The sequence below is a fragment of the Ictidomys tridecemlineatus genome, chromosome 7, assembly GCF_052094955.1.
Source record: "Ictidomys tridecemlineatus isolate mIctTri1 chromosome 7, mIctTri1.hap1, whole genome shotgun sequence".
Lineage (NCBI taxonomy): Eukaryota > Metazoa > Chordata > Mammalia > Rodentia > Sciuridae > Ictidomys > Ictidomys tridecemlineatus.
In genome coordinates this window covers 143,315,328-143,387,416 of record NC_135483.1, presented here as the reverse complement: position 1 = coordinate 143,387,416, position 72,089 = coordinate 143,315,328, and positions in this window count along the sequence as shown.

The following is a 72,089-nucleotide window of genomic DNA, read 5'->3' as shown; positions in this document are numbered from 1 at the left end:
GAATTGTTGCCTATGGCTGCTGACAGTTTGAACCCTGAGTTCCAGTCCTATTAGAACTGAAGCCTAAATATAATTTCTCACCTACAAGAACCACTGAAGCAGTGAAGAAGAGTCAACACCTTTTATGTAGAAAGTTATCCACTTTCTTATTGCCAGGAAACAGGGAATTGTTTTTCCAATATTCTGACAAGAATGGAGGTAGGGAAAAAGATAAAAATAAAATGCTCTTATCTCAGTTCACAATTGGAGAGAAAAACACACAAAGGTCTCAGTATTACCTTATAAATATTGTGGTATGCTAAACGTGCTATAGGAGATGATTGGAGAATTCATTTGATATCAAGAGTCAACTGCTGACATCTACTGCCCCAACTCTCCTCTGTGCATTTCCAAAAGTGTCCAACGATATCTGTGATAGATTTGCCAAGAATGTGGCTTACATTGAGTAAGTGAGGAAGGACACTGGTTTTGTGGTAACTGAGGGAGGGACACTGATTTTGGCCAAACGAAAGTCTTGAGAGTAGAGATGAGTTTAAAGATTTTATTAGTGAAATACTCTAGCATGCACTGTGTAAATCCCATCTTCAGTAACTCCTAGGAAACTCAATTTTGCATTATTTTCAAGTGCTTTAATACAAATAGATCCTTTATGATGAATTTAAGGAAGTGCTCTGTGCTAACAATGGAGGCTGACCTTTGGGCCAGCCAGTATGTGTGTCACTTGACTGTGGGTGAGTTTAAGGGCCTATTTGGTGTCCCAATCAAACCAACCTGGGCAAATCCCTAATGTTCACTGTGTGATGCACACAGTTTCCTCATAGGACTTTAATCATTGAATTACACAGCAAGGTAAAATATTCAGTGATGCTACATAAAAAAGCATGAAACTGACCTCACCAACTTCGGCCCTCCCAGCCCTACCACCTTCCTTAAGACTAGGACCTCCCGAGTTCTGTTCTTGCCCTTCTCTACTTAGAATAACTGACCCATAATTACTTCCAGAACATACCGTTTCTAAAGGGTCCTGTGAGCATTTTATGAAACATTCAATCATTTGTAAACTACTTCTACCACATTTTTTTTTAATATTGGAGCAAAAATCACTCACTATTCTACAAAGTACTTTTCTGTTTCAACAAACATATCTCTCTTTTCAAGAAAATTCTAACTGTTAATGTCACTCTTCAGAATCAGATTCAATCCCTGCTGTTACAAGTAGACTGACCTACCATAAGTGCCAGGATCTGATATGGTGGAAACTGCTCTAAGTTTTTCAATCAGGAAGATAATTAATTTAGGAAAGGGGATTCTTTCAAACAATGAAAAGGCTCAGGGGGTGAAAATCGGGGGTCTCCACTAGACTGGGTTACAAGGTCCTAATATAGTCATTGTGGTACAAAGGTGTTCATGCTACCCCCATTGCTATTGCTACAACTTCCTCAGTCTCAGAAGGTAGCATCCCAACTACAGAACATCAGGCATCTGCCAGCTTTGTTCCTCCACTGCAGAGAGAGAGCTAATTCCACACCACTGACTTCCAAAAAATTGCATATAAGTAAATTTAAAAGATAAGAGCATGATTTACATGCAGACTCCTAGCTATAAGGCAATCTAAGAAATACAGATTTTAGTTTTCCAACTTCCAAATAAAAGGTTAAAAAGGAAGTTGAGAGAGCCAGTCCTTCCACCATGACTAGTGTAAAATGTGCCCTTCATTAAGATTCAGTACAACAAACAGAAACCATTATTAACTCTCAGTAGGTGAGTGATTTAATGTAGGGAATCAGATTCTTTGGCATATACAATGTACTTCTTTCCCCAAATATAAAATACTAATAATTATTTTAACATTTAATGATGAGTAGATGGAGGTTTATTGCTCTATTCTGTACTTTCACATGTGTTTAAAGCTTCTTCTTCTTTGTGTCTGCTTATTTACCATTTGCTCCCAACCCAAGTCCACTACTTCCCTTTTCCACCAAGTTTTGTGCTTTGGGAAGCTGGCTTCTATAAACTCTTAGGTTCCCTTGCTAGCTGGCTTCAGGTTGAGTTTCACCGATCTGAGGTTCCTGGTGGTAGGGAAGGGAGGATTTCTATATCCTTCATTGTTATCCTAATCTCCATCCCCACTTCTGTGAATAGTCCTTTCATTTAAAAAAAAAATCGAAGTTGGAGAATATTATGCTAAGTGAAGTAAGCCAATCCAAAAAAAACTAAAGGCTGAATGTTTTCTCTAATTAGTGGATGCTGATCTATGATGGGGGGGGATAACCATGGGAAAATGGAGGAACTTTGGATTGGGCAAAGGGGAGGGTGGGGAGGGGTTATGAGGATAGAAAATATGGTGGAATAAGATGGACTTCATTACCCTAGGTACATGTATGATTGCACGAATGGTGTGTCTCTATATTGTGTACAACCAGAGAACTGAAATGTTGCACTCCATTTGTGTACGATGCATTGAAATGCATTCTGCTATCATGTACAACTAAGCAGAACAAATGAAAATTTTTTTAAAAAAATTTAAAAAGGGGCTGGGGATGTAGTGGTAGTGCGCTCGCCTGGCATGCATGTGGCCCGGGTTTGCCCAGGTTCGATCCTCAGCGCCACATACAAAGATGTTGTGTCCTCCAATAACTAAAAATTAAATAAATAAAATTTAAAAATTAAAAAAAAACATTTGAACCATCCAACCAGAATTCTGTTTCTCACAGGGTCCCTCGAGCATCCTTTACGATCCTCTTCTCAGATGCACCTCACCACACCCAGCAACCTTGGCAGCCCACAAGGCCTCTAAGTCCTCCTGCTTTTGACTTTCTCCTTCACTGCTTATTCCCTTACTACCCATTCTGCATGGCTTCCTTTCAGGATCTTGCATTGCATAAAATCATTTGTCAATTAATTAATAGCTTATTTTTTCCAAGAATGATTTATCAGTTTAAAAGAGAGATATGTGGTATAACAATGTAGAGATATCAACAATATGAAAAACATTTCAGGTAAAAATTAGGAGCATATTTGGGAAAGATGAACTTGTAGGGCATAGATTCCATGAACAGTAATGTCAAATCATCTAGAGGCCAAGTTTTGAATAAGTGATACAATTTGATTTGTTTTTAGAAAAACAGAACCAGCTCCTGAACAAGACTTTGCCTTGTTCTTGGTTCCATCCCTAGCACCTGGTACAGCACCTACACACAATAGGAATTCTATAAATTTCTAAGTGAAGGAAGGAAACCTGGCTAGAGGCTGCTTCATTCTTTTTCTCATCACACTCCCACTCATAACTTTGTGAGATATAATGTTTTCACCATCACTCAACACAAACCCACATTTGGCCCTTAAAATTGTGGCTGCGATCTTGGATAAGTCTTAGGATGGCGATCTTAGTGATCTCATTGACAGAGAGGCCAGGGTCAGAGGCTGTGTGACTTCTAGGCCTGAAAAAATATTTGTAAAAATGCATTCACTACAGTGTTGATTTAGTGAGTGTTCTTACTTTGTTTGGTTTTATCTTTTTGATTGCTTTGGTAAATTATGTGTTTATTTTTGGCATGAACATGGCATTTTGAGACAGCATATGTTCCTAAGATATTTCTAACTTGTGTTGACATTAAACACTTTATAGGAATTGCCTGAGGCACCCTGCCCAAGCACAAGTTTATCTTTCAGAAAAGTTTACCAAAATGGGCATAAGAGTAGAGCAGGGAAAGACAGCCTGAATTCAAAGCAGTTTCTTAAAGTAGGGCATAAAATGCCTCACTAACAAAATGCTCTAACTGATATCATGAACCAGAAATAGCAATTATCAAAAATCAAGAGGCAAAGTACATTCCATAACCATAAACATGCTGCTAGCACAAAGCAAAAATCTAAAACTTGAGCCTTACAGAGTAAGTTACAATCTCTGAAAAGACAGGCCAAATTTGGGAAACTGTAAAGACCCAGATTAGAAGAATCTCTCTCTTCTACTATCAATTTTTCAGAAGTAATAAAACTACTCTTTAGCTAGAATAATCCATTCTTGAGTAATAAAAAGATTGATGTGCAAAGCAAAACTATTTCAGATTGAGCTTAAAAAAAAAGGTTCTAGCTCTTAATATACAGGCATAGCAGTACTAAAAGAATAAAGGTCATATCTTCATAACTACTTTCTTTCTGAGCCAAAAATAATTTGTGACTATAGGCTAATCTAATATAGTGTATTTGGATAGTTGTGGCTTCATCTAAACCTTTCGAGTAGTGCCCATTAAGTTAGACAACAAACATAAATATAACCTCAGCTGAGAAGACTTCTTGCATTCTTAAGAATTATCTCAGAAGTTATTGCTGAATTGTGGCAAAATTAAATTAAGCATAGAAATGTAAGTCAAAAATCACTCCTTCCTTAGAGGTACAAGGATTTCTTTTGGAGAGGAAGCCATCTTCATTGGGAAAAATTCTATTTTCGGTAAGAGGCAGAAACAATATATTCACTAAATATTCTACAGTTTCTTGCATCTCACAGCCCTTTAAAGTTAACAGAACCATGTGGGGCATCCTCTGGCCAATATGCTATGAGAAATGACACCATGTGTCACTTTGAGATAAAAGTATAGAGGAGGACTTGATAAGTGAAAAGATGGAGCCCCTGTCAATCTGAGTCCCTGAGAGACTCCATGGAGCAGAGCACCTTAATGACTCATATTGGACATTTACCAAGATTAGGAAGTAACTTTTGTTGTGATAGCCTCTAAGATTTTGGAGTTGATTTGTTATGGAAGCTTCATCTCACCTGTTCTAATACATATTAGAAGACCGGTCTGAAAAAACCTGGGTATTCATAGAACTGATATGTATGATGAATTTGATCATTCAGAGAAAGGGAAAGAGTAATAATAGAGGCAGGAAATAAAGGGAGACTATAAATTATATGATAGAATCACTATCCTGTAATCTCCAGATCTTCATTACAAAAATTGACAACATACTTGTTGCCCTTGGGTTATCAGTAAAGCAGCTGATCTTTGCATCAGGACAACACAGAGATGGAACAGAGACGGTGCACTTGCTTTCAGAAGCAGAATCAATACAACATCAAGGAGTAGCAGAAATCTTGGGCAGACTTATGAGATCTTCAACTTATGAAATAGAGGGTTTGACTTCCTTCTGTGTCCAATTCAGAGTGAAGGAAGCCAAAGCTTTCTTATTTTGTCTGGGCTACTTAAACATTTCTTTTAACCAAGGAAAAGGATTTTTACTTTTAAAAAAAATGCACTTTCGGGCTGGGGCCGTGCCTCAGTGGTAGCACACTTGCCTGGCATATGTGAGGCACTGGGTTCGAATCTCAACACCACATATAAATACATAAATAAAATAAAGGTCTATCAACAATTAAAAAAAATTTTTAATGTACTTTCACTTCATTTAATAAAAAAAAATATGATCATAGAATCTCCGGGTTACAAAGAACACAAAGTTTACCTACTTTAACCCTTCCTTCTCCCTCTTTTGTAAAATAATTCCACCAGATGGTTTCTGATCTCTGCTTAGATATGCCCATTGCTTTGATATCTGATAGTCTTTCTGCCTATACCTTCTACTCATTGACCCAAGTTCTACCTCTTGAATTATATAATATATAACCTCTTGGTTCTACCACAAAATAGGTTGTCAAATACTCGAAGACAGCAACAGTCATGTCCTCCTTCCTCTGGAAGTTACTTTAGGAACAGCACTACCCTATTCTTTTCACATAGACCTGGGGTCTGTCCCCTGTTTGTCTACTAATTACTCTGTCCTTCAGAACTGGGTTAGACAGCAGGGAGGGGAACACAGATCATGTTAATACCATGTTAATAGCAACCAAAAGCCTAATTAAGCAAGATTTCTTGTCTTCTCATTACCTCCTTATGAATCTCACCTCCGGGGACCCATTAAGTGGGTGAGAACCAGAGTTGCCTTTTGAATAGATCAGGTAAGGGCTGTCCTCCTGGTATAATGGGAGACTATACCAGACAGATCTGTCTGCCTTAAAATCTTAAACCCAATAAAACATTCATTATCTTTTTTGGATAACGGAAGTTTGCCTGATGCACCAGCACACTAGCAAATATAAAACAACATTTTTCTGGCTGTAGCCCATAAGTCCATCCATTCTCATTTACTAACAATACTCCAAAGACTCAAAGTCAAAACTGATGTCACTCACCCTAAACATTTGAATGGTACCAAAATGAGGACCCATTTCTATTCCATAGCTTTCTGACCTTGTGTTTATGATGAAAACCCCCAATATATTATGTTCCCCATGTGTTACTGAGAATTCAAATAATTATTTCAGATTTTATTTTCAAGCCCTGATTTCTATCAGAAAACTGGGCTGAAGCACTCTAAGAAACAGACTTCTTGCTGACTCTTCCCCTCCTATCTTTAGACATGTCTTTGAGCCAAATTTAGGGTTTTCCTTTTCCCTCATGAAAATGAATTCTTAAAGATTTTCCTATCCAATGCTTTAGAGATGGCCACACAATCTGAATGCTAAGGTAAATATGGCTGAGGCTTAAGTTGAGAATCAGGATTGAATATATCTGGTTCTTAAAGGTTTTCAATTTGAAGAAGATGAAAGAGTTCCTAATAGGTGTGTTTCGGTGACAAAACACATTTCCTATATAGCCCAGTGGTAAATGCCAATACATATTTTAAATGGGGCAAGGGAACTTGGAATACATTTGCACACCCCTAATATAAAACTGTTTGTTTTGGGGAAGGGGGGGGCTGGGTTTATGGCTCAGCTATAGAGCGCTTGCCTCACACGTGCAAGGCCCTGGGTTCGATCCTCAGCACCACATATAAATAAATAAAATAAAGTTATAAAAAATGGCTAACATGTACACTTAAGAGACAGAATGAAACAGTTTTTTGGTTTTTTGTTTTTTAATCTAATGAGTGACCTTGGACAAGTTGTTTAACCTTTCTGTGACTTCATTTCCCCATCCCTAAAGTGGAGACAATATCAATCCTGGACCCATCACTCCCAACATCCTGAGATTTTTGGTAAGAATTATGTGAGATAACCTACCCAGCACGAACAGTGTCTGAATCAAAATGAGAAATGAGTGATAAATGTCAGGCCTTCTTTCTCCACCATGCAGCTCCCCTCCTTTCCTGATCCGGGTACTATAGAAAAACGTGAGTAGCTGTATAAGCTAGACTCCAACCTCAGAGGCGGCCCACCTGCAAATACCCAGGAGAGGTCATGTGCTTTCCTGCAGGTAGACCCAGGTATGAATCTCAGCACAAAGTACAAAGACACAGGGCTCCATTAGGAGTAGCTGCTGTCACAACCCCGGGTCAGTGTTCACAGGTGCTCAGTAGGAAAGGAAGGGCAATCCACAATTTTTTTTCCATACCCAGATAGAAATAAGCATTAATAAAAGAACTTTTCCAAAAGAGCTAAGCAGTTTATGCCTGTGCATGTGGTATATCTATTTGCCTTTTTATCCAAAGGAAGCCAGTGTCTTTTACAAAGTAAAAGCACAATGATAAAAATATCCAACAGTGGAGAGAGATGCAGCAGCAGCGCAGCAGGAACTAACACACAACAATACGACGTGAAATAAAAAGCTCTTTATCTAAACCTAGATGGAAGCCAAAAAATAATTATCCAATATGGATAGAGAGGGGAAAACACACTTCAATGCCATCTTTATTACTTGCCATTTTCCCCGATGTGTCTCAAAAAAATAAATAAAATAAAAAACAATGTTTTTAAATAAATAGGGCTAGAACCCTTCCCCCTACTGTCTTGTCCCTAAGCATCTTGCTAGTAACTACAAGGCATTAACTCAGAGGGCAGACTGCCACCTACTGGGCCACCAGTAACATCCCTGGACATTCTTTTGGCCTTTCAGTCTCTCCTGAAAGTCCTGATTTGGACTGAGGCAGCTTTGTTAGTAACAGTGACAAAATATCGCAACCCAAGCTATGACTGTACTGAAACTTACAAAAAAAACCAAAAACATAAATTAATCATAGGGCAACAGCTTGCAAAGTTTGCCACAAGACACTTTTGCTTTCAGCATAAGAGATGTTGCAAATTCAAAGGGAAAAAGCAACCTTTCTCTCTGACTTTCTCTGTTGTTGTTTTCTAAGGACAAAGTGCTTTAATAGTCAGTAAGTGCTGCTAATTGCTCCCCCGACAGCCCTAATCTAGCCATTTCCTCCCTGCCTTTTACTCCATAAATCCTTCAGAAGACTAATATATTGGTTAGCATTCCTCAAAAGTACCCATTGGATTCGATTGGTTTACATGTTACAAATAGTTTATTTACACCACCCAATGGAAAGAGTCTATTTTTAGTAAATCTTCAATTATTGATGTTCAGAACCACTTCAGGCTTATTGTGGCATCATCAAAATCCACCAACAAACTTTCTTGCATTTTCTTCTCTCTCACTCACTCGCTCACTCAAAGAATGAGTCACTCTACTGAAATCACAATCAGAAAATCTCAGATTCCTACCTTCAACCATTTTTGTGCTTTGGACCAGTTTTTATGCCTGAGGTTTTTCATTTATGAAACACACACAAAAAAATCCTGCCCTATAGCAGAGCTATAATAACAAGAATGGCTGCACTTGCTAGGTGCACACTTCAGCTCCATTATGATGAAGCACTTTCTTTTGTTGTGTGATAAAGCACTTTCTTATTCTCTGAATTCTCCTACAGTCCTTCCTATGGGGTAGGAATCATCACTGTAAATAAGAGCGCAGAAATTAATCTGAAGTCAACCATGAAGTTAGTGCAGGAGGCAGAATTCACACTCAGAACTTCCAATCCGGGTCAGGGCTAATTCTGCTACCTCTTCCTGCTGCTTTTGTACCAGAAAAGGACTAATATAAGTGAATGTACTCAATAAAGACAAAGTGATATACAAATTCACCTTCTATAGAGAGCAAAGACTGCCTTTGAAATGACAACTGGGAAAAACTGGCCTCCTAAAAATATTTAGTATTCTGACATACAGAAATGTATGCGTAGACAATAGGTAGTTGGTACATAGATGAAAGATGATAGACAGCTCTTCTTTTTTTTTTTTTTTAATGACTCCTCTTTAAGAACATTTCCAGTTAGTCAAAAGAGGCGTTTATTTTGGTTCTTTTTTATTTCAGGCTTTTTTCTCCTGCATGTTTACAGATTGCTTAATTACTTCATTGGGCTTTGGAACTCATACATTACAGATACATGATCATCCAAGTCATTACCTGCATATTTTCCCATTAAGAATAATTATAGTTCTTACCACCACTGCCCACATACTTATGTCCTGCAGGCCTGGGCACACTGAAGTAATCATCTTTTGAAAATGATCTTGATGGGCAAGTGTTGTGTGCACAATCAGCAAAAGGCAACATGAGGTGGGAAGATTTCCATCTCTTCCATTATTGAGCGGCTCAAACAGCACATTCCCATTATTTCATCATAGGGCCATGCAGGATACTGAGGTCGTTTATGTTCTCCTAAAAAGCGAGTTAGCACTAAGTGCAGAGACAAGACCCATGGGATGCTGGATTTTATCTGTCTCTCCGTGAATCACCTTTCCGAGCACATTCACATCACCCATTTCCTGGCTAAATTTCATTGTCTACAAAATGGGATTTATAAGATGTTTTAAAAACCTTTCCTCATCAAATCAGTGATGAGACACTCTTATCGATGGTCACATAGCCTTCTATACTGATTAATTGCCCAGGTTCTGGAATCCTGCCTCCTCTACTTTTTGAACTCCATAATCTTGGGCATGGTACTTAACCTCTTGAATCCTCAGTCTCCACATTGATAAAGAGGCAAATTGAAATAGTTCACAGTCCTTAGGGATTCAGTGAGATCCTACTCCTAAGGCATTTGGCCCAGTGTCTGGTACAGGTAAACATCCAACCAACATTAGCTATTATTATTATTATCATTGAAACTAAACTGAAAGAGTCTGGGGAACGTTCAGCAGGGCTCAGGCAACACATCTAAATTAAAAACATTAATTGTCTGCCAGATAATATTCTAAAGACGTTGTGAAAGGGTCACATGTTATTTTAATCAGTGGATCATGAATGGCTCAATTTCAAAGGTAGAAAGGAGACCAGCAAGCAGATGTTTAAAAATATATATTAGACTGTACCCAAGAAAAAAAGCTATTAAATGAGGGGTTAGTGAATGATCTGCAACTGGTTTTTCAAGAATTAACCAACTATTCTGAAGTTTTAAAAGAAATCTTTTGTTTTATGTTCAACATTGATTAAAGGCATTCATTATTGATTTTTTTAGATTTTAGGTAAGCAATAAAATGCCTCCAAAGGTCACTGAAGTTGCCTATTTCTACCTAGAAACAAGGATTAATATTTGTTGCAAATCATTCTGCTAGCTCTCACCAGGGTCTCTGTTATTATACTTCTCATATAAGATAAATAATATTTTTTACGCAACCTTCTCTACATACTGCTGTTTTCACTTTGCCACATATAATAAACACCTTTCTGTATCATTTATTATTCTTTGTCATCTTCTAAATGGCTGCACAGTATACTCCTGAATTCATGTAATTTACTTAACCAAACCTCTATTGCTGTTTATTTAGATATGCTACAAAATGGTTGTCCTGAATATCCATGTAGCTAGCTAAGTCTTTTGATTAATTTCTAGAAGCAGATTTGCTATATCAATGAGAATGTACTTTTCCCCCCATATAGTTGATTTTTATACTAGTTTGTACATGTGGACATGTCCTCATCTTAACTGGGAATTGGAATCCCCCTGGACTCATGTGTCTCTTTCTTTTGGGATAGTCTGTCTTTGAAGCTGGTTCTGCTGGCACTACTCGGTGATGCTGCAAGCAGCAAATGACCAAGGGCTTCAAGCCACATCTACCTGGGCCCCAGTAGATTAAACATGTCACATTTATAACCTTCTTGGCTGTGCTTCCCATAGCTGGGGACAGCACAAGCTCAAGGTGTCCTAACCAACCTATGCCCCACTGAATTTGATTATCTAAGTGTATGGGCTTCTTGGTGTTCCAGGAAACATTTGGTGTCACTGGTTTGAGTAGACTAGTGTTTAAAATTGTCTGTTTAGAAAATTCAGTCACATTTTTTAAAGGTTTTTTTTTTAAGATGGATGCAATATCTTTATTTATTTTATTTATTTTTATATGATGATGAGGATCAAACCCAGTGCCTCACATGTGTGAGGCAAGTGCTCTACCACTGAGCTATAACCCCAACCCCTAAACCACTTTTTTAAAAGTAATTTGAAATACAAGCTTGTATTTGCTCTATAGCATATCTCTAGGAGGATATGCAAACAATTGGAACAAGGGTATAGCTGTCTAGCGAGGTGAAAACAACAGAAGTGGGTGAAAGGCTTACTTTTAGTTGTATCTTTTGAAAAGTTTTAGCTTATTACATGTACAGTTTTAATTTCTTATTCAAAATAATTTTTTAAACAAAAGAGATTAAATCTAAAAGGATCAATGCATGCATGTAGATGCTTTCTCATGGCCAACTACTGGATTTGTAAAACAAGCAATAGCAAAGCAGTTGAATGATTTTATCAGTTTCCTCATCTATACAATGGGGTTAATAATAGTACCTACTTCACAGTTAATTGTAGTAAATGAGTAAATACTTAAAAGCCCTTAGAACAGTAATTCGCCTGCAGCACATATTATTGCATATTAGCTATCATTGTTGTTATTACTCTTCATTCAATTTGTATGATGTTATCATAATAGTAGCAAATATGTACAGACTTTGAAGATTAAAAGAACATATTTACTATAAGTGTCTGATTCTATTGTGTTATTTACAAATATGCCAATTGTCAGTGGGAAGGAGGAGAAACTAGGAAATTAGGAAATTTCCCAATCTCCCTTCAGTAGCAATCCCAGATTTGAGAATGGCTATGAGTCTTTGTAAGAGTAGGTCCCTCAATTTCACATCAATGTGGTCTATGAATAGATTTTTTAAAGGCATTTTATTCAGGGAGATTATTTTTATATTTTTGTGTATATTTGATGTAAATATTTGGTTTTTGGGTTTTTTGAGCATGAGAGGAGGTGGTTAAACAAATAGCAAAATGAAAGTTCCAGAACCTATTTCATTAGATTTCCTCTTAAACAACCATAACTTTAAGAAGCATGCATTTTAAAATCAGTATTTGTGAAGGAAACCATTCATAAGATAGAAGGGCATTAAAGATTCCTGAAAACATTCTAATCCTATCTACTGTGAATAATGTGCTCAGTCATTGGAAATGTATTGCCGGCAAAGCAGATGATATGGTGACAGGGACAAGTAGACTCTGCTGTCACACAAGCCTAGATACATTCTTTTGCCCAACACCTTACTGAACAAGATAAACATAGAGCTGTTATGCCTGTTTTGTGGGTGACCCCTGCTTCCCTATTTCAATGTGACTCTTCCCAAGCTGCCAGCATCATCTCAATAGGATCTTCCCTACAGGACTTTAGGTGTAAGCCATTCCAAACTCAGATCAACATACTTAATTAGGTAATTAAATTATATTACATTATGTTAATATAATATTATATTAATATTAAGTTATATTAATATTAGTTAACATTCATGAGGACTCTTATCAGGAAGTCTGCAGATTTAACACCATGTCTTTCAGAACAATAAATGTTCAACAAGCATTTGTTGAATGAGGCCCCAAATTCATCACTGAATATCACACAGTATTTTCCCCATAAACACAGGGCAGTCCCAAATTCTCTGAGTATGCAATACCTTCAGGCATAAGAAGCCTGTGCTGTTTGGTCCAGAGGTCTCCTGCACCTCCCACCACCACCACCACTGCTTCTTTGACTACTATAGGTGATCCAAACAGAGCAGAGCGTAAGACTTGTGTTTAAATGATGAAGTCTAGTTAGAAAACATTTTCATTGTGTAAATGTAGTTTATATTAAGCTTAGAATTCGAATTCCCAGTACTGCCTCAGAGAGCAAATTAAAAATGTTATTAAATTATTCAAAATCCAAGAAGTTTGAAAAAGTGGATTACAGGATGAATGATCTAAAACTAAAGTCTAAAACTAAAGTTATCAGACATCTATACTGCCCTCTTTCAATGACATAGGCAGCTTCTGGTTTGCCTGGACATTATATAAGGAAGAATAATCAAACAGTGTTCAGTGTTTCTCCTGAGAATTATATATTTTCTTTGAATAGTGATATGAGTGCACAACATAATTTGGGGGGGGGCGGACATTTAGAATTTTTTATACTTTCAAGTAAAATTTGATTAAACTGTATTTAAGCCACCAAAATTACAATTTATCAAGATAGCCAATCCAGGCATTTCAAGAGAACTGTGGTAGTAAAACATTAAGACAGCAGCAGATGCAGATTAACTGGTAGAATAATGTGTTTTCTTGCCATTGGTCACAAGCTCTAAGGTTATTATCATTGTTAAATCTCTGATACACAGGGAACAGGATGTATTCCTAGGATGTAATCTATCTTGATAAAATTCAAGTTGATGGTCCTGACCCTTTGGGATTTGTGGACATTTTAATGCTTTATAATTTTAATCAAGGTTCTTTTATAAACATTTTAACATATCATCATTATAGACTAAGAAAAGAAATCTATTTATGCCAACAGATAGGAGATAAATCTTCACTATCTTCTTGGTCCACTAGTTTATGTGTGGAACATCCACTTTTCTGAAAAGCTGTTGGAGACATATGCTCTTGTTATTGTCCTACAATGATTTACAACTTAACTCTGAAACACATAATATATCCAACTTACCCACTAACTGGGATCCTATTCCAATTATCATTAATTAACTCAAAATATGTTACTTTTACACAAAGTGTTATTCTGAAATCTCATGAGTTAAATCTCCAACTAATATTTATGTTTCTTTAGCCAACATTTATTGAAAATCTATTATGCGTCCAACACTTTGTTCCTAAGTGATATTTTTTGTTTCCCAAATACATCTGAACTTTCTAATATGAAAATTTATTCTCATAAAACTTTGGCAAGAATTTGTGAGAAGAACCTCAGTATCAGAGTATAAAAATATAACATTAGGGATTTCATGCTGGCTATGCCAGCAATGCATAGTGGGGTACAGAAGTCATCATCTCTCTCGGTGTCTCTGTTTCTTCACCTGAAACAGAGTACAAAGTCATTTTCTTTGACCTGATTCCACTGCTAGGAGAAATACCTAATAAAAATTATCATGAAGTACCATGAATATTGAAAAGTACATGATCATCATGATTAATAATAATGTATAAAGCTCAAATATTGAAATGACTCTCTGGCATCATTCCAAATCAAGAAATATAAGCTCTGGTCTTGCATAGTAATGAGGAGAAACAGTGTGAGCTACTCTTTTTGTGCCAGTTTATATGAACATAGTGATGAATATCTTTAATTATGGACTGTATTCAGTGTGTGTGTGTGTGTGTGTGTGTGTGTGTGTGTGTGTGTTAAACTAAATGCATTGCAATCTTCTCAACAATACAACTAGGCTTCAAAAAGAACCATTCCCAAACCAGGTAGACATTTATGTCTGCTTCTAACCTTGGAATGCATTTTGATAGAGAATGTAAGCAACTAGCAGCTCTCAGTTAAAGAAAGCTGGCTCTGATTTCATAGATCTCAAAATCTGTCATCTTCCTGTTAGCCAACTGTCTGGCACCTAATGAGAAAAACAAATTGCTTTTACTTTCTACATAAGACATTTGCATTTAGAATTTTTTTTTTTGCTCGTAAAAGGTTTATAAAGCATCCACTCAAACCATTCTACCTGCATTTTTCACCTAAAAGGGTCTTTATGAAATCTTACAGTAAATTTAATAACCCTCTTCAATAAACATGAGCTTTTATGAGTGTGACATATCTAAATAGACTCAATGGTCTGGGAATAAAATCTGCATCAGTAATATTTTCAGTGCTGTAATATCCCACATTAAAAAAAAAAGGCCAAGTACAGAGCAGAAACTGCATAAGGGGAAAAAAAATCCATCTCTAAGTTTAGGAAAGCAACTGGTCAATGAACACCTAGGTGACTCATTAACTTAAATGTGAAATGTCCTGATGTGTACAACATTGAGCTTCATAATATTCAAACATTAGCATCTGTCATTTTCTTCCACTTTCAGCAATTGTGCATTATAGAAATAACTTTAGAAACAGCCTTCAGTAATCATTCACACTGGAGTTTTCAGGAAAGGGACCTTCACAGGAAATATTCCCCTGTTTCAATCACCTCACAGGGGACTTCTGCTTGGGTGAACCTGCTGACATGAGCCCTATTGCTCCGGGTATCTCACAGCTTCTTTAACCAGTTAAGCTACCAAATTAGGCATGAGACTGGGACTCTTATCTCTCCTATTGCCAGTATGAATCCATAAGGAAGACAGGAAAATACTAGTGACTTTTTTTTTATAGCTGCTATATAACAAGAGAATGAAATGTCAAAGCCCTAGAAACTCCATCTTTCTCAGTCCCATCAAAGCTCATCTAGCCACTGAGACGTGCCACTCGCCTTCAACTTTGCCTTGCTAGCGACAGCAATTGAAAATTCAGCAATGCAGAGTAATCCCATGAGTCAAAACATCCTCACTATGGACTCAGAAGTTCAAGCACATGTACATGTGCATAGGGCTTGGGAAAGCATTCCGAGTAGCCAATTTTTACTATCATGAGGTAGCTCACTAGCTACAATTAGAAATACTCCTGAGAAGTTCTGTGTAAGCTGTTTCCTTCATTAATTCATATTTATAATGTACCAAGAAAGTATGTTTTATAGTGTGATGAACTGTTTTACATACATTTTTAAACTTCTTTAAATTTTACCTTTTTGATCAAGATTTACAGATCTAAGACTTGCTTGAAATAGAATAGATATGGGTACAGAGATAAATTATACTCAAATAAAACCACATATTACTGGGCACATATTACTTTTTCCATGGACAATCTCCTGCAAGAACCAGCAGAATTGCCTGGTCAATAAGCCCCTCCTGCTTAGTCTCCTCACTCTCATCCCAAGGTCTTCCTCTGTCATCCCAGTGGCACATGAGACGGAGGCAGGAGGATTGCAAGTTCAAAGACAATCTCAGCAACAGTGAGGGCTAAGCAACTGTCTCTAAATAAAATACAAAACAGAGCTGAGGAAGTGACTCAGTGGTCAAGTGCCCCAGAGTTCAATCATCCCCAGTAGGAAAAAAAAAAAAAAACACAAGTTCTCATTTAAGTCTTTATTTCTACCTTCCTCACCCTTCATGTTTTTTTACCAGGATTTCTGGCAAAACCTAATGAAAGAAAGATGTCCAGTGATCAAAAGAGCTCTGTTTCCTCTGTCTTTGACTTCAAACTCTTCAAATCCTTAGATGACAGAGAATCAGAAAGATTGTAAGAGCTACAGAAAGGCCTCAGGATGAAATGGTTCACCTGCATTTTGGCCTTCTACAACCCATGTCCATGGGTTGTTTTCAGCCCCACACAACTTGGTACAGTGAAGCACATGGAAACTGCACATAGACTTCTTCTTCCATTCTAGTTTTTTTCCATGGACAATCTCATACAAGAACCAGCAGAATTGCCTGGTCAATAATCCCCTCCTGTTTAGCCTCCCATCCTCATCCTCTGTCATCTTGGTGACCTGAGAAAGTCCAAGGTAGGAGAGTCTTCCATACTTTGTAGAATCTTCCATATATTGTAGAACCCTTAGGAAATGGATGGGGTTAGGCACCCCTAGAAGGTGCAGGCCTTACCCTGCAATCTGTCTGGCCTGCCCTTGAACAGCATTGCTGTACACCAGCATTGGTCCAAAGTCTGACAAAGAAAACAGAAGAGATGGGAAAGGACACGCATTAATCAGCAAAAATAGATCACTGTCCCTAAATAACCAAAATTGGCAAGTCAGTACTTAAGCCTGGTTTTAAAACTTGTTTGCAGGGCCTTTAGACATGCTTGCTGCCCACAGAAAAGTGGGAGAGTATCTGTTGGGATCCTTGCCAACCTGACCAGAAGCCTCACCTTAGTGCCAAAGAGCCCCCGATGATCATAAAGAGTTTTCCTAAGGCCTACATAGCTGTGCCCACTGAATGTTCTATTCTCAGGAATCAATGATGCCTGCTGCTCCAAATTAGTGCATTTTAAAACGACCAAATAAAATGAATGAGGTGATGATACAGAGAAAAGAAAACATTTAAGGATAATGAGCACAGAGCACAGAGCTTCATTCTATACAGGGAGGAAAAAAGGTCAGTAAATTTAGCACACACATAATAGTCCTCGCAAATCATCTCCTAATTAATCCTCATCCAGCCAAAATGTACTGGTTTAACCTTTTCATTCTGTGCTTCTCACAATATTTACGAACTACAGCCTCTCAACAGGAGTGGGAAGTATACCCATTCCAGAAGCTTCAGGACTACATGTACCCCTAGCTAGATGTGTGCCTGAGACAGAGTGAGAGAGCCCTTTCTCATGCTGGGAACAATTCAAAGCCTGACTGTACAATCAGAACCACAATCCAATCATTTCAGGATGTTATCTACATTTTCAGTGCCAGCATTACCTGTACTTGGAGGCCATGGGGTTTTGGGTTTGGTTTGGTTTTAAAATAACAGTAATTGATTTCTTCTAAAACAATAGAGCTGACCTCAATAAAAAAACAGGTCTCACTTGGATCCTCCCCAGGAGAGTGTAATTGGTGATTTACTAGAAAACCTTGTCCAAAGGCAATTTAATCTATAAGGAGAGCCCACAGCATGGAGGTGCGGAGAATAAAGAACATTCAAGAAGGCATTAGAGCAGAAACTCCAAAGGAATATTTCCAAATTCATAGTATCTCAAGATAAATATATTGACAACCAATTTAGAGCTTTGGAACTTTGTTTTGGGAGCACCACAGGAAAGTGAAACACATCGCCTACTGAATATGACTTTTTTTAAAAAATTAGATTAATTTATTTAAAAATATTTTTAGTTGTAGATGGATACAATACCTTTAGTTAATTTATTTTTATGTGGTACTAAGTCTCGAACCCAGTGCCTCACACAAGGTAGGCAAGCACTCTACCACTGAACTATAACCCTGGCAAATTTATTTTTTACTATTATATAAGCATATAAAATTATACATATTACTGGGGTATCTTGTGATGTTTTTATTTATATATGTACTTATTATAATGAACAATTTTAAATCCTTTTTTTCTAGTTTTTTAAAGAGTATGGTACATGACTGTAAAGTCACACTACCATGCAATAGCATACCAAATTCTAATTGCAATTTAGTTTCCATTGCTCAACCTTGACAATAGTCATATTATTGAATACCTGTGATGCAGAAATAGCTCCACTGAGAACAAAAAGTATAGAAAATGACACAGTAGGCTGAGCTTTTGCATTACTGCCTTTGTAATTCCAAGTTCATTCCAGACAGCATACAGCTATCTACCCACAAGGGTCATTTTGATCACTGTTACATGAAGAGTTAAGAGTTGGGGAAAACCAGAGCTGGGCTGAGAGTGAGAACAGGGTTTAAATAGTAGTCTGATTATAACTGCTCTGGTATCTGCCCAAGTAAATATCATATATAATACTTATTAAGTACTTTACTTTATATTTATTAATCATTTGGCCTCCATGACAACCCCTCAGGGAGGTATTATTCCCATACCAGTATTATAGATGAGGAAATTGAGGCACAGAGTGATTACATAAGTTTCCCTAAAGTTGTGGTTAAGAATAGGAGGAGTCTGTAGATTATAAACTTTTCAAAGGCAAAGCTGATATTCTATTCCACTCTGTATTCCAATAACACCAAATCCTGTGGTTCTTGCCTGCATAGCTTGTTAGAAGGGGTATTTGTTGAAAAAAGTTAGGCTGAATTGAATAGTTGAGGAGACTATCTTAAGCTGAAGAGAGAAAAGGAGACTTGCATAGGGCTCCATGGGCAAGAAGCATGGTTTACTAATCCTGGTCAATAGGTAGGGTCTCTGCCTTCATTCAGCAACATCTTTTCCAGAAGTACAACCCATTGTGGGTGAACACAAGCCTCCACCACCCCTTGATACTACCCTTTCTAATATGGTGGATGCTGATTACAAAAGTTAGACAGTATGTCTTACTGCTGTGTATTGATATTTAATTCAACAAATATTTATTAAGCATTTGGACAAGGTGCTATTGTTGATGCCCAATAAGTGTTTAAAATATACAGGATGAATAATGGACAGCTATCCATCCCAGACACTGGTACTTGTCCCAGTGAACCCCTGAACTTGTTCCAACTATTTTTCCACACCCATTTCCCTTAAGAGAAAGCAACGATTACATGTGGCAAATCTTGGCAGTGGAGAAGGTATGTAGTTTAATATAAAGATAGCAAAAACTCTGGGTTAGAAATTTAAAAATGGTCACAATTACCAAAGTATTTATTCCAGGGCCAAAGACTCACCTGTGTAGAATCATCTTTCCAGAAGTATTACAACTTGGATGCAAATTTCTGATCACAACAAGGGAAATGGAGAGGGAGGACCTCTTTACTGAAAGTTTTTTACAACAGCATGAGGCTGTGGTCTGCCACGGGAATGATAGATACCATGGACCATTACTGGAAAAGCTCAGACTGTTGGAGCAACCTGACAGGCCACTGCATTCTCCCTTTTAGGAAAGCTAATTGCAGAAAAGAAAAAAAAAGAAGTAGAAGAAAAAGAAGGGAAGCAATGTTACTTAGCTGTCCTTGGAAAACAAATCACAACATCAAAACTGGAATTGGAGAACTAGATTCTGGTTCACAGAGGCTTCAACCTCCTGTGGTCAGATTCTCAAAAAGTAGAGTCCTGGGGAAAATAAATAAGTAGGTTGTGTATCTCAGGTTAAAATGACACCCTAGAGGAAACCAGGGGATACTACTGCTCAGACAAAAAGAGGAAAACCCACTAATTTGCCTTCAGTATAGGGTCAGGTTGCTGTGGAACACATGAGATTCTGTAAGAACAGGGTCCAGGTATTCTATGCAGAACCAGAAACATGGTAATTCCCAGGACTGAGTAATGTGAAAACTTTAGTTTGTTTTGAGGGCAAAAGGCATATGGCTAAGTCCTAAGCCCTAGTATTACTGTACAGAGACTAATGATGCTGCCCAACCGTCTGTTATCACCAAGGACTTCTTCCCATGAAGAAAACTCAATGCTTGCATGTAATGAGGGAGGAAGCCCCTATGTAGCACTCTCTCCAAATATATAAGGTGACAAAGCAAAACCAGGAAGGGACACCTCTAAAAGGGCCTCGGATTTTAAAAAGTCCTACCCAGTCCCTAGAATAATGAAGTATGAATGAGACTTGGATGCCACAAATAAATACAGGAAATGATATTCATTTTTTTGTCTCCAATTTCTGGGACTCAGCTTCGAAAAACCTCCAAAATGATAAGTTACTGTATGCTAATGAGATGACTGGAGACTAGGATCCCTGGACAGCTCGAGGCAGGTCACAAGAAAGACCAAGACATGAGCCAGGTGTGGTGGTGCACGCCTGGAATCCCAGCAGTTTGGGAAGTGGAGACAGGAGGACCACAAGTTCAAAGCCAGCTTCAGCCATGGTAAGGCACTAAGCAACTCAGTGAGACCTTGTCTCTAAATAAATACAAAAAATAGGGCTGGGGGTATGGCTCAGTGGTCAAGTACCCCTGAGTCTAACCCCCCACCTCCCCAAAAAAAGAATAGAAAGAAAGACCAAGACATGAGAAGAGAGTTCAAACTGTCAGCCTACCACCTGACCAACCTCCAGAAAAGGGAGAGAAGCTGAAGATAGATTTCATCACCAATGGCCAGTGAATTAATCAATCATGGCAATGTAATGAAACCTCCATAAAACCCCCCAAAACTATAGGATTCAGAGAGCTTCCAGGTTGATGAATATGTGCTAGAAGAATAACTCACCTGGAGAAGGTATGGAAGCTCTGTGTACTCCATTCCCCATACCTTATTCTATTGGTCTATTCCTGAGTAATAGCCTTTATAATAAACCACTAACAGTAAATAAAGTGCTTTCCTTAGTTCTGTGAATCATTTCAGCAAATTAGCAAGCTTGAAAGGGAAGTCTTGGCATATTATTCAGCTTTTCATTACTGTGACCAAAATATCTGACATAAACAATTTAAAAGAAGAAAGATTTAGTTTGACTAATGATTTCAGATGTTTCTGTTTATGGTCAGCCAGCTCCATTGCTGTAGGACCTGAGGTGAAGCATTGCATTATAGCAGAAGGGTATGGAGGAGAAAAGGTTCTTAGCATATGATAGCCAGGAAGCAGAGAGAAGAAGAGAAGAGCCAGGGACATGATATAGTTCCCAACAGCATACCAGAGACCTACTTCCTCCAGCCATGTCCCACTTGCCTGCAGTTTCCACCACCTCCCAGTAGTCCATTCAAATTATTAATCCATTAAATGGATTAATCCACTAATGAGATCCAAGCCCTCATGATGCAGTCATTTCCTAAACGTTCCCACTTCTTAACATTGCTGCACCAGGACCAAGCCTTCAGTAATGAGTTTTTAAGGAGACATTCCAGATCCAAATTAAATCACAGGGGAACCTCTGATTTATAATCAGTTGGTGAGAAATATAGGAAGCCCTGGACTTGTAAGTGGAGTGAGGAACAGTCTTAAGGGTTTGAGTCCTCAAACTTGTGGGGTCTGTGTTAACTCCAGGTAGTTAATGTCAAAAGTATAAGTTTAAGACATCTAATTGGTGTCCACAGAGAATGGGAGAATTGTTTTGTGTTGAAAACCCCCTCGTATTTGGTTTCAGAGTGTTCTGAGTAAAAACAGCTCAGGTTCTCTCTTCTTACATATGTCTTAGAAATTTGGCATATTTTGCATTATTAGTAAAATAGCAAGAATGGAAATACTTTTTTCATGAGAGAATGCAAAAGATGTGAAAATTTTATTTGATTACCATAAGAATTCCCTTCTGGGAGAGAAGTACCTCTGCTATAAATTCCTTGAGATAAAGTTGCTTGGGGCAGAAGTTGCTGAATTCCCATGCTCCTATCCCCTCCCTCCACCAACTGTTCTAAGATAGAGGAAGTGAATGTTGTGCAAGAAATGAAGAAGAAAAATAAAAGAGAATTAACAATCCAGGCAGTAGCACAGTGGCAAGTGGAAGGTAAATATACTGAAGTCACAAAAAACATTGGGTATAGGAATTAAATGTCAACAAATTGGGCTTCAAGTCCAGATTGTCATGACTGTGGAAATGGAGCAGCAGATACAATCATTTGGCAAAAGCCAGAGATAGAAAGAGCTAGAAAGGGACACAAGAGAAGCATTTTCTGAAACTCACAGAAATCTAAGGAGTGGGAAAGGGTAGGTGACCAAGATAAGGACACCTGATGCTCCCACAGCCAGGGGGCCTCAGGTATTGGGGGTAACCCAGGCCTTTGTGGATCTTCTTTCTCCCAGGAATGTTGCATGTGTCTCACTGTCCACCATGCCCTAACCTTGGTACTTCCTGTCTTCACACTGTATCTTCTCATTATCCATCTCTTTTCCCCTGCCTAGTATTTGCTAGCTCACAGGCTTCTATTTCCCCAAACATTCTCCCTTTTTACATGAAGTCATTCAGAGAGTCATCCTGGTTGCCACCTCTTGTTAGAGAATTTCTTCATAGGTACATGAACAAAGTCACTTTTTTTCTATTCTTGCCAACTGACAAGATCACACACCACACAAATAACCTGATCTGCAATTCAACAAGCCCACGCATATGGGGATGTCTCAGTTTTACAGTTAGCATACATACTGAGCAGAGTAATTTAAAATAAAGAATTGGATGACTACGTATTATAATTTGTCATTGTTAAAGAATGAAGGTGATTGGATAAGTAGACAGGACAAATGCATGCAAGGTAATATCGACAGCATGTTGACTAATCAAACACCCAATCATCTTACCTGCCACAACTGAGAATTTGGTTAAACATTTTGATGATGTACAGAATAGCTTGCGGAGGGATTTGTTCCCAGGTAATTGGCAGAAACCGCAGCTCATTAAATTAGCTCTCATCTGACATGCCAAATGATACTCACAGTTGATCCGTTAGATCATCAGCAAGCAATTGTTTATCTCTTCCATGAGCCAGGATGACAAATAAGCAATTTTAGCCAAAAGGGTTAAGGCCAGTGCCAATCATTATTCACACTGCTATTTAACTGATTCTCTGGCAATCAATACCATGCGTTCAAAATGCAATACAGCAGTTTCTTCCACATTGTGGGACCCTTTATGTGAATATGCTGCCAGGATATAACAAAAAAAATACTAAGTAAAGACAGGTCTCAAATGCAGTATTTATCATCTGATTTTAAGTGAGTGAGGAAATCTGTAGACCTGGAGGCATTTACATTGGGCAGTTGCAAAACAGAGCAGGTACATGAGAGATCTCCCACCCAGATTATCCAGCTAAACCAGTACAAAATCATGAAAGATAGCGGAAGAGAAATGGTGGAGACTGGTTTAATGCCTACCCCAAGCCTATCAATCTCATCGGGAAATCTGAGATAATGATGGATACAAGAGCCCAAATGCCTGCATTTTGCATTTCGTACCCATACACTGGAAATCAAGGCATGAGGTTATCCAAAAAAAAAAGGGGGGGGTTGGCACTGCAATGTCTTATTAAATTTGCCCATTGACACGTTTTGCCTTTGTACAATAAGAGATGCTATTTGCTATTTCCTTTCCTGACTGACCTTTTCCCATCTTGCCCAAGACTCCTGACATGTGGAAAGATTCTAAGCTGTTGAAACAGCATTTCCCTTCATTGTACAAATGACCAAAATATGAATTGTAAGAGGGAAAACTGCTACAGATGAGCAGCTTAAATCTTAGAATCATGGCCCTGAAACTCAGTCATCGCTATGCCACTTAGTGAGATAAGTACAAAGTAAGATAAAAGCAGCAAGATGGCTCTGGTTCGGGCCTTGGTTTTTCTTTACTGGAATGTGCAGATTCTCATCTACTTTGTGATTGAGTTGGGTGTTTTGCTTCTTCCTCCTTCCTTAACTGTGGGAATTGTGTTCTCTTGGCTACTTCAGTGCTCATTTGGTATGGAGAATTCAGGAGGCAGAAATTCAAATCAGAAATTTGTAAAATCTTGTCTATGATGATAAAATATTCAGAGGAAAAAAGGATCGAAGTTATTGCTGAACACATGAGTTAGGGATCATTTTATTATTCCCATTCCTTGGGTTTTCGTTGGCCTTCTAACCAAGATAATCAAAATTTGGCCATAAATCTCCTTAGTAAAGGACCTTTATTGTGATATGTCCCAGTAATCGTTGTGCTAATCCAAAGCCTTGTGGAAAAATAGGTACTTTAGGTCTTTAAAGCAATATATGTAATTAATATAATCATAATATTTATAATCCCTATTCACAATTAAAATAATATTATGCACAAATCTTTCTCTGTGGAATCAAATCAGATCCTAAAAAGTGAAGGCTTAAACTAAGTTAGCAGTAACAGGATTACATAAAATTTTAAAAAATGGTTACTGTTCATATTTTGATTGGGGGAGGGATTAAAAGGGAGAGTCATGAAAAAAACAAGAATCATTCCCAAGTTGTTGACCTAAATAACTGGGTAAATGCAGCATTGAGGTGGTTTGAAAGGCACTAGGAAGTAAGTTTAGAACATACCAAGGTCAAGATGATGGTGGGATTTTTTAAGTGGAAAATCTACTAAACAATTAAATCTTTAGGCCAATAGTTCAGGAGAGAGATGGAAGCTCAAGACACAGACTTGGAAGCTGAGAACACATAGTTAATGCTGGGGCCATTAGGACTGAAAAAGATCTTTCCAGAGTGCACACAAAGAACAGGGCAAGCAGCAGAACCTTAGCAGCATCATATTTTAAAAGCCAGCCAAGAAAAAGCAGTCATCCAAGAGGCTGAAAGAGGAAAATAGAGTAGTGTTTGGAAAACCACCAGGTTCATAACCTTTGGAAAAGAAATTTCCAGGCCCTTCAGCTTCATAAATATGTATTGATATGAAATACAATCTGGACCCACCTGTCTCATCCCATAAGCAGCTTCCCTCCCTACTCTTCCATCTATAAAAGCCAAAGTGTTTCAAAAAATGGATCATCATAGTTTCATGCTTTCATAAGTCAAATAAGAAAAATAAAATAAAATAAATCCACTGACTTTAGCAAAAAAGGATGTTATTGGAAACTTCAAAGAATTAATTTCCAAGGAATAATGAAAGCAGATGTCAATTGCTGTGGGCTGGGAAGTAATGAAGAAGGTTATGGAATCTGCCCTTTCTAGAAGTTGACTGTGATAGAACTTGGAAGAAAGCTGGAAGAAATAAGTTGGGGAAAGGAAAGTATGTTTTATTGCTGTTTGTTTTTGTTTTTCAGATCAAAGATTTGAGCATGTTTGTGGTTTGTGGGAAAGAAGCTAGGAAATTTTCTTTAAAAAATAAATGATGAATAGATAAATGGATTAATGGATGGATCTATGGTTGGATGGGTGGATGGATGGATAGGTGGGTGGGTGGGTGGATGACAAATTGAAAAGGAAACAGTAGAAGGGGAGCAAAAGCAAGGGGTTTTAAAGGCAAAGGGCTCCCTCTTCATTAAAGTCTCCAGTTGTACTCACAACTGACAGAACCATAGACCTATAGGAGAGGGGTTTTCTGTGTTGTGCACATTGAAAGAATGGATATGGGGACATAAAAACATTACCTATGTTTCAGAGGTGCCTATTCAAATGGGAAATCATATACTCATAATGACATCAATTCAAACAGCTATGCAAATCCCCCAGCAGTGTGGGATGTAGGAGCAGAGATGATGGACATTGGAAGGTTCACAAAGTATATTTTGTAAAAACACATGGGAAACACAAACATTGAAAATACTAGCAAGAAAGCAGAAGTGAGCTATCAATATGTAACACTGCTATCATTCTTGCACCTGCTGTTTCTATTTTGACCCTGGCAGATCCATGAAATCTAGAAGTTAAGGAAGTTCCCTTCAGTATGCTGAGGCCAAAGATGATTGCTGCCCCTTATCCAAAGGTGTAGCCCTTCTCTCTGCAGTTCCTTTCTGCATGCCATTAACTATCCTCTGTGTTCCAGTGGTGAGAGAGATCATATGGACCACCCTGGCTTTTTTGACAAGCTAGCAGGCTATGTACTACTGGAAAAAGTCTCCCCCACTGTGCAGAAATCATTGACTAGAACACTTCCTGTGTCACACCATTAAGCATCCCCTTTGGCTGCAGCCACCTGGGTTTTACTGTTGAACCGTTTCATGCCCACTCTGTGTGGGCTAGTCCTTCAAACAGAAGCAGGCTATCTATGAAGCCCTTAACAAATGTCTAGTGGGTTCTCAGCTTTATACTAAAGGTGGGATTAGTGAGGGAACCTACAGAGTTTTATTATTTCCTCCTAGGCATTGCTATAACACAGACTTTACCTAATTCTCTACTCACTCAGAAACCCTTTGAATACAAATCCAGTTTCACAAGTATCTTAATAAGAAAAAGAGAGTACGCTAGATAATGCACACAAAAATTAGCCACTCCAAGCACAGTCCCTATTGTAAGTTGTTAACTGTCATTCTAATTTATACATAGTTTTTTTTTTAAGAGTAGCAATCAGTCATGTACTAAAGCTACAACATGGCATTGGATATTGTGTTTTTCCCTTTTTTTCTTCCACAGTTAGATACTTGGTGGTCCAGCATCCAGGGCATAGTCTAGAAATGTATGTTCTAGAGCTCAAAGATCCTTTGTCCAAGGACTGAGTGCTTGAAAATGGTTCGGGGACATCATAGAAATGTTGTAAATGAAAACTTCAGGGAGAATATGCATTGAAGAGTCAGTCTACAGGTGCTAGGCAAAAAGGAAGATTGGGTACGAAGTAAAAAAAGCATAATACAAGGGGTCTAAGCAGGAAAGAGGACAAGAGACAGAACTTAGAGCATAGATCTGAGAAATTGATGCTGGACCTTTCCTTCCAGTATGTTTCCTGGATTTGGGTCATGGGAGGAAGAGTCATAGAAAAGAAATAAGCATCCAAGATACCAAATGTTTTAATTAGGTAGATTATCTTTCATCTTTACAACAACTTTGAAAGGTAAGACTTCTTGATCATTACCATCAAGGATATGATAAGAGTTGGGCTCAGAGAAGCTACCTCTTTGTACAGGAAGTGTCACAGGCAAGATTCATACTCACACCTGCCCAGCTTTAATATCTATGCTATTGTCAAGATACCTGTGGTTTCCTTAGAGTTCATCACTCCCCTGTCAAAAACAAGTTAACAAACCTAAAATCTGAAGACCACACCCTGGATTGTGGTGATTGAGACTCTCTCTCCCTGTGGGGCACAGGCAAGTGGCTACTCAGGACACTATTTGCCATCAAGCAAACCCCTTCAGTGAATCATCATGTTTCCACCAGTTACCACAAAGTATGGAAATTCTGGGCTAGAACAACATACAAATTATGTCAAAGCAAGGAATTTAGTCTATTTAAATCATGAACTTTAATTTGTTCCATATATATATATATATATATATATATATATATATATATATATATATAAACCAAGAAAGTATTAATTGGTCAGTATTGATCCATACCAAATACTAGAAAATGAGTAAAAAGAAATGTCAAAGGAGCAGTGGGTAGATATAATCATCTTTCTATATAATTCTAATACATTTGAGTCAAAAAAAAAAAAAAGAATCGGAGCTCACTGAAAAGTATACCAAAAAAATACTTTCCTTGGTATTAACTAATAACTATTTTTATAAAGATTTTGGCTCTGCCTACAATTTGGGAACAATATTTTACCACATGCACATCAGATAGAGCACTAATCTCTAGGATATATAAAGATTCAAAAATCTCAATACCAAAAAAAAACAAATAACCCAATCAATAAATAGACCAAGGAACTGAACAGACACTTCTCAAAAGATGATATACAATCAATCAACAAATATATGAAATAATGTTCAACATCTCTAGCAATTAGAGAATTGCAAATCAAACTACTCTAAGATTTCATCTTGCTCTAGTCACAATAGCTGATATTAAGAATACAAACAACAATAAGTGTTGGTGAGGATACGGGGGAAAGACACTCATACATTGCTGGTGGGACTGCAAATTGGTGCTTCCAATATGGAAAGCAGTATGGAGAATCTTTGGAAAACAGGAAATGGAACCACCATTTGACCCAGCTATCCCACTCTCAGTCTATACCCAAAGGACTTAAAAACAGCATACTACAGGGACACAGCCACATCAGTGTTTATAGCAGAACAATTCACAATAGCTAAACTGTGGAAGCAAGCTAGATGCCCTTCAGTAGATGAATGGATAAGGAAAATGTGGTATATATACACAATGGAATATTATTCAACATTAAAAGAGAATGAAATCGTGGCATTTGCAGGTAAATGAATGAAATTGGAGAATATAATGCTAAGTGAAGTTAGCCAATCCCAAAAAAACAAATGCCAAATGTTTTCTCTGATTTAAGGATGCTGATTCATAATGGGGTTGGGTGGGGCATGGAAGGATCAGATGAACTCTAGATAGAGCAAAGTGGAGGAAGGGAAGGGGAGAGGGGTACGGCTGTAGGAAAGATAGTGGAATAAGATGGACATCATTACCCTGAGTACATGTATGAAGACACAAATGGTGTGACTGTACTTTGTGTACAACCAGAGATGTGAAAAATTGTGCTCTATGTGTGTAATATGAATTGCAATGCATTCTGCTGTCATATACAACAAATTTTAAAAAAAGATTCTGGCTCTGGGCAGAAATTTGTCTTTATAATTCTAATAAAAATTATGAAGTTTAGAAATCTTAAATCTTAAACCAACAGTCAATGTTATATGTTGTTGTGACATAGTAGCACATTTTTATTGAAAGCCAAAGGGGAGCCATTTAAGTCTTTTAAATAATATAATGTAGAGATCAAAATTGATGCCTTAAGGACTGGAATTTTGCAATAGCATAAAATATGAATGTAAATGGAGAAGAAAGGAAAACATAAGTACCAATTATAAATTTACTTCTAATTTTTGTTAACATGTATTAATTGTACGTATTAGTGGGACTCAGTAGAGTATTTCCATATACACATATAGCATGCACTGACTGCAAAAATTTCTGATCAAAGGGATGGAGATCACACAATTCAGCCCTACCTCACAACCACTAACTTCCACCATAACTTGAAATATAACAACAAAAGGTAAAAGAAGAGAAACTATCACTACACTCAAAAATCAAGATAGATATCTCAGCAAATGAAAAATGGGAAAGTAATTAAACTCCCAGAGAGTGATGACAACATGGAAGGAGACCAGAACTTGGATGGAGCTGCCTGACCCAGGAATGGAGGCTGAGGTCCTGGGACGAAATGTGCAACATCCCCTCAGAGCAAGAGCTCCAGGTTGTTCATGGGATGGAAGACCAAGTTCTGGACCCAGAGTCTCCAGGAGACAGCTACAAAATCATTATTCAAGAAAGGTCGAGCTCAGGAAGAGAACAAATGCAAACAGAAGAAACAATTTCCACTCAAAATGGATTTGCAAATGAAAATTTCAAAGCACATAAAAGAAATTCACCCCCTGAAAGGCAGTCAACCACAGATTCAAAGCACAAAGAAATTCACTTGTATTCTGGAAATGGAAACAATAACGTAATCTAAAAAGAACATTTGTGAGATCCTCAGATATGTTTTATTTTAAAACAGCAGGAGGTTACGAATCAAGTACAGGGATGTTTTTCAAAGAGAATTCTGGAAATGAACATAATTCCTGCAATTTTATAAAAACCCTCAGCAGATGGGTACATTTTTAACTCATCAGTCAAAAGGAAAATTGGTGCATTTAAAGATAAAACTATTACAATAATTAAGGCTAGAGACACAGGTGCCTGAAGAAAAGTAATAGCAGTAGAAATGTAAAAATAAAAACAAAAAAGTCAGAAACAGAAATGACTAGGCTATGTTGCTGTTTGGTGGTATTCATTAAAATGTAATTCTACCTAATGGAGCCAAAGATCAACTGTGAAGATGACCATTTGAAATTCTTCTCTTCACAGAGCTCCATTAATACCATTGGAATGCAGGAGAGAAATGAAAAGATGAGAATTACACCTTCAGATCTGTTCATCACTGGCCAACAAAAATAAATGAACTTACAATGAAAATTCCTTATGGAAATCATTCATATCTGCAAAAGAAATCTTTATTTAAGATCAAACAAGTTAATCCAAACTCTCCTGATTGTCTGATTGTTTTGCTTAGTCTGATTCAAAAAATTACAAATAGTTATATCATAAAATATTTATGACGCATTATATATTTAATAAAGTGATATATTATTCCCTCATAAAATGTTTTAAAGTATGTCAATAAAGTGAATATGAAATGATGAATAATGAGATGGTAAGAACTTAAAAAAAAAACAGAGCAGCAGTTGAGTTGAAAGTTTAAAATTTTAAGTAAAGATGTAACAGAGAAATTTAAAGTCTATTAACCCAAACTTTTAAAATAATTTTGGGTGACTTTGGAAAGATAATATGACACATGACCTTGAAAAGAAACATTTTTCCAATTGCATCATTAAAGATGTCCCAAGAGAAGCAGCAGCCCTTGTGCCTACTGCCAACTATCAAGTACATGCCCAGCCAGGGCACTGAGACTTTAGTCTCCCATACCATTCTTTACTACACACATCCAGAGCTTCTTGCAGCATAGATGATCTCATGTTTTAAATCAGAACATGTTGGCACATCCTGTCATGCTGGTCAATAATTTGGGATGTTCTCAGGGACAGTAGATGTTCCTCATGCTGAAAGGATAAAGGAGACAACCAGAAAAGGCCCTTGGCGGGTCACCCCTTGTGACATCTACTGTGGGGCTGAGCAGTCTGAGACGAGTTGAGCAGTCTAAGAGGAAGAAAGGAGGATGCAAGCCTCAAAGGGCTCTCAGACTCTTTCAGGGGATGTTTTAGGTGGAGGCGCCCATCAGCCTTCAGAAAAACTCATGGAAGCACCCTCAATACCCACACAAGAGACTGGCATTTGGATGGTGGATCCAACAGAGAGAGAGAGAGAGAGAGAGAGAGAGAGAGAGAGAGAGAGAGAGAGAGAGCAGAGATGAACAGAAAGATGTAGAGTGTGCATGGGCTGAAACAGCAGCCACAACCAGCAAAGACACTGAGCACTGAAGTCACAAGGAAATCAGTTATTCTCTTGTTCCTCCTTGCCCCTACAAAGAAAGGGTAAGCACAGGGCAGAGACAGGCTGTGTAGCAGAGCAAATTGTGCTTCACACACATACACACAAAAAAAGTTTTAATAACCTAAACGAGAGACTATTTTGATAATTAAAAGTGACTGCAAAGGTTGAAATTGGAGGGAGCTTTATTAAAGCATCTCCCTATGCAGAAAATGGGAAGCAAGAGTCCACCATGGCAGAGAGGGCAGCCCAGAGCTCAGAGCTCTGTGATAGCAGACTGACTGTCAGTGAGAGCACACACTCACACACACACACACACACACACACCTTTGGTTAATGCGAAATACACTTTTTTTAAAATAGTCATTTTTAGTCACCCCTTCTTCTTTAAGAAAACTAATTGTGTCAACTTCCCTGTACTATCTGAAGTAGTTTGTTTATTGTGGAAACTGCAAATTATTTTAAAAAAAATATATACAGAGTGTCTTCAACCACAGTGAAGACTGTAGGCAGAAACTGAAAGTGTATTAAAGAATTAGCTTGTAGAATCTACCTCTAAAACTACCGTCCGTTTTCCTATATCCATGTGTCAACATTCCACCCTCCCACTCCTAGGAGTAAAATTGTTAGGGCCAGAAAATTTATCTTAGAATGTTGTCTCAGACACATTCCGTTCTAACGAGTGTGATGCTAGTCCATTTTCTTTTATGAACAACACATTAAACAGTTTGATAACCCTCTCTCACACATGCTCCTTAACAGTAGAACATAGATCACAGCACCCTAGTTCTATTTTTACATTGCATAATACATAATTACATAATATTGCAACTAATATTATTCTTTGTCATTTGTTGCTTCCTTCCAAGGCACTTTGAGCTTTGGTAAATCATAATTGATGTAAATTAATCTCATGATTAATGCATATTTGCATAGAAATTAAATGCATAATTAGAATTTCTCTCCTAAACACAGATTCACTTTGTAAGCTCTTTTGAAATATATTTTGAAATGCATATTGGCAGCAGGGTAGATTTTTGGATTTTTCAAATATAACTGCATCCTTTAATGATAAGAAATAATTTGGAATTGTAAAGATTGAATATATAATTAATAAATTCACTTACTCTATTTAGAAAAAGAAATGTAATTCCTAGAGGGAAGAAGAGATGGAACTGTGAGTAGTAGGAAATCCTGAAAAGAATGAAACTTCCTAATTCAGTGCCTCCCTCTACCATGCTAGCAATGGGGTGCTTCAAGAGTCTGGTTTTAGTTTTAAGCACCCCATTTACAATATGCAAACCTGAGCAAGCCAGGTAACCACCCCAAGCTTGGTTTCCTCATGGATCAAGAAGCCTACTTCCTAGTTCTGGAAAAATCAGTGGAGTATCTGCAGGCCAGAAAGTGTTATCATACTTGCTATATGGAATTCCTCTGATTTCTTGGCTACCAGACAGTCTCTCAAGATATAAAAACATAAACATGAACTATAGCCACCATTTATTAATGATGATGCATCAAGTAGTGTGCTAAGTGCTTCACACATGACATGTCATTTATTTCTTATGATAACACTAGTATTAGCCTCATGTCATCACTGAGGAATCCAAAATTCTGAGGGGAAGTAACGGCTCCACAATCACACAAGTGGTAATAGACGGAGCTGGGATTGAACATCTAAAGGTGATGCTCTAAACCACCTGGGTAAACTCCCTCCTACTAAAATTGGTAAAGTTTTATTGGCCTCCTTCATTGCAGGCAGATTCCCTCCTCATTACTAAGGACAAACTACCCAGTGCATTCTAAACCCAGAAAGAATACAATCCCTTCAGGGCACAGTCAGGCTCTTTGCTATCCTGTCACCCTAGCAATGATCATGGTATGCTGAAGCCAATCATCCCACTAGCCAGACTCAGTCTAAGATGGTGAAATCCCAGGTTCATTGCACATATAAGACTCCTACTTATTTAGTAAATATCTCTTTTTTGTGCCAAAGTCCTGAAAAAAAAAAAGTTCTGTTGTGACGATGCTTGCCAGGCAGTTCTTTTGCATCACTAACAGAAGTAAAATTTGGTAGATGAGACAGAATAGCATTTACTGGGTCACCTGCTGACCCTGGAGCATTAGGGTGAGTCACTCTTGCAGCTCTTTAGTCCAAGCAGCCTGCATTTTATGTGTGAAGACACCACAGGTAAGAGTCAATAAAAGGCTCTACCTATGGTAGGTGAGGATATGAACAAGAGGAGAATCCGAGGAACCATTTCTCTGCCTCGTCCTGAGTGACCAGCATGGCAATAAACCCTGGTTGTTGTGCACGCTGGGGAAAATATTCATTGTGGAACCCAGATGCCAAAGTGAAGAAGAAATAGCGTGCTTCCAGCAGTCACATCTGGCTTTTTGGCATGCACTGTACACTGTGGTATTGATTCTCCCTGCATATGCTCCTTCATCGTTTCACTAGTTACCAGTGAACCAAGTTGTGCCCACTTTGACCACGTACTGCTTAAACTTAGACAGACATGCAGCCACTGTGATGTCTATTTTCAAATCACTGGGAGCCTTTCCAAAGAAATCAATATCAAAAAACTTCCAGATTTAAAGGGAAAAGAAAGGAAAGCTCTATTCTGGACCCCTGGCAGCTAAGTATCCTGATCGTGTACACATGTAATGATTTTGCAATCAAGAGAAAACTGTCCAATCGGGCATTGTCTTCCTGTAAATGAGTACAGTTTCAAAGAGTTAATCCAGTGGCTTGTATAGCTAGGTAGGCCCTTAGAAAATTTAATCTACAGGAGGCTTTGTTCAAACTCTCACCTTTAACAGAGACTTTTTTGTGCATCACAAAAGTGAGATGCACTTCACGGGTTTCCCTCTACACACTTTTATGCTATACCTTTCAGCAAAAGCTTTTACAATGATATTAAACATTAACTCTGGATGGGTTAATCCCAAGACACGGCAGCAGCCTTAAGGTTAATAGTCCTTTTAATTAAAGGATAAGTCAGTTATTGAACACAGAAGCTAATCACAAAAGGATTACCACTGAAAATGAACATAGTCTGTGCAATTAGTCTGATAATTAAGACTTAAGTACTGGACAGAGATCAAAGTGCTTGTAATATGCAATAAAGTTCCCAGAGTTGTAAGGATATTCAAAATGTTAGCTTGTGCTTTATTGCACCTTCCATTTATCGTGTACCCATGATAGCAGCAAACACATTTCCCCGATGGATGTCGGCATGGATAGCTGCAACAGCTGTTACTACATAAGCCTGGTGTTTCTCACAATATGATTACTCTGTCAACGACGGCCGTAAAAGGTGGCATCTGCATTCATCAAACAGAGTTATCAATAAATGTAAAACCATACAACAATTAGAGATCTCAAAGGAAGAACAAATTCAACTAGAAAAAAATGTCAACCACACTCTTTAATTACTAAGATTGTTAATCAATAAAATGCCTTCATAACTTTTAATTAAAATTTTATTTGAACTGGATGTTTGGAGAATCTGATTCTTTGTTTTCATTACACTGAACAGTCGCATTACAGAGATCCTGGTGGCATCTGTGAGCAGCTATACCCTGGGGAACACTTTATATCTGTAATTGCATATTTTCACCTACAGAGGGTGTTAAGAATCCTTGTTAAAAATAAAGGAAATAGTTAGGAGACATCTCACAGTAACCATTATTATGGAGCAAATTACTAGGTAGAGCAATCCAGAAGCTGCCAAGAAAGGTTAGCAAAAAGGAATGTGAGGAAATCAACCATTCAGCAATTCATCATGGGCCACAACTAGCTCTAAAATAAACCCAGAGAAAAAAAGGTATTGGTTTTATGAAGTCAAGACACTGCCTTTGTTTATAGCAATGAATAAAGATGATAAGAGGTTACTGATGAAGGATAAAAAGATGAAATGATAAAGGAAAAATCAATCGCTTTAATCACACTGATGCTCAGGCAAGATATAATGAGAATAACTTGTTAGAATTCCCAAGCTCTATGCTGTATACATTATCATTACTTTATCTTTAATTTGTGTTCATAATAGTCCTCGTAATTTATGTATCAGCCTCCCCAGAAGTTGACTGGCAAATTCCCTACCTTCCTCTCAGTCTCTTCAAACCAAATATATGCATCACTGTTACATTTTTCAATGGTCTCTTTTTGATTTGTAGAAAAAAAGGAAGTAATCTGGGATTTCTTTCTCAACTGAGTTTCCAATAGGATCTCATTTCACTCTCAGTGCAGCCTATATGAGCAAACCTGGTTGACATTTCTTACATCACTGCTGAAATAATGAGCAAGGTCTCTTTTCATATTTTGGAGTGCTGAGAGATGCAAAATTCAGTACTCAGAGGTTTACTCTTGAAGTTTTCCTTTCCTTAATCTCAGCTTGCTTTCCTAGATTCCCATACAAGTAATAATAACTATTATTATTATTACCAATCTACCCAGCATCCTAGTAAAAGCCATCTATAGGATTCAGGGCATGCAATCCAAAATATGGCACCTTAACATTTGAGAAAACCACAGAAGCAGGAAGGTGTCTTTCCCCTGAAGCAGGCCACCAAAAAAAAAAAAAAAAAAAAAAAAAACCGTTCTCTGACCTTCTCCTGAATTGTATCATGAGATCCTCATTTCACTATGCCAGGAGGAAAGAAATATCTCCATCTAGGAAAACACAGGGACACAAGGAAGCATGTGAACAGTTTATTGCTGTCGCATCACACTTGCTTTGTTCAGCCACACTTCTCCACAACTGTCCACTTTTCATCACTTAGCATTGCCATACACAGGTCTCCCTGTCTCTTTGTTTCTTCATTTCTGAAGGCTCTTGTGTTATGTAAAACTTACATTAAATAAATTTGTATACTTTTCTCTTGTTAATCTGTCTTTCCTTATCTGGGCCTCAGTCATGAACCTGGTGATGGATATGAAAAAGATGTTATTTTTTTCTCCCTATCCTGCTGTCTCTAATTCATTGCCCATAGCAAGTAGAAGGTAATTTTCATGTTTTTCTCCTCTCAAGAATAGTTGATATGCCATCATCAGAGTGTGGCTTGGAAAATAGGTCAAGAAAGGCAACATGTCACCAACAGGTCTCGAGTTCAACTTTGCTTCAAGTACTTGGGAAACAAAGATTATACCCACGAGACTAGCATCATATCTTAGAGGAAGGAAAGGAATATGATAGTGAATTATACTTAAATAATGCTTAACAGATGCCAGGCACTGTTCTAAGTGCTTTATAGATATTGACTCATTTAATCCACTTACAAAGCCTATGAAGTGAATCATTATCAACCTAGAGGTGAGGTGGCTCACCATGTCACACAGCTGGTGGAGCTGAACTGTGAACCCAGCTGTCTGATTTTAGAGTTTGAGTCCCCAACCTCAGCTCTTTACTGTGCTTTTAAGAAAATAGCACTTCTTGAACAGCTACTTTGGGTCGGCCTTGTGCTAAATGTGTTCTTCCTCTTGCATAATTCTGCAAGTAGGTTTCATAGATGGGGAAACTGAGGCTTAATGAGGCCAATCGAACCTACCCCAAATCACACAGTTAGTAGCACCCAGAGCCAAATCTAGTTCTATCAGACCCTAAAAAACATTGTCAGGGTAAGAAATAAGCTTTGGATTTTAATTTCATTAACATTCGGTGATGAAGGGGAAGGGGGAGACAAATGAGGCAAGGGATAAATTTACCTTAAGACATAAAAAATAATCAGGAGAAATTGGGAAGTTTTCCCAAAGAGTTAGGGTAGTTGTTAAATGGAGTTCAAATAATATGGGGTGGGATTTTTAAGTGGAGGACAAGATATTGCAAGAATGAGAACTTTTGTTTGTGGGGAATCAAATCCAGGAAGGCAGAAGTCAGGTAAATGGCATAAGAGTTTGTGTGGAGTTGCTCTCAAGAGCATGAAGATTATATTTTTACCATTCCCCTTCTTAGGGGTGAATATTAGAGACAAGACACCCTGGCGCAACATACCCTTCTCTACTTAAGCAGAAATCAAGTTCAAATAAACACTAATGATGATCACTAAGCCCTAGTGATCGCCTCTGGACCTCTCCTCTCTACTTAGCTACTATCCAAGGTCAGGGGAATCCCAGACTCTCCACCAACAGTCTCAGTAGCTATTTTCAACCTACCAATGACTGCATCTTCCCATCTTTTCCCTTTAACGTTCAACTATTTCTTGCTCTCTTTCACTCCTCTTATTTTTAGAAATTGTTAGATTTTTTCCCCCTGATATAGTCAACAGTTTGGGATGGGCAACAATCCCACCTCATTCATCAAAATGCAGATTTCAGTAAGACCTCTGTTTTCTTCCTCATTACTTAGTGTGGACTGGTGTGTCACAGATAGGAATTAAAGACATGGATGGAAATGGTGCATTTTCACGAAAAACGCTTAGTATTGTGTTCATAGCTATAAACGAGGCAGGGGCATGCCCAGCACAAGTAATTTTAACCACTTAATCTCAAACATTGCATATAAATGATAGTCATATTTAAACATCAAAGAGATATTTCAAACCTGAAATGATATGTAAAAAGCACTGCAGACCCCCAAGTGTTATTCAGTTTCTACATTTTGAGATGATTGAAAATGAACACGATTGAAATATGGAAGTCATATTTTTTAAAACTTTCATTTTGCAAAGGTTAATTGACAAGCAGTTTGAGCAGAGGGAATGAGCTGCAAGTAAGTTTCCAATTACCAGAATATAGACTTGGGAGAATACATAAAATATATAAATCTTGAAACACTAACAGAACTTGCACTTACTAGGTTGAGGCGAGAGCAGCATGGCTGTGTAGACATTATGACTCACTTTATAAAGCTATAACTATATAAAGATGAATAACATAAACACTTCAATTTTAATTTCAGGAAAAAAAATTCTGCAAAATTTTTTTCACAGAAAGCATCAATAACTCATAAAGTGAAACTTCTTCTTCCATTAACAAAATAGAAAAATTGCACATGGGTACAGTTGCAGGATAGTAGGAATCTCTATATATTCATATATATAGACACAGATATGCAAATTTTCTGCCGAATAGATTAGCAAAATGCAAGTAGTATGGCAATCTGAGGGAGAGTCTATCTTGTTGTAATTTTTAAATTTCTCAATCCATCAGTTAAATGTGGATTCAGGGCACAGACTCATATTTCCTTGTCAAATAAATTATGTCTTACATCAAAGACCACACAGATTCCTACTTAACAAAACAGGAGAATGTCTGAATAGACCATAAATGTGAAATATGCAAGAGAGCAAAATGAGACAGCCAATAAAATAAAAGATTTGTTAGTCAGCTAAAAACTATCTGCAAAATGGTACTACTGACAATCAGAACCGGTGATTAAAGAAATATTCTTTTAAACTGATGCTAATTTTTTTCGATGACAAATGAGCTCTGGTGATAATGCAAAATGGTAACAAATTGCTGTACATAAAAAGTTTTTAATTAGACAACAAAGACTGAAATGGTGCATACTTTTTGGGGGGATTGATTATTGAAACATCATGTACACATAATATAATAGGAGAAAAGAATAAGAAATGTACTGGGTCTTTAAGAAATAAACCAAGTACTGAATTATATAGTTGTAAATCTATGTCAATAGTATTTGTTATATCAACTTGACATTTTCCCCTTTCCTAGTAATTTATAGCAATTAATTCTCATTTATAGGGTGTTTTCTAATCTGTCCCCCTCCCCAAAGATAAAATGGAAAGACACAACTGCTCTGTCCAATAGCCACTATTAAAGATGTTGTTTAACGATTTGGATAAATTAAATTGTTAATATTCTTAGATTAGTATTACTTTAAAATGTAATCAAATATAATAAATTTTAAGATTTTAGAAAATCAATTTCAGTTTTTTTTTAAAACAGCTTCCCTCCAGTATTGAGATTCTGAGCTAAGTTTGAAAGTTCCAAAGAGTTTCAGAGGATTCAGCTTTAACAATTAAATGAGATAATGCTGGGAAAGAACTCAGCACAATGTCTAGCACATGGTAAGCACTCAGCAAGCAGGAATTCTATGTTAATTGGGATGAACACAATAAAAACTCCAGAGAACTTTGAGCCCTGGGCTCTGTCAGGTGTGTTGTAGTTTTCTAGGGCTGTCAAACAAGACACCACAGACTGGGTGGCTCAAAAAACAAAAATGTATTTTCTCACAGTTCTGGAGGCTAGACGTCTAAGATCAAGGTGCTGGTGGGGTTGGTTTCTCTCCAGGCCTTTCTTCTTGGCCACCTTCTACCAGTGTCCTCATGTGGTCTTTCCGCTGTAAGCACATGTCCCTGGTGTCTCTATGTGCATCCAAACGTCCTCCTCTATAGAACACCAGTCAGACTGGTTTGGGAGCCACCCTCGTGGCCTCTTTTCTTTTCTTTTTTAACTCAATCTCCTCTTTACAGGCCTTGTCTCCAAATGCACATTCCAAGGCCCTGGGGTTAGGGTTTCACCATGGGGATTTGATAAGAACCCACAATTCAGGCCCTTGCAGTATAAAATCACAATGCAAACACCTCCCCACAGTGTAGGAGGGTGAGGGGCCCAAAGAGCACATCTCAACGAGGAGAGTGGGTCAAGACTGGATGCTTTCATCCTGGGATGGTCCTGCTCACCTCCTTTTCCCCACCAGCATCTCTGTATCTTTACATTTTTCTGCACCCACACCCAGGCCTCTTTGCCCTAGTCAGGTGTTAATTTGCTTGGATTAATACTAGGGGAAAGAGAATGTTGGGCGTAGGTCTCTGAAGAATACTCTGCATCCCACGGAGAATCTAGTTCTCCAAAAGGGGCTCTGGTTAATCAAGCAGTCGGGGTTTGGGGCAGTGGGCAGGGAGTTTCCCATGGGTACCAAGCTGCTCATTCAGGACTCTAAGCTGAGAAATGGCTTTTATTCCCCAAACACCGCTCCTGTCCCCTGACTTTTGTCAGAGGCTCTGTGCTCCAATGGAGTGAAGGAAAACTTAAGTCCTGGGATGAAGAGGGGCTGATTATTCTAAATAAGAATGGGGGCAGTGGGGTCACAGTGAGGAAGGAGAAAGGGGCAGGGAGGGCAGGCAATGCTTTATATTTAAAGAGACCTGAAGAGACTGGGAAAACTTGTCTCAGTATAAACAAGGTGTCACTTTATCCTTGTTTCATCTTGAGGCTAACTGGAGTGCTACATTAACGTGCTAACCAGGAGGGCGGCCTCACAGGGTGGTGGTGTCGAGAAGGACTATAAGATCATTTCGGCAGCCTATGTAATTAACTCTAGTGTGAACTTCAAGGAAAGGGAAGAAGCAAACATCTCTTCCCTGTTTCCCTTCCTTCCAAGTTCCAGGAAGGAGGGGGTGTGAATGTGAGCAGCTGTGTAACTTAAGCCCTGGCATAATGCCTAGTACAGGGCTCTGTGCTGGGTTCAATAAATAGATGTTGTCAAGTGACAACACCATTGTAGAGTAACATTTGTTTCTTCAGCCAAATTCACCGTATCTGCATAGTTCCATTGTTCTTTGGGGCTCTCTCCTCCTTAAAATGATGGATTGCCAAGTAATAAAAATGCTTTCACCTTTATCTCCACCTATCTCACCCCCTTTAGTTCTCATTTTATTGCCTGGCTTGGTGTCAGGTGATCCATCCAACTGCCTTTCATTGGCTTCCTAGTACCCAACAGCTCAGAGTCATTCTGGTTTTAAAATATTGGAAGGTTTTTCATTATAATCATTGAGGTTTGTCGATTAGAGGAGATGTGGATTGTGTTTTAATTGTTCAGAAACAGCAGCACGGTGACTGGCATTAGCCAAGAAAGTCTCCCATGAGCAAAAGTGACCCAGCTGGGGAAAATTAAGAGGCAGACTCAGCAATAAAATCAGGATGCTAAGAGTTGTGGGACAGCCTAGCAGAGGAGTTATCATCTTCCTCCCCTCACCCTGAGATAAATCTTCAAATGCAGAAACCCAAGATTAAAATGGGTTATTTATTCTTTAAGAATACTTATAAAATTAATGGTTTGGGCAAGTAACATTTTTATCGAAAGAGAACATTTGGTTTATCTTATCTCCATATACATCATCTATTATTGCAAAGGTCTCTGTGAACCAGGTTCCTTTCCATCTACAAGTCAAAACCCAAACACAGACAGCCACTTAGAGGAAAAGGTACTCAAAGAAAAAGTTAATGTTTTTCTCCTTTGCCTAATCAGAAACTGTTGTGAACATTCTTCAAGATAGAACTAGAGAGATATTATGCACAAAGTTCATTGAAAGACTTTGCAGTTCAGGATCAGATCTAATCGATGAGCTGTGACCTGTGCAAATTCAATTTTCAAAGGGCGCCTGTGAAGTTTAGACCTTCTAAATTAGAAATCTGAGTTCATGATTTTGTGGTTTTTCTCCTCCTTTTTATAACAATTACAATTTATGTGTCATTTAATTTTAAAGTTAGTTAACATTGACTTTGTTCTTTTGGCTTTCTGGCAAAGTATACCTGGTGATTGAGTTACTAGCAGACATTTTGAGTAAGGAATAACACAATTACCTTCATTCTTCTTTGTTGAACCATAAAGTTCTAAGTAGACTCTATCTGGGCCTGTCTTCCCTCCTCCCCTCCAAAATAATCACTCATTCCTACAAGATGATACAGTGCAAAGAGTCCTAGAACAGGGCTTAAAAGACAGGGGTCCCAGTGCCTGGCTGCTCTTTGGATCTTGCTTCATTGGTAGATGAGCAAGGGCACATCTTGGATTGTAATAGCAATGTCATCCTATAAACAAAATCGTCCACAAAGAAATATAAATTAATCCTATCACCATACCTATTTTCCTCTCCTTCCTTCTACAGATCTACCTCCTTACATTCAAATTCACTGTGAACACTGCCACTTCCCCAGTCAGCATGATAATCATACTACTACTTCATTCTACATTGAAAAAATGAGGGAGGATTTGGAAGCCTTATGTATCAAAATATTCTGAAGCATCTACTTGGAAAGTCTGGGCATGTGCAATGTCTCAGTACATCATGGATATTTATCAATATTTAGTAATCCAGTGTACACATTTTTATTTCCTGTACGATGAGGAGGGTTTACGCTTTTATTTAACTAAAGAACAAGGTTACATATAATCTGTTTGGAGAATGAAGCTACATGTAAATAAAATATGGAGTACTAATATTCTTTTTCAAAATAGGTATCTGAATTTGCTTTGACAACATAACTTTTAACCTTTTTCCCTTTACAAATATTTTACTAAGAATTCTGAAAGGTCAAATTCATGTTCCCAACAATTTAGCTAAAGACTTTCCAGCATTTCTTACAAAGAAAATCCACAAATACCCACTTTTTGTATGGAAAAAGTTTCATCTTTATGTCCTTGGCCTTTATTTTTCAATGGAATGAAAAGAAATTATAGACTTATTTAATTCTGCCAAATCCAAATGATTTCTTAATTTGTAATAGGCTAACTCAAAAACAAACTCAAAGCTTTTATCTACCTGCAAAAACAAGCTGAATGACTACCATTATATGGTCATGGCAATATTTTTCTGATGAAGTGTATAAGTAGGGTCTGTATGAAGGCCAGTCATCCTTAGAGTTTCAGAGCTGGAAGGGCTGGGAGGCGGTCTCTTCTCCCCTTCTCCTCCCTCAGGGCTCCATCAACAGTACACTCACACCTCTGTCAATGCACGCAGTACCCTGAAGCCCAGAGGTCTTTATTCTCCTACAAGGGGAGCTCCTTAAGGGGTGGAATTATATCTTACTTCTTTTGTTATCTCAGTGTCTAACTTGTCTTTTCAAACATGTTCAATAAATTGCAGGTGAATAACTCATGGCTCAATCCCCTCATGTTACAGCCAATAAAAAAGAAACCAATAGACACACAATGACTTGTGTTAAGTGGTGCAGGTGGTTAGAAGCAAGATAGGACAGAGATGCAGATCTTTTGATTTTTCACACTGTAGAATCTCAGCCAGAGAGTCGAACTTAGGTAGCAAAGTGTCAAAATGGGTTGAATATAGTTTGTGACTCATAATGACTGATTTATACTCCTTTTTATGAAGATGTTGCCCTAAATACTATAAATGTAATGAATTATTACCCTAGTCCATGGAAATGTCTAGCATGGGAGCCCAGTGATTCAGAGCACAGTGGATTCAAATTCTAGGTCAGACACCAGATGTGTGGCCTTGATAAGTTCCTTGGTGTAATCCTCAGATCCTCCTCTATAAAGTAGGCATGATGGTAGTTACCTCCTAGGAGTTATAAGGACCAGACTAAATAATACACAGAAAACATAGCTCAGGGCTTGCCACATTGTCACCAGCATGGCAATGATTTAAACTCCTTTGTAGAGATTTGTTGAATGAATGAGAAAAACAGAACCTACTAAAAATATATTTAAAATATGCATGCACATATGTATACCTTTAAACATGTAATTTAATATGTATATGTATGCATGTACACATACATACACGGAGGGTAATTTTCTGAAAAAAGTATAACAAAAAATTAAAAGTAGTAGAATTTGTTTTAATCTGCATATATTTTGTACAATAAGCATGAGTGATAATTTGTGTAAATTAGGTTTATTTAATTTTAAACATAAATGTTGATTCCTATCAATCTGGTTTAAATCTTATTTATTTGGGGTAAATTCTAAAATCACTTTCATGTGTGAGCTCCCAATAATGTCAAACTTGCCCAGATTTTCCCCCAATACGTTGTTGGTTTTCTATTTTTAATTAATTAAATTAATTTTTATATTTATTTATTTATTCTATTTCACACCATGTAATAGGCCTAGTTCCTGGCACTTTTATGCATATTAATTAAGAAAGAGTACTAATACCCTATTTGGGGAGAAAAATAGTTAACTAAGGGTAAGATATATCCAGAATTTTCTAAAAACATAGTATCACTTTTGTCTTTGAAAACCAGACTAATGAAAACTACAGGGCAACTTCAAAATGCTTAAAACTTTCTTTTTTTCACATACATGTAAGAGCCACCAAAATGATCTCACTTAAGCGTATTCTGTTAAGAAATTATTCATTTTATAAGTAATATAGCCATGGTTTTATGAGGCATAATTTTATAAGGAGATCATCAAAAATTATGTAAACTACATCACAGGCTCCTAACTTATTATGTTATTTTCTTTCTAATCACAATTACCAATTGCTGTTACATCAGTGAAATTCAAGTACATACTTGCAAATGTAACCATCAGTTTAAGAAACCTTTTTCATTATTCCTCCATCATACTCTGCACAAACAGGATTCCCACAATCCAGCAGGCTGACTCCATAGCTGTGGAGGTCACAGAGGGGGCACAGCAGTGGGTAAGACTGGAGCTGGCAGTCAATATGATATACCTCCAGAATCAGTATAATCACCCTGAATAACACGGGAACATCATGGTAATATATGACAGACTATCATTTTTCCTTGCTGTTCCTTATGTGGCTATGATGACCATAACTCAACAACAAATTTGTCACAGAACCTTCCAAGAAGGGGGAAAATATCAGTGGGCTTGCATACATCTGTTCTGGGATTGTATGATTTTCTTCTAATATAAATCCAAATATATTCAGAACCATATTTGTTTCATGTATAGAAATGGCTACTCTTAAATATCAATGCTCCAAAGGCAAACCATGCCAAATTTGCCACTTCTGTTCCCTGAATGTTGGGTGATAGGAAGGAGGTCTTAGCATACTAAGGCTGAAACTTCTTAGAAACAAGAAGAATCTCTAGTGTCCCTGAGCTCAATGCTGCAGGACTATCACTGTGATAAAGGTCAGTGGCCAGAGCCTAAAGTGGAAGAGTAATTATTTTCCAACCAGCCCTAATGTGCATTTAGCACCAGAGGATGAGCTCACATTTGAATTTTAAACTATAAATATTCTGATTAACAAAGCAACAGTCAGGCTTAGCTGACCTGATTCTCCCTTCTGACATACCTGGGCTGACTTCAGGAAGAACCAAATGTGTACAATAGCTCATGACTGCATTGATAATTATTTCCACACCAAGAGTAGAAAATTATTAAACCTTCTCCCAGTAGGAATAAATTAAACAATGTTTTACAACTTCACAGAAAAAAAGAAGTCCTTAGAAAAATGTTCCTGTATATCTTTAGAAATCTCCTGTACACCTGGAGGCTACCATGTTCTTCCTGCCACAATAGGTTACATAACAGTAGAGAATTGGAAGCCATGGAAGATTTTTGAGCAAAGGAATGAAGGGATCATCTCTCTAAGGAATCATCTCTCAGGAAGATCAACCTATAAACTGAATATAAAAAAAAAACAGGATTAGCACAATACCAATGAGTCCAGGGCATGGAAATGGAATTAAGGGAGTAGACTAGAAGGGGAAAATATTGGGAGATATTTCATAGGTGCTACCCTGCAGTCTTCACGAAGGTACAGCCGGGGTCTCCCTAGTTCTTAGTATAATACCTCATGTGTTAAAGGGATGAAGCCACTACTTATTGAGTAAACAGATTCATTGAAGAAGTGGAAAAGACAAGAATTAGTGACTGAGTAAAATGAAGGGAAGGCAATAAAGTTCATGGGTTACCTGGCTTAGTGAATGATGTAGAAATTGATGGTTTGAGCGCAGGGAGAAATAGAATGTTGAGGGCATCTGGAGAGAGCTTTCGAGAATCACTGATAAAAAGAGACCAGTGAATCCCTAGAACTGAAGAGAATTCCACTGAATTACAGAAATGGTAGGGGGGCTGGAGACATCAATGGAGTTCTTCTGTGCACTGTAGCATGTATCTGGATATGTTTTTAGACATAATTCTGCACACCTGATTGACTGATAGAACCACAGAATTGGCATTTGTTAAAAATAAGAGACAAAGCTTAAGACCCAAGCTCAATGTCAGTGCAAAGACCTAAATATATGCTTATAATAGCTGGAAGAAAATTTCAGCTTTCTATAAATTTGTCCAGAATTTTGCAATCAGGAAAATACAAAAACAAAAGAAAACAAATCCTGTGGTTCTCATTGTAGCATCTATATAAATATTGAGTTTCATGGAAAATAAATATTTTAATTTTTTAAGTATATACCAGGTTGGATAGGCATAAAAATCTTCCTTTCCTGTTCCTGGGCCAGGTAGCTGACTTGACACTATCCACTGGCCAGGACTGGCAGCCAAGGCCTGCATCCTTTGTGTGGGAACCCTAGGGAGCATCGCCTACTCGTGTCTATTACTGGCCCCAGTAACCTCCTCAAGGGTATCTTGTGACTTTTCTGCTCTTCTCTTTCACCTGAACAATCAAATATCAGCCAGTCCTTAAAATGAACCTTTTATATTCCACGCTTACTTCTTAAAATCATAGAATCCTACAGCCATAAAAATCAAGATTCGGGCTGGGGTTGTGGCTCAGTGGTAGAGTGCTTGCCTAGTATGTGTGAGGCACTGGGTTTGATTCACAGCACCACATATAAGTAAATAAACTCTATTGACACCTAAAAATATATTTTTAAAAAAATCAAGATTCACATACTATTGCAATAACATAACCTCAGAGATGAGCTAGTTGAATCTCCTTGAGGGAGCTAGGAACCCAGTCTGAACTTCCCTCTAAGAACAGAAGGGTGAGTGTCTTAGCAAGGGTTGGTGTTCTACCATCTGCAACTGCAAGTGAGGCTGAGTGTGGATCAGGCTCTCCCTGGAGAAGACGTGCATTTGGGAGGATGGCACAGGGTTGTGGGCTTGAGAACCATAGTCTCACTGATTGAAGAGTAAACAGGATACACATAGGAAGTGGATGCTGAGGAAGTGATAGCAGGTGACTGGATAATCTATGGAGGGGTGGAGCAGTGCGGGCTCCTATAGCAACCCGGTCCTGCCAGGAGTTGGGGCCACTCGCTGCCCCAAGAGAGCTTTCTCCAGAACTCTGTTGCTTTTAGAATTGACTCTCACCATTGGTACAAGTAAGAATTTGGGGGTAAAAGAAGACTACCATAGGATCACTAAGTCTTAGCTAATGTGTGATGGAATCATGTGTTTATTTATCCAGAATGGTAATATTAATTTGTTAAAAATTAAATCCATCAACTTGTGTGGGACATGTATGAAAGATGCCATCTAGCCGACTTTCAAATCTTTTTTTCTAATTGCTAACTGATCTGCCCACCCACCTACATTTCTTTAAGTCATTCATGCATTTACTTGTTCTCTACTTCCTCAATAAATATGTATGGTCTTCATAATGTGTTACAGTAGTCCTCCATATTACATGGAGCTTTCAAATCACTGTAGTTTACTAACAGGAATTCAGTTATTTTCAGCATTTGTTCTCTCTTTTTCTAAAATTAATTCTATTTTCATAGTAGAAACTGTTTCCTTTAAACTGAGATTATCTCCTTTTGGGAAAAGGAGAAAAAAATTAAAAGTTTCTCTGTCACAGTATCACTGGTATTTCATGTACATTCATCCTCAAAATAAGCAAAGATTTATAATCTGTCCCTTAGGAATATTTGAAAATAATTTGAAAATCACCCTAGCTTATCTTTGCTTCTGACAGAAGTTTGTTTATAATATCTTTATTTGCCCAATACAGTGTGAATTGGATTTCAACATTCAGTGCAAACACTTTTCCCAGGCTTCTTCCATGCCAGCTCCTCTCAACACTGAACTAACCCGTGAATGGTGGTGTTACATTAAATTATTCTCAGCTTTATCTTTAATACCATGGGCGGGCACTATTTTCTGCAAAAGGCATTTATCCTAACTTAAAGGAGAAAAAAAAAAAAAGCTAACTCTAGTTTCCTGTGGGCCAAGTCCCTCGTGAATTCTGAGAAGGAGAAAAAGGTTAATTGTTAACAGTTCCATGCATGTGTCACTTACAACTCACCACTGGATTCCTTCAGTCTAACACCCTTTCAGCAGTAGCATTTAGCACATTGAGACCAGACCAGTTTTTTATTGCTTACTTCAATAAGATACAGGGTGAGTTTAAAGAAAGAGATCTTTAAGATTTATCTTTGTGTTCTGGAATAGAGTTCAATAATTCCTTTAATCCATGTTGTCATCTCCCTTGGCCTTTTGCTTTAGTTTAGTCTTTTAACATCACACCTTATTTTAATAGCAATTATCACAATACAGACACTAAAGCAACCTAACAAGATCTCTAGTATGAGCCTGGTATAAGAAAGGTACTGAAATACTCATATTATTCTTCATCATGATTCCATATTTCTCAAGCAAAGTGTTTTTCATAAACACAATTTGTCTACAGTTCATTTTAAAAAGATCTTTGACAATAAATTAAAGGGCTAATTGAATATATTTTTCTTAAGGGTGAATTGCATTCTTATAATATCCCTTTATACTAGTTGAAGTTGACATAAACTTGCAAATGTATCATAAAATAATTTAAATTTAGTGAACAGGGTCTGTATAAGTAAAAGAATGCTTTAAATAGAATTCATGTATCCCAAGTTGTTTCTGGGAACTTTAAAACTGTATCTATCAATAGATCAATTGATTTGTCTATTTCTGTATCTATCTGTATGTATGTACATGTGTATGTGTATGTTTTTATAAATTTGCAGGGTATGATGGCATACACCTAAAATCCCAGCAACTTGCAAGGTTGAGGCAGGAAGATCACAAATTCTAGGCCAGCCTCAGCCACATAGCAAGACTCTGTCTCAAAATAAAATTTAAAAGGGGGTTGATGACATAATTTAGTGGTAAAATGCCCCTGGGTGGTTCAATCCCCAGTACCACCCACCACCAACTACCCAGTAAGAAAGTTGTCAGTAAGAATTGGCATTGATTTTCAAATTCAAAAACTACTACATACAATTCAATTTCTAGTACATTTGGGCTTGAACATCCCCATAACATTTCCTAAAATTTCACAAAATTTTCCATACCTATGATATTTCTAGATAGCCATCAAAAGAGATCTAAGCATTTCAGTTCTTGAAAACAATTTTTACCATCCTGGAAGTATATCACAGAATCATCTTCCCTTTCTTCTGAAGCTTGTCCAAAAACTGGGCTTCCCAAGCTTCATCCTATGTCTGAAGTACTGAACATCTTCAGAATTTGTACTTAATATAATTTTGCAAAGATTTGTTAGAACTCCATTAGTCCATTATTTCTGAAGCTGCCTTCCAAAGAATAGTCATGTACTTCAACGTGTTAATAGATGTTTGAAGGAACAATTTCTGTGTTCAGATAGAGTTGCAACCTCCCTTTTGGAGGTTCAGGGTGCATATTAGCATATTAAAGACTGAGAGGATCTGCAGCTTGGAAAACCTACTGGTAAGAGGGTTTTCATTTTTACTCTCTATATTTATATTTCCTATTATACAAATGTCATCTTATACAAACATATTGCATACTACTTACATAAATGAAGAAATAGATTTCAGATGAAGAAGAGGACGAGAATAGAGCAAGGGAAAGATTTGGTCCCAGTACGGAACAAAATTTTAAGAATTAATAGATGTGTCTGAAGGGCTTTTTTAAAAAAGTTTCGTAATGTGAGATGTTTTATACCTCTTCCTGGGCGTGTTTAAGAATCAAATTTCTTATCCGGGCAAGAGAAAGAAGAAAGGAAAGAAGGAGAGAAAGAGGAAAGAAGGAAATGAAGAAGACAGGGAGGGAGGGAGTTAGAAAAGGAGGGAAGGGCTTTTTGTTTTGTCTACCCCTATGCTTCCAAAACTTAGCTAATTCTGGAACTCTTCATTCAAAGAGTGTCCATGAACACTAGAAGTGTGTTTCACAAGTAGCTCTTAGGAATGGAAATGCCTGAATTGTAGCATATTCCAATTTCCATGGTATAAGTACTGCCTGAATTGTAGCATTTTCCAATTTCCATGGTGTAAGTACTGCCACCCTGGCCAACATCCAGCTGCTGATGTGACATTCACTGGTTCACACGCTTCTAGCTGAGTACTTACTTGTGTATCTTTCCCTCCTTCCCAATCCTCTCCTGCCCATTTTAAAGATGAACAAACTAAGGCCCACATAGCTAAGAGAAGTTATGACAACTATCCAAATTACACAGATGCCTTTACTGGCATCTAAACTCTGACTTCCAAATTGAACAATGATTCTATACAAATTTAGCTAGCGAAAAACGAAGTACAGTAGTATAGGGTCCTTTGACAAGGAAAACACCTCAGAAATATGACTCACATATTGACACTTTAAGCTGTTTAACTCCACTGGCTGGAAATAACATCCTTTGGATAATATGTATGCATTACCAATATCTTCAAAGAGTGATAAATTTATGTTCATTTGTTCATAAATATTTTCAAACTCTTGATCAAGAAAGGCAGTGTGACAACTTAAGATAGTATTATGAAGTCACTTAAGTCTTGAAGTCTTTTGGATCTTGGTTTCAATCTCGAGGTAACTCTCTTAGATTAAAGGAAGTACCTTGCTTAGAAACAAAGGGAAGTTAATTCTCATTTATTCTACTGTTTTATTGTTCAGACTTTTCCTCCCACACCATAATTCATCTTACATTTTTCACTTGCCTAATCATATTTTCAGGTGAGGGTTTGTTAAGATACATATTTTTAAAACAGAATTATTTTTATATATTGCTACACATTTATATACATAAACTTGATTCTCTTTATGGGAGGTGATCCTACTTCCTTAGGTTCAAAATGAGAATATAAATTTGTTTGTCATTATCCTGTGAGAGTCATTATCCTTTGTGGCAGAGAAGTCCCTGTGAATATTTCTATGAAAAGATTTGTCATATAAATCCAAGGTACTTCCCCAGCCAGCTTCCACAGATCTCAGATGAGTCCCTTAATCTCTTATAAACTTGATTTTCTTATTCATAAAAAAGAAAAGGATAACAGTAATCTACACTTCAGGGGGTAGCAAGTATCAAATGCAGAGATTTTGAAAAACTGATCATTAAGTTTGTGAGTTTCATCTAACTTTTAGCCATTTTAATCACAAACATTTTGACTCTTTCGCCAAAATCTTGATGAGAAAAGGAGCTAGTGTTAAAATTGTTTTCTTTAAACTGTCCATGGATGAAAAGCATTCCGATTCTCCTTGTGCCTTATTAGTAATCACATTTTAGACTCACTAGAGTTGAGTGTGAATGCCAAGAATTGACAACAATTTTGTAAATATAATAATGGATTTTGGTTGCCACTGTAATCACTTTATGAGCAGCATCAATAAAAGGACAGTCTTAGGAACAAAGACCTTACAAAATTCAATTAAAAAGGCCTTACAAAATTCACAGATAGAAGATGAAAAGAAAAGGAGCTTAATGAAAGCGGAGGGACGAGGGAGAATGGAACTCCCCGCTGTCTGCGACACTTTGCTGGGTGCCTGTGGCTGAACCACTGGACTCCTCGGGGTGTGTGGTAACTAGCTCTCCTCTATAGCCCCTCTCTATGTAATGCAATCAATTTTTCAGAGATTCTAATGAAACGATGCAAACTTCCAGATTTTGAAATTTCTTTCCATCTCCTAGTTTCTCTCTGGTTGCATAGTAGCTGGTTTCTTTAACAGTGCATTTGCATAATTCAGTAAGACAAATTCCTGATAGTCACAGGAAAATTCCAAATGAAACAGGTAAACCTAGGTACCAATGAGTACTCTGATGATTGGAATCCTGAATACATATTCACTAATCTATCAAAGTTTATTCAAGTAAGTTCGTCAAGCAGCTTGAGTGCAACTAATTTATAAGAGAGATTCTAATGAAAATTCCAAATATGATTTTACATGAAGAAGTAAAAACATGACTAATATTTATATAGCACTTAACTGTCTACCCAAGGTTTTTCTCCAGTTGTCTCATTTAATCCTACAATCACCCTTCCAAGGCACCTTATCTCCATTTTATGGATAAAGAAGTTAAATTTTTAAGAAGTTGCCTTATTTAGGACAATGGAAGTCTGTCAGGCAAGGCTTTGGAATCCAAATACCAAAGTCTGTGCAGTGTACCTCAGACTATGCATGCTCTTAGACATGAACTTGACTTGCTCCTACTATTCAACTAGTTGTTGATATCAGTTAGTCCCCCCAGTCCTGGGCAACTAGCAAAGGTCAAGCAACTATAGTGTGTGTGCACTTTTGCAATAAGGTTTTGACAAACAAATTCAGTGGTAATAAGTCCATAAGGCAAAAAAAACTTCCTTTATAATGGGACATACAAGATGTAAATCCTAACTCCATTGATTACTGGGTTGGACAAGTGACCTAACATTCTAGAATCTCAGTTTCCTCATCCACACAACAGAGATAATGATTATACTACATTCTAATATTGTTGTGAGGGTTAAATGGGGATAAACACACACACACACACACACACACACACACATATTTAGCATATGAGCAAAAGCACTCAGTAAATGTTAGCTTTACAACAGTATGAGTTGGGTGTGGTAATGCATGTCTGTAGTCCTAGCTAATCAGGAGGCTGACATGGGAGGATCAGTTAGGCCCAGAAGTTTGAGGCCAGCCTGGCCAAAGCAGCAAGACCACATTTTAGAAAACAAAAAAGAAAGAGAGAGAATGGGAGGGAAAGAAAAAGAAAGAAAGAAAGAAAGAAAGGAAGGAAGGAAGGAAGGAAGGAAGGAAGGAAGGAAGGAAGGAAGGAAGAGAGGAGGGAAGGGAGAAAAGAAGGAGGGAGGGAGGGAGGAAGGAAGGAAGGGAAGAAAGAAGTAAGAAATAAATTATGTAGTTATATGGTCTCTTATGTGGACTGAGGGAATCGGTCAGACTTAAACTCTGCAAATCCAGCTGAGGTAACAAATTAAATACAAATGAGAACTTCGTAGTCCCTACCGTCTCAAACAACAAAATCATTACTGGCCAATAGTGCTTAAGTATTGAAGATCATTGAGTATAGATAATATAGAAATAAAATATGCAGAAAATTCAGTACATGAGATTTGAATTTAAACATATGATCTCTAAGACTCCAATCCAAAAATTCTGTAACCCTGGGATTTGGAATCGGCCGCAGGTATAATGAATTTACAAAAGACAATTACTCAGTTTAGTTATCTTGCTCTTTTATCTCAAGGTAGACCTAGTCTAAATTTACAATTCTTGTATTCGACTTGAGGCACACACAGAATGTTCACATAAGGTCCATCACTCAGACTTAACTGTTCAATCCTGTCTGCAGAAATCTAAAGGCCAAGTCAGGCCACAACTTAATTATATCCAGGATGCGCACCAGAGGTGAAAAGCCTCCTCGTACTATTTTTCAATCATCATCTCTCCAACTGAGCTGGACTAGTGACACTAAAACCAGCAATTAAAAGTCTCAAGTTTAGAAATACATTCGGTTTCCCAAGTCCCCAAATGGCAAAGGTTAAGTGAATTATGTGGAGATAATTCGCCCAGGTCCCACGGGAGAGTCCTGCTAACTTCAGATCGCTGGCTGTTTCAGTCTTATTCTTTTTCTTCTCAACTGATACACTTTAGTAGTGGTGCTGCCAATGTAAACATCAAGAAAACAAGAAATGTTGCAGGTGGGGAAAATAAAAACCTTTCAATATGCTTTCTAGGGGCAAGCCATGGGATTAGCACATTCAGTGTTTCTGTAACACCAAGGGCTTTTTCCTCTAGCTGTTTTCAAGAATAATTGTGAGTAAATTTACACTCACCTCATATTAAAAAATATTTGAGATCTTTACTGTGTTGCTTTGCTACTTAAATTGGACTGCGTCGCCGGGTATCTTACTGTGTGAGACCATAATGGGACCCGCAACTCTCCTCCAGGCTGAATTAGAACCACCCATTACACCTCGAGTTGTGTGGTAACACCTCCACAGTGTTTCCAATTAACTTTGTAAGTTTTTAATCAGTGACAAATGCATCTTTGTAAATTCAATTTACCTTTTATTGCAGCGCCATAAACTGTCTTGCAGCATTCCGGTGCGTTGGGAACATTTTACTTGCTACTGACATAAGACAGCTGTTGGACCTACAACAAAGGCTAAGCTTTATGAGTTACCTGAATTAGGATATAGGTGAAGTAATTAAACCCCAAAGAGAAAGAGGGGGGAAAGAGATAGCCCTCCACGATGCATGCTCACCCATAGGTAGGCAGGAACTCTTGAAGTAACTCTGAAAATTATAACCCCAGAAAACTCCCTTCTGGTTTAAACTGGCAATATGTTGAAAGACGTAGATAAGTGAAAAGGTCAGGAACATTTTATTAATAAATCCATACGGCTATTTGTTTTTCCTTTTAATCAGATTCAAATGCATCCTGTTAAAAAGCCAGGGGTGATTAGATCATAAATCTGAATGACCTTGAAGATGATGAAGGAAACGCAGCTCTGTAAAGCGATCATCATGCTGCCTGCTCCATCATTTACACATCTTTACAGGTGCAAGGAAAAGGTTTAATTTCAAATTGCTTGCAAGAATCACTCAGAATAAAATATTACCGTGTAGGATCTCCAGATAATAAAGTGAGTTAATCACACTCCTTAAAAAATATTTTTAAATTTTTATTCCTAGCTTTGCGCCTAAAATAAAAACAGTAATAAATAAGAGGAAAGATAAGCATAAGTGTTTGACCTCACTCTACTTACTCTGGGATTCTAGCTGAGATTTTGTTTGGTTTGCATATTACTAATGACACATTATTAACTCCTTGCCCCTTGTCACAAATTATTAACTAATTATAAATAATATGGTCATGAGATCTGTCTTTTGTTACATATTTAATCAAATGTCTGCATTTTTATATAGGCAGCAAATTTATGAATGACATTTATGGGGTTTTTTCCTAAAATACTGAGAAATTCTTTTGTCTTATTTTCAGATTTATCACTCAACCATGAGACATTTGACATTCAAAATGTAGAACTGAGTCTTGCTATTATCACATTGAAAATACTGCAAATGTTGTAATTTGTCAAGAGTTTTTAGGCCCTGACATTATTCTAATTCATTAACTCATTCATTTATTCATCAAGCATATTAAGCACTTAATATCTGCCAAGCAAAAATATTAAATAAAGCTGTGGCCCCCTCTCCTGAAGATCAAAGATTATATATGCAAGAAAAACATCAGACCTATATTTATTACGTATTGTTTATTTCAGACCTTTATTTGGACTTTATGTGTATTTAAAAATCAGTCATGACCTAAAACTTTTCATTGAGTCTGTACGTTGTTACCATTTCTAAACCATAGACTTGGCTTTCTTTGACCTTTTCTGAAGGGCATATTCTGAATATTGTTGTGATTCTTCGGGATGTATCATAGATGCTTTTGATAGCTTATGAATTCTTTATAATAAATATACAAACTAGTCAAATGCAACTTTGATTTCATTACCTTATTTTTCTCTATTCTTCATTACATATATTAAAGAAAATGCTTGACAAGTTACTATAGAGCTATTTTAGAATGTAGGAATTAGACATGAAAAGCACCCTTTTAAATTGCTATAACTAATCATCAGTTTCTCACCAATTGCTCTGAGTACTCAGGAAAATGTGGCCGGATGAAGGAGAGGAGTTTTGGCAAACAGTACCAAGTATATGCTCTCTTCCCAGAGTATGATCTTCACCCATGAGAAGAAGTGCTCTGATGACAGTCCTATAACTTGGAGGACAATAGGACTTTGAGCCCTGCCAAGGCACAAAAATTAGACAGGGAGACCCCCAAGAGCTAAGCCTCCCCAGCCTCTGTCTCAGCCTAACCCTAACAAAACCAACCCAGGGTCATTCATTCCCAGAGGGACAGAGAGTGAGGTGCCCTCCCAGAACTCAGACTTTCATGCTCATTTCTCAGGATCTCACCTGATGTCCCAATGTGACGCCAGAATGTGCCTAAAAGATGGGGCAAATCAGAGGTTAGAATCAAAAAAGTTTTGGAGCAGTGTTTTAGTAGCCTGACAAGGCTATATAAAGCCACCACTTATTAAGAGCTTGAAAGATGCAGGTATCAAGTCCTTCGCAATCTCCCACATGATGAATGAGAAAGCTAAGGCTCAGATTACAAAATTTTGGATCTGAAACTCAAACCTGTGTTGGCTAGCTCCAGCCCCACCCCCTAACTACTATACCACCTTGTCTCTCAAATGCCCAAGTACATTATCTCTGAAACCTAAATCCTTATTCTTTAAAAAATAAAATTTAGAATCTATGACTTCTCTCTCTAGTAGCAAAGTCTACACTCCCAGAAACCCATCCTTATGTGGAAAATTAAATAGTTATTGTTGTATTTCAATGCTGTTTCTTGTTACTTTGTACTGCCAGCCTATTTGAGATCAACTATTCCCACTATTGAAGTATACACTGGAGCTGAAGATCCCTTTTAGAACAGCAAAGAATCTGCCTTATTTTTCATTGCAAAACATGCCTCTATTTTAGAAAAGCAGAGTAATTTCCCCCCTACTGGATTGTTTCCATTTAAACCATCTTACAGCCAAAGTTACCTTACCATAATCAAGGCTTCTAATCATGTCTCCTGCATAGGAAGGATTTTATAGTGTTGTATGTGACATGCAAATTGCTTTCATTAAAACAAATCTCAAAGAAAGTTTGTTATTTAGCAATGTCAAGCTCTAGCTTTTAAAGTAATTAATTAGGGATCATTGGGAATTATCACTTTGGATCCTGGTCAGGGAACATTTTAAAAATCAATGAACATTGGCGTCTTCACTTTCTCCACGCCCAAAAGAAAAAGAAAAAAAAAAGATTAAAAACAAATTTCTCGGGTATTGTCAGGCATTCTCTGCACACTCACATCTGGTATTGTCTGCAACAGCTCAATCAATAGAGAAGAGTAATGTAATAATTGCGGCAACATTTTCTGTAATTCCTCATTGTGGTAGCAGCAGCATTTCAATAATATTCAGAGAGACTATTTATGGTGCTTAAGGTAAGAGGTTTCTGCCATGTGCAGAATAACAAAATTTCGCAGATATTTAACCGGGAGCTGAGAAATTCTTAGTGACAGTAAAGAACCAGTTAGGCACTTAGCTCAAACTCGGTTCATCAGATATTCTTATACCAAGCAGTAGCCACAGCATACTGAACCATGGGGTATTTGGACAGAAAAATTAGCACTTGATGACCATTCATTAATAGGGAACCAGTCGTATCAAATATGACATTTCCACACAATGGAAGATTATGACATTAAGACAAACCAAAGAATGAAAAAACTCTGCATGATAGGAAAAAAATCTCCAAGTTATTTTGTTGAGTGGACAAGGCAAAATCTAGGATACTGTGCATAGTAGGCTATCTTTACTGTATAGCCGGAAGAAAATTAAGAATTTGTAAATACATTTGTATTTACTTCTATATGAAAGAAACTGATCTATTTTTAATCTAAAAATAATTGCAACATCGTTATCTGGGTGTATGAATGGTGGGTGGGGACAGTGACCTGAATGACACACATGAATGAACACAAGATGGAATACTATGTGGTCATAAAGAAGAATAAGGAAGCTCTTTATGTACAACTGATATAGAAAGATCTCCCACGTGTGTTAAAGTATTTAAAAGAAAGTCTATATGCAGAATAAGGTCATTAATATGCTAACACTTAGTAGAAGGAGGAGAAATATCAATTATTTGTGTTTGCTTGCATACAATTAATTATCTCTGATAAGACACATTAAAAATGAGTTGCGCCTGGTGCAGTAGTACACTCCTGTAATCCCAATGGTTCAGGAGGCAGAAGCAGGAGAATCGAGAGTTCAAAACCAGCCTCAGGAAAAATAAGGCACTAAGCAATTCAGTGAGACTCTGTCTCTAAATAAAATACAAAATAGGGCTGAGGATGTGGCTCAGTGGTCGAGTGCCCCTGAGTTCAAACCCTGGAACCAAAAATAAATAAATAAATAAGTTGCAATGGTTGGTTCTTTAAGGGGAGCAGCTAGGAGTTGTGGCTTGGAAGTGGGAGGGAGACTTTTCATTAAATAGCTATGAATTCTTTTTTCTTACCCATTTTAATGTATTATCTTTCTATAAGATAATTTTAAAACAGTATTTAATTATAATTTCTGCCTTTTTTCCTAAGGCAAAGAATGAATCAATAAATTGATCTCAGAATTGAAAAAGGAAGAAAGCAAACCCTCTTGAGTAAACTGAACCTGAATGAAACCCTTTCACTATATCTAACTTCTCAAACTACTTACTCTGCTACAATCTAACTGCTAGTATTTCTTTTTACTTTTTTCTACACTGGTTTGACTACAGTGTATCACCATTGACTCAAACTTAGCTTAGCAAAATTAACGGGATTCATTTCTTCCCAGATATATAAATAAATGTCATGCTGTCTCTCACTCACCCCAACCCCCCACTCTAGGAAGCAAAGACTAAGTGGTTTGGGACTGTGTAATTTAAATTTTACCTGGTTCATTATCACTTTCAAGTAATTTATGCATTTTAAACAGCTGCTTTTCTTCTCCTTATGTGTCAATCATGCAAATGAGCAAAACCTCAAAGAAACTAGCCTATAATAAATCAATTTTTAAACCAAGTATTTCACAGGGTTATCTTTTCTTTGTGCAGATCTTAACAGCTATAAAGCACCCGCACTTCCACATTGTAGTGGAAAGATCATGAGCTTATAGTGAAACATATATAGATTTAACCTTGTTTCTGCCACTTACAAGCCACATGTTTTTGAACAAATGTTGAATCCCATTGAACCTCCATTTGCCTGATCTGTAAGATGGAGTTGAGAATGGCCCTTCACAGGGCTGCCATGTTAATTAAATAAGGTATATTGAAGTGCTTATTAGAATGCTAGGGTGACCAATAATACCTGAGATTCTCACTTAGTACCACAAATCCTATTTTCTGGGAAACCCCTCAGTCCCAGGCAGACCAGAGACAGCTAGTCACCCTCTCTGGTAGAAGGAATATTAAATATAATAAATGTAATGTAATTTACTTTCAAAGGAAAATCCTGAGTACACAGACTAGGAAAGAGAGCAGTGTCCACAGTAGATGGCTTAATTCATGAGGGGCTTTAGTGAGACGGATACAAAAAAGTCTGTTCTGAAACTTTTAGGCAATAGAATCACTGGATAAGCAGGGAAAGATAAACCACTGGATTTGGAAACCAGATGTCCTGAGTTCTAATTCTGATTCTGTAGCATAACCAGCTGTGTGGCTGGCTCAGTGTCACTGGCCTTGGTTTGGACAGACTCTTTCCATAAAATTCTACTTCAGAAATAGGATCCCCCCATGATGTAAGAAATTTCTGAACATCATCAAAAGAAATTGGAAAATCCCAATGTCCTGGTCTTGTCAGCTACTCTTGTCAGCTATGTGAACGCAAAGGAAACTATCTACTGTGTGGAAAAGTTTCTGATAATGTAGGAGTAAGATGAACAAGACCTATCTAGACCCAGCAGCCACACAACCCAAAGTGACAGTTACTTTGTCCACCAGAATCTGAAAAAACTCATACAATCAGTGGGTTACTATGGGCCTGGAGGTTGGATAAACTTCGTAGGTAACTGAGTTACAAAGGGCAGATGCAACAGCCCCCGTGGAGGGGAGAGTGCTAGGCATCTAAGAGGCAGCTTCAGAGACTACATAGTTTGGGTGAGAGCAGATAATAAATATTCTAGAGAGCTATTTGACTAGGGTCACCAATACCAACTAGATTGCCAAGTGGGGAAGAAAACCTTGGATAATGAGGAAGAGGAAAAAGCAGGTGAGAACATGAAGGAGAAGCAGAGAAGCAGAGCCCAAGAAAAGTTTCTTTGGAAAAGAGGGGATATTTGGACACGTGTGTACATATACCACAAATCAGCAGCAGGGAGAGAGTAGAAACAGCAAGGTTCCCTTGGGGAAGGAGCCAGAAACTTTTCCTTTTCCAGCCTTTCAATAATGGGAAGATAATAAATTTGGAGAAGATTCAAAAAAAAATTGAAAGAATTTGGGATTGATGATCTCAATCAACAGTTAAGATAACAGTCTTCCTTTTCCAGATAATTGGAGCTTCCTTTTCCAGATAATTGAATTATCACCTTCATTTGGTGAATTATCTTTTGGTTTATATACCAAGGACAGTGGTGCTCAACAAATGAGGCAGTTAATCCTTTGTTAACTGAAGGTTTACGGAAAATTTCAAACAGAAACTCTGCTTTGTTCCAACTCTGATTTTGAATGTTGTAAAACAAAATGTGTCCGTTTACTCTCCTTTCTTGGCAATCAAAATGTAAAATTGGACATATTTTTAAAATAGGATTTAATAATAGAGTATTTTAATTTAAAAACTATGGAAAATGAAGAAAAGTATGAAGAGAAAAATTTCTCACATAACTCACAACTCAAAACACTAGTATTTGGGGACCAGTATTTTCCTCTAGCTTTTTCTAGGCCATTTTTATGGTTATGGTATTAGGCAAACAGTATATATCACAGTTGGTGATTTCTTTTTCAGTTAACCATAAAACACAGGAATTTTTTCATATTACTATAAACTCTTGCAAGAATTTGCTTACATGCATTGTTTTAATATCTGCATTCCATGATGAGGCCCTACCATAAATTATTCGATCACACTTCTATGAGACCATTTGGGTTGTTTTTAATTTTTCAGTATGATGCAAAATGGGACAATGTGCAACTTGTGAAAAAAAGGGTTTTTCTAATTTATTTAAGGTAATTTTCTTAACTTTGAATTTTTCCGGAAATGTAATCCTTTTTTAAACAGTGTCATTGGAATAGTTCATATCCCATAAAATTCATCCACTTCAAGTATAGGATTTACTGGTTCTTAGTATATTTATGGATATGCATGGCCTCACCACAATCAATCTTGGAACATTTTCATTACCCCCAAAAGAAACCCAGTACTCCATAGTCATGATGCCCCTATCCCTCACCTAGCACTCTTCTCCTACCAGACCCAGGCCACCAATGTCTACTTTCTGTCTGCATAAATTTCCCCATTCTGGGTGTTTCATACGAAGGGAACCATGTAATGTGTAGTATTTTATAACTGGCTTCTTTCACTTAGCATAATATTTTCAAGGCTCATCTATGTTGTGGTGTGTATTAGTATTTTGTTGCTTTCTGGATATACCATACAATAGAATATAATTTTATTTATCCATTTGTCAGTTGAAGGATATTTGGACTGTTTCCACACTTTGGCAATTATGAATAATGCTGCTGTAAACATCTGTGAACAAGTTCTTATATGGATATATGTTTTCATTTCTTTTGAGTATACACCTAGAAATTGAATTGCTTTACAATTCTTGCTTTGTTTTATTTCTTTTGATTTTAGCTGTGCTGAGGATGGTACCTAGGGCCTTGTCCATGCTAGGCAACCACTCTATCACTGATCTTCGTCCCCAGCCTGAGTTTTGACACTTGTAAGCCTCTTACTATGTATCTGCAATATTCTTCTCCTCAGTGTTTTGGATTGAGTTTTAATTCTGATGAAGGATCGTGCTGTTATTAGTGTCCAGTTGGCTCTCAGGGAGGAATGATGTCCCTAAGTAAAAGTCTAACACAAGTGCTATGCAGTAGAAATACAATGTGAGTCAGACATGTAATTTAAAATTTTTCTAGAAGCCACATTTTTAAAAAGTAACAGAAAATAGGTGAAATTAATTTTAATGACATATTTTATTGAACTCAATTATCTAAAATATTATCTTTTCAATGTGCAATTAGTGTAAAATTTCAATGAGATATATTATTTTTTATTCACATTCAGTTTCTGAAATCTAATATATAATTTACACTTAAGCATATCTCAATCCAGGCTCGTTATCTTTCAAGTGCTCATTAGGGACATGTGGCTACTGCCTACTATATTGGAGAGAACAAGTTCCAGGAGTTTGAGTACATCTTCTTTGGAAAGTAGCAGGAAGTCATTTCTTAAAACATATCCTCATATATACTTTTTCCATTGCTATCTTCTTCTTTTAATAAAAAATAAAAGAGAAACAAAATTTAGACAACTGAAGCTTACTCCCAGGTAGAGAATAGTTAACTAAGTACTTATTGCTTTCACATACTACTCCATACTTCTGCTTAATAAAAAAACAATGTAGTATTTGGAAGGAAGGAAGGAAGGAAGGAAGGAAGGAAGGAAGGAAGGAAGGAAGGAAGGAAGGAAGGAAGGAAGGAAAGAAGGAAGGAGGGAGGGAGGGAGGGAATGAATCAGTGTTAAAATTCATCTTTAACCTAAGTTAATTTGGACAGACCCTGGAGTTGTTTGTGTTCTTGGATCTACATGATTGCGCTGAATACTAAACACCAATGCTAACATTCCCAGCATTGGTGAAAATTTTCTTTATTGGGTCTTTAATGATGAAGTAAACAGGAAAGAAAAAAAAAGGGCAGGAAATAAATTTCACTGTGCTGTGCTGGTGAAAACCATGTTTTCCAATTTATTCCTCACACAACAAAAAGTATTTGATTTGAAATCCTATGTAATCTCAGAACACAATGGCCCTTCTCTGTTGTATGGCAACTTCTTGCCATGCATAATTATTTTCCAAAAGCATATCAGGTCAGAGATGAAGCAGAGAATAGAGGAAAGAGTCCATGGTGACCTTAGGCAGATTTTTTTTTTTTTTTACTAGTGCGAATCAGTTGGATAGTTATTACCACCTGGCGCTGCTAATGAGTCTAGTCGGGAAAACAAAGCTGCCAAACATTCCACAGCAGACTGCACTGCAGTCCAGGATGGGGGGAGTCCTTGGGGGTCTGGTAAGCATCGGAAAATACATTTTAAGGTGTTCTGCTGATTACAGAAATCAAACTCCTTTGTTTGAAAGGAAATGTGTTGCTTAGAAAGCATTATCAATTGTTGATTATGTATACTTCTGTAAACTAAATATTTTCCTGTGTTCACAAAATAATTGTAAAGGCTTAAGTATATCTCGTGCATTAAAAACAATGTATTTATAATATTCTTGGAAGTAGACCCTCTCTTCCAAGAAAATATTTCCACTGCTAATTCAAATTGTCTCTAAGCAACCTAAATAGACAATATAGCGTAATCATTTAGAGCAGGAAGTTCTGGATTCAAATTTGAGATCTATTATTCACAAGCCTTGCTACCTAAAGCCAGTTACTTTTCTGCAAATAAGATCCCTCTCCTGAAAATAGGAATAATGGGAGTTATTTTAAGAGTCAAATGAGATAATGGATATATGGGGCTTAGCAGAATACCTATCCTTACTGTTTTGTTGTGTTTCTTATTATTATATACACCTCATATATTCTAAGCTTTAGCAGGAAAGAGAATAACAAATAAAAATTCCAGGGCATAGCAAATCATCAAGCATCAATTATTCCATGAAGCAGATGCTATGCTGTATGAGAGGAAAGCATAGCCATCCACAGGTTGTGAGAAGAGGCAGAGGAGGATTAGAGTGATGGGAAGAAGAAGTGGTAGGAAACATTAAAGGAACTTATTTTCCGAGAAGATGCTTTACTAACACAACCTACATGCTGCTAATTAATTAATTCAGTACTTATGTATTAAGCACCACACCACGTATATGCAAAACATTGTGCTAAGTACTGGGGTTACAAAGACTAGCTAGGTTCCTGCCTTCAATAATCTTACAGTCCAGCAAATTGATGCCTGTTACCACCTTACCTGCTCTCCAGCCTCAGTCTCAACTAAGAGCAGGTATGCTATCTTTTGCACATTTGTATCTCTGTTCTTAGCACAGCGCATGGCTACTAAGAGGGACCCAATAAATATTTGTGGGAGTGAATTTCTTAACATGAAGGAGGGAATCAATCACTGTTGGATTTCCAAGTGTACTACATAAGCTCCTAGAAAGCAAAGAGGCATGCTTTACGTTACTTGATGCTGAGAGGGATATTTTTTATGTTGGGTTAGGAGTTACATTAATATTAAAATATCTTTGTTGAGATGTGAGCTGCTCTGTAATATTAAAATGCAATTATGCAGTCTTAATTTTCAAGAGGTTTCTTTAGTTACAGGTGTATAATACATACAAACATTTCATAGCACTGTTGTATCTGATTAAGGGAAATAAAGCAATGAAAAATAATGAAATAAGGGAAATAAAGCAATGAAAAATAAGCTATTTTTCCTGATGTTTGGGAAAACTTCTATTTCTCAATGAGATAAACAAGTTTTTGGTTGAGTCATTAATGCTGGGACATCATAATTTATTTTCCATTCATGTTATTTTAGTCTACCTGTTCTTCTACTAAAACAAAATATAAATTTTAGATAATTGTGCTTAAACCAATTATACAACATGAATGTTTCCAAATTTTCATATGAATGTAATAGAGTCAACAGAGAACAATTCCTAAGACTGTTACAGTGTATTTGATAGAATTATGTTATCCTTTCGGATGTCCTGTGGAGTAAAGTGTGCATTGTTAAATCATTATTGGACTTTGTGAGATTGTGGAAATTTGCAGCTGATATTTTGACAGGGTAGGTGGAGGCAGGCTATATCTGTTTCTATATATCTATATTCCTGCTCTATTGAAGCTGATTATAATTGGTAGTCTGGAATCAACTGCTAATACACAGCCTAATCCAAGCATGATGACTTTCCATTAATCTGTGATGGGTTTTTATTTCTTATTATGAGCTAAATATGTAAACACAAAAGAATTAGCAAAGCCATTTTGGCACGATTTAATTCTCAGGGCTCCCTCTGCTGGTAGTAAAAGATCACAAATTTACAGAGAGCTCAAGAATGAGGATAATATCGTTATTACCACAATTTCACCATTTATTTAGAACTAAATTTACTGTTGGACACTTATGCAATAAAACCAAATGTTTTGGTTTATAGCTAGCCAGTTTTTCCACTAAAGATTAAGTGATATTTTTGTGGTTGAATTAATTAGTCTTTTCATCACAGAAAATTGAGCTATTTTGTATTTTAAATAAATATTTGCCAGAGTTATACAGAGTAATTTATAACATTATTTATACAAATGATTACCAACAGCTTACATAAACAGAAGCAGAACACTTAGTAGAGACAGAGCAAAGATTTAGTAGCTACTCAAACTACTTTATCCTCCCCTACATAATTTCTATACAACATAAATATACACCCCACATACCATCCAATAAAAAATTACTGTCTGAGACCTAATTCCCATCTTAATATAATATGTATATTACATTAAAAATTGGAGAAAAATATATCAAAGTGGAAATCCTCTGAGACTGAGTACTTCGTGTACATACAGGGCTCTTTTTCGCTTTGAAAAGTTACTTATCACATTTATAATCTTATTTTATCTTAAAAATCCTAGAAATAGAACAGAGACTACCACCTCCATTTGACAAATACAGAAACAGAGGTCAGGTTAAATGAGTGGCTCAAAGTTGCACTGTAGTGAGTAGAAAAGAGCCTTGGGCTTACCCAACAAGCTCAAATGTCTCTGTTTAATAAAGCTATTCAAGAAAAAGACATCAAGAGAATTATTGCTGAAAATGTGGCTTAGTAGTAGAGTGCTTGCCTAGCATGTGTTGAGGCCATGAGTTTAATCTCCATGGAAAGAAAGAAAACAAATTATGTACGTTTTTATTAATCATGGTGTCTTGGATTGTCTCTTCATATTTATAATTCACAATACTCTATTCAGACCAGCTATTAATGAATTCAAATCTTCTGAGAACTATGGACAATTTTTAACTAAGGATCCTTGCAATTAATGGGAAAAATAAAAGAAGAACTAGCCACATGCGGCTCCAGATAGGAGTTTGAGAGACCTCCAGCTAATCCTCAGCTAAAACTTTGTATCTAAAGGCATTGGTCTGGCTTGAGACTATTTTGATCCAAATGAGATGATTTTAGCATTATCTACTATGTTGCTGCTTAGAAGGTGGGCTATGTATGTTCACAAAACTCACTGAGTTTCAACTCATTCAAGAAGTACTAAGACTTATATCATTGTATATAACTATAAAATAGGTTCTAATTGGGTCAGCCTTAAAATAAGAACAAATGAATACTCCAGTTTCCAAAAAGTCTCCCTGACCTATAAGCAGAGAGCCTTTTGAAACCAAATCACGAACTTGGCTTTTTTTCCATGCATAAGTGAACAACCTTTTAGCAAAATTTAATGACAGAGTTGAAACCAAAAATTCTGGTCTAACAATCCTCAGTGAAATAGGTTTGATGGTTTCAGTTCAGTGCATATCATGAAAGCACTCTGGCACAATTGATAGGATGTTCATGAGGAGGTAATATACAGATCCACGGATTAAATTACTTTTCACCCCAAGAGATATTTATAGGGCTGATCTATCAAGGTTACAGGGAAGTGCAATGACATGACAGTAAGAATGCTCAACCTAAGCTTATAAGCTGGAACATAAAGACACCTGCAATTTTATCTTGTTACCTCTTATAATTGACAACTTTTCATTTAAAAATGTTTTAGTTCAGAAATCAGTTCTTAAGATTTATACTTGTTTTTCAAATTGAATAGAAATTCAAAAATACATTGATTTATTTTAGTACTGAAGAGATACAACCTATATCTTAAAATATATGTGAAATAACTTTTCATAGTAAGAAAAAGGTCAATTTATTTTATTATAGAATAGATACCATTTATTTCTTAAAATAAGAAATAAAGACCAGAAATATGAAATCAGTATGTTTTTGCTTCCATAATATTCATTCAATCGCAAATATATAAATAAGTGTGTGTTTAACTTTTCTGACTAGAAATTTTAGCAAATGTTTTACCTCTAAAAGCCTTCTATGATATCAACTCAATTTCAACCACATTTCAATGTTATATAATACAGATAGATGAATTGTCATGTTCTCTTCCACAAACTCTATTCCAATAACTCTTAATTGGAAAAAATCTGGTCCACTTGACCTTTAGATTCGCAAAAAAAAAAAAAATGTATTATTGTCTTGATTTTGTCAACAATTGAGAAAATAAGATAACTATGCCTTCGAAAGTATTATTTAACTATATCTCATGTATCTGATTACTTCATTCTTTAGAATATAACAACCAAGAAGCCAGAAGAAAACTGAAAAGGCATTTAAGAAATAAAAATAAGTCAGGCCAAAGCTCATCCACTTTATTCATGAGAAAGTTCCATGTTCTCTCATTTATAGTCTATTTACTCTTATTTTTATATACATTCCAACCAGCTCTGTTACCCTGGAAGAAAAGTGTTGCTAGAGGTGGGCATACCACCATTAAGAACAACATTTTATGTATGCCAGATGCAAATCAAATTACCACTTGGGTCTGGAGAAAGGGAGAATTGTAAAATACACATACACACACATACACACACACACACACACACACACAAATCCATCTTTAGTCTGGTCATAATATCAGAAAGTCAGATTAAAATGTGCATTTTTATAATCTCTTGATAAACTGAGGAGCCTGACATTGTTTGTTTACTGCACTAAAAGTTTTAAAACAACAATTGCCTCAGACCAGGCTGTCACAGAGCCAGAGACAGAACCCCTGAGGTTCACATTAGAAGGAGAAGGACAAGTCTCTTCCTCCATGCCTGAGTGCAACCTAGCTTCAGAGGCCCAAGAGGGGATCACAGAAAAAGGGAGAAGCCTGGGTTGGGAACAAATGTAACCCGTTTTCACTCATGCACAGAGGTCCACCTGGATAGGGCCTCCATGGCAGGGTCGCCTGCTCTACTTATACAGAAACTCCGGAAAGCTGGGTCCCCTACCTCTCCTGGGCACCTTCCAACAAGGGTAGGGAGGTGAAGGATGATTTTTTTTCCTTTCACTGATGTAAAGTCTGATAAGAAAAAGAAGTGGAGACTCACTCCGGACATAACCCATTGTCCTCACAAAGCAATAAACCATGGTTTAAACAGAAAGCCATATCAAATATATTCTGCCAACCTACCTTTCAAAACTGAATTGACATCCCACTTTTTTCTCTCCATAAATATAATCTTGACAAAGCTATGGTTCCTGTCAGAATTCCTGTGTTTCTTTGGTTCTCTCCAAAAATGTTGAACCCAGCAAAAATGAGGTTATTCTACAAAGACAATATCATGAAAGAATTTTCTAGTTTTGAATGAATATTTTTGAGAATCTTTACCTAAACATTTAAAAATTTCTAGTGATTACTTAGGGAACCTCAGAGTGATCTTTGGAAATAAGGTTCTCAATCTTTTTAAATATGATGATCCCTCACTGAAAGTTCTTGAACTTTTAGTGTCTGCTGATTAGGAAGATACAAAATTCTGAAAAGCTGCTGCCAAGTTAGTGATTAATTTTTATTAACTTGCATTTAATTAATCCCAACATCTACATATATTTGGAAAGTAAGAATACTTATATGTGGGACACAAGTATTCAGACTTCACAGAACTTTTACAGTAACTCCATGGGTTTCTAGGAACTAAGATCCATTAATTAGAAATCATTTAGAATAACCAAACTGAAAAAATCATAAGTGACTAAAACACCTGACCATTTTGAATGTGAACATGCTTTAATTTGGCGGAAATCTGAAAACAAACCAGCTTAATGTGCCTCCCCTTTTTAGATCAAAGGCATTTTGGATATTAACAGAATAAAAAACTGAAAAATGAATACTTGGCTGGCATGGAGATAAGAGTTTAATATTTTACACAGGTAAGGAGGTCATAAAGAAGTGATAATTGTCTGATTTTTTTTTCCTTTTTCTCTTCTATTCTGGAAAACAAAAGAAAAGGCAGAAACGTGAGATGATTTAATAGTAGAATCAAGTGGTGACTGAGAGCCCAGTTTTCAGTCAGACAAAGGTAGGTTTGAAACCCAGTCTCAGCCCTAATTGACTAAGGATCTTGACAAATTTCTTCACATTTTTTCATCGTTTTCAAATATGAAGTAGGGGGCTGGTATTGTGGCTCTGTGGTAGAGTACTTGCCTAGCACACATGAGGCACTAGGTTCAATCCCCAGCTACACACACACACACACACACACACAAGACTAAATAATCAAATATGAAGTAGGAACAGTACTTCCTTCAGAAAATGTTAAGACATGTTGAATGAATTCTGCCAACCCACCTTTCAAAACTGAATTGACATCCCACTTTTCTCTCCATAAATATAATCTTAATGAAGCTATGGTTCCTGTCAGAATGCCTGTGTTTCCCTGGTTCTCTCCAAAAATGTTGAACCCAGCAAAAGTGCATAGTAAGAGCTCAAAAATGGCAGCCATCATTATTATTTGGGAAATTTAAACATAAATGCAGATTCTAGTGAGGCTTTGGTTCAGAAAACTAATATTTTTTAATACTCATAGAGAAAGGACAAATTGCAAACAGATCTAAATGTTAGATCTTCAAAATGTGAAGAGATTTTGGGGAGGGAAGGAGAGGCAAATCTCCTGCCTCTGCTCAAGTCAACTCCAGAACGTGATAAAAAAAAAAAATACAGAATTTTTATTATTCTTTATTTTTTATTTGGACTTTGCTAAGGCCACAAATATTAAATAGTCCCTATAATCCTGGTACTATGGGACAAGTTACAGAAGAATTAAACCAATTCCTACCTAATGTTGGCAAAAAAAAAAAAAGCCTATATATCTAACAGAATGTCTGAGACAAATGTGGACTATGACAGAGACATAACTTTTGGATGTCCTTATTGTTGAGTGAAATTTTATAGGTTTCACTTGTGAAAGGAAGCCAGCTTTCCACATCTAAGTAGGCATTATAAAATGACACTGCTAGGTTGAGAGATTGCTTATTGTCCACAAGGATCTTAGAATTGCTCATGTGCTGATGTTGTACTTTTTCTTTTCTTTTTTTTTTTCTACCTCTCTTTAAGGAATAGTTGAAAAAAAAAACACAAATCACAAATATATTGTGACTTTAAGATGAAAAACCAAATTTCTACTCATCCTTGTATAATTCTGAATATTGTACATTTCTTTCACCCTGAAAATAAGTAGGTATAAAACTCTATTTTTCCATTTTCATTGTTGGGAGGAGTGGGGAAGAAGAATTGTAAATTGGAATTTCCTTTTTCTTGAAACTTATTAAAATACTCAGGAGCCAAACATTTAGCTTCACTTGAAATAAGGATTGTAACACCAAGAAAGTGTCTTTGGCCCTTCAGGGATTCTCTTGAAGTCTGCAGAAAATCATGCTGATAGCACCTGAAGGATCAGGAGGGGATAGTTCAATTACAGATGGGAAAGAAGATCTGCACATAATTCTCACAGTGCTCATTACCTCTGGCTTTCTGCCTTAGCAACTGCCATGTACTACATCAAGCGTGTAAATGTTCTATGCAGAATGCTTTTTTGTCACAGCCTCTGGGCCCTTGGGGCACAGACAGGGCTAAGAGAAAGTTAGCATCAGACATTCGGGACCCAGTTCTCTAACTTTTCAAAGTGTTGAGATTTTAATCATGAAATTTATGAGGAATAAAAATATCTAGCTGTATTACAAAACAATTAGCTAGCTAAAATGTATAATAACCTGTGAGGGATATAAAGACTGTGACCATCTTCCTCTGGGTTTGGTTGGTTGTTTTCCAGAATAAAGTTTCGGAATTCATCCTGAGTCACACAGGTTCTGCTTACATATTCTAATTCCTCTAATCTGTTATGCTCTCCTAAAATAATATATTTATATTATCAAATTCTCATGTTCCTGTTCAATCTCCTGTCATCCACAAACCCATTTGTCCATTCCACAGGGATTTATGGAGATCTACTGGGCACCAAGTATACCCAGGTGTGCACTCTCTGCCACTGTATCATTCACAATCTATGGGAGAGATCAATGATAAGTAAATATGCAAGTACAAATTGTAATATATGTTGTGAATGTAATAAGAGGCATTGAAATTTAAATAGGGCCCCTTTGGGGTGCCATTTAAGCCATAGCCTGCAAGAGGAGTAGTTCTTAGAGCTTTCTGGAAAGAGAAAACAGTTGAAAAGTGCTCATTCATTGAGCATTCATTGAGTATTCATTCCCAGGACCCACAGAAAGCCAGTGTGACTGTGGGACTGAGGCAGAGCAAATGAGGTGCAGTGTGGCTGTAAGTGTCTTGGAGAAGGGCTGAGGGCAGATCATGCAAGAACTTACAGAGGCTCATTAATCTGGGTTTTCCAAATGAGAAGACTAAAAGGTTTTAAGTAGGGGAATAAAGAGCTCTCTGTGTGCTAAATGGATTGAAGGTCAGCAGCGCTGCAACAGGGAAGATAGATAAAGAGTCATCTGCAACGAGCCATGCCATTGGAATAGTTCTCTTCATAGTGACTTCAAGAGAAGCTATAAAAGCAGATGGAAGGTAAACACAAGTAAACATTGTGCTGCTAATAAAACTTTGTGTGGAATTTATAAACTATAGTGTATCCCACGGCTTCATTTTCCTGAGCATCAGTCTCTGAGAAACTTGCCAACCTTAAAGAGTTATATTGAGGGCTACATGACAGAATGAATCTAGCATAGTGAATGGCACATATATGTAGGTTCTCAATAAATTATATTAATTATATTGTTATTATTTTCCATAAAGTAGCATCTCCTTAGGCCCCTAGAAATCTCCTTTGTTTCCTTTTTGGGGGAGGTGGGGGTAACCAGGAATTGAACTCAGGGGCACTCTACCACTGAGCCACATCCCCAGCCCTATTTTGTATTTTATAGAGACGGGATCTCATTGAGTTGCTTATATTTTGATTTTTGCAGAGGCTGACTTTGAACTCACAATCCTACTGCCTCTGCCTCCCTAACTGCTGGGATTACAGGTATGTGCCACAGTGCCCAACAGAATAGT